The sequence below is a fragment of the Rutilus rutilus genome, assembly GCF_951802725.1.
Source record: "Rutilus rutilus genome assembly, chromosome: 7".
In the NCBI taxonomy this organism is placed as follows: Eukaryota; Metazoa; Chordata; class Actinopteri; order Cypriniformes; family Leuciscidae; genus Rutilus; species Rutilus rutilus.
Window position 1 is genome coordinate 19,878,863 of NC_140221.1, and position 72,089 is coordinate 19,950,951.

Genomic DNA, 72,089 nt, shown 5'->3' on the forward strand with positions numbered 1-72,089 from the left:
AATCTCTATGAGAAGTCTGGGAAGCATTTGCAGGGAAAAGTTCTGATTATACAATACTCTATGACTAATTCAGCCTTTTTACATGTAAATTAATACCAGTTGTGAATAAATAAATAAACAAATAAATAAATAAATAAATTCTGCAATGGAAAATGGTTGTCTTCCAAGGCATAAATAAGAAACCACAAGTATTAATGAACAATGAAACAGCGGTATACCTGCAGGGAAATACACTCATGTCAACTGAAAATATAGCAATGGGACCTCAAACACCCAAGGCACATCAAAAGTCTGTTTTTCCTTCTACATTACATTACGACTTTAAACGCAACATATTTATAAAACTATAATCCACAAAGGTATGCAACTTGACAACAGATCCTAAGTGACTGTTATTACAATACAAAATACAAAATCAAACCAAATGGCATCTGCCAACAAATTATGCAAGATGTTTTTTTTTTTGTGTGTGTGTGTGTTTTTTATTTTTATTTTTGTCCTCAGAACTAACATTTAACTTTTAGAGAACTTTTTTCTAAAAATTTACTAAGGAACACTAATACTGAAACACTAGGAACACTATAATGTTTAACTAAGAACTAAGAAACCTTGAATTTTTATTTTATTATACTTTTTTTTTTTTTTTGTGAAACGTTTAAAAAATGTTTTATTGACTATCATTAATGATTCAAAGAAACTAAGCTTCACAAAACATAATTTACATAATTTTGCTATCTGATAGAACTATTCAGATGCTCAAGTGTTAGTGATCTGATACCATCTGGTGGTCAACATTAGGCACTGCCGATAACCCACATACATTAGTTACTCATTATTTTTAATGCATTAGTTATTTAGTTATTTTTATAGTTATACTAAAACACATGAAGTGCAATGTCTTTACTCCTGTCACAGTGCATTTCATTATATTGATATATAGATTAATATGTTAGATTTATGTAAATTTTAAAAGAAAATCGAATTGCGTCCCATATTAACATGCTAGTCGCCTCAGTTAATGTTTGAGAATTATATGTCTACCCTTAAGCCCTTCCCTATAGCCAAAACTCACTATATATATCAGAATGAAAAAAGACTAGGAACACAAGTATAATAATAATCTTTGTTTACATAGAAAGCATAAAAACGTTCCTTACAATTTTTCCATTTCACAAACATTCTAGACAATCACATTTGACAAAAAACAAGTTATACTATAAATATAAAAAGATATGTGCACTTAAAAAAATTAAATAAAATAAAAATGACAAGTAAATCTTAAAGAAGAAATGCTTGGGAATAAACAAATGGATGACCAGTTCAACAACAAACTGTTACTATGAATCCTCTTCTTTTGGTCCATTGATACACCCCAAATGTCATAATGAAATCCATCTAAATTCTGTGAGTTGCAAATGTCGTCTATTACTAACATCAACGCCAGCTATTGACACACTGTCCTTTACTCTAATATACTGAATTCTGTCAATGTGCAGTTTGGCCAAGTTAAATCCTCAGTATGTTGTATTTTATTACAACAATGAGAAGACAATGAGCAGCTCAAGAAATAAATTATAGGCATCTTGTTAAAAAGACATTTGTTCAAGTCTTTTAAGCATCTCACAAAATACATTCTCTTTAAAGTAGTTTTAAAAAGTCCAAGAAAAAAAAAAAAAACATGAAAGTTGAAATTATGTGAAACACATACAGTAAGTTTCTTTGGTTTAGATGTAAAAAAAAAAAAAAAAATGGTGGAATTAAATGTATGAGAAACAAGATTTGCATTGTAAACACTTGAAAGAGACATCAAACAGAGGAATATAAATAATCTAAAATCTACATGGCTTTTCAATATTGAATACCTTAAAGTCAAAGTATTAAACATATTGTGTTGACTTTCAGATATCAAAACCATCCACTGCATTGTGCATACAGGTGTTTTCATGATATGATTGACCTTTTTCTACCACAACAAACACTAACTCAATGTGAGCCATTGCTCACTCTCTCTATATAAATATATTCGTTCACATTCATATGTATGATTTCTCATTTGTTCAGCAAGATGTCTGCATACACCTGTGGTTCTTGTAAACTTGAAGAAAGACTGAACGGAATCATACGGCAATTTTTAGTGTGTTAAAAATGTACCATTATGTTTGCAGGCTAAAATGCCACGAACTTTATAATATTATTCTGGTTGCACTATTATAGCTCACTATATCTGGATTGTGAGTTATAATGTATGAAGGCACTGCGTATTCCCAAGAAGAAGCAGAACAGATGGAGGGCAGGTCAGAGAATCTTTTTGTGTTTTCAGAGGCCAGCTGAATGTGTCCTTTATATAGTTTATAAAAAAAAACATCTCTCTTAAAAGATAAAAACAGAAAAAAAGCACTGTTTCATTCCAGTGATATTCCACTCTATGTTGAACTTATTTCAGGTCCTTTTCATAATCTTTTCTTTTAATTCTTTTTAAAATGTCCTTTTAATGTCCGTCACATGTTATCAAAATACGTTAAAATGGCCCTTACATTATGGTTGTGTCACCATAGCAACTATTGTTGTGTAAGGTTGTGTTTTACACCATGGCGATGGTGTCGTCGTAGTACATCAACTGATTTTTCTGCAGATCTCTTCTGATAACTGCGAAGGACTCCTCTGTACGTCTGATGCCGTTTTGTATATAACCTTTGGAAGTTGGAGGCTGGAAAGCAAATACAAGTACATTGAATTAGTTTTCTTTCTTTTTTTTTAAGAAAAACTAATAAGGAAGAAAATAAAATGTATTCTTCAAGGCTGCTTTAAATTGATCAAAATATACAATAAAGACTTTTACACTGTTATAAAATATTTCTATTTCAAATAAATGCTGTTCTTTTGAACTTTTTACTTAATCAAATAATCCTCAAATTTCTTAAAATCCAACTATTTCTACAACAATATTAAGCAGCTGTTTTTAACACTGATGATAATACATTTTTAAATGTATTTATTTATTTATGGACCACCAGATCAGCATATTAGAAGGAGTTCTGATGGATCATGTGACACTGAAGACTGGAGTAATGGCTGCTGAAAGTTCACCTTTGCATTACAGGAATAAATTACACTTTGAAATATATTCAAATAGAAAACTTTAATAATATTTCACAATACTAATGTTTTTACTGTATTTTTTATCAAATATGTAGCCTTGGTGAGCATAAGAGAAAACAATATTTATATTGGGATGGTTTCTTAAAAATTGACAATGGATTTTCACAGAATACTTACGACTCGTGCAGGAAATCCTAGGCAAATCCCATGAGCCGTCACCTCTGCAGCGAACGGTGGGAACGTGTCTCTGGATGAAGCCGTCCATGCACTGGTACCTGATCAGGGAGTTGATCTCATAGCGTGGGCGCAGCTGGCCAAATGTGCGGGCATTATGGACAAGAGGAGGCTGACTGCAGGACACTATTGACAACAGAGAAACCATCAGTGGAGCACTGAATCTGAAATTTTCTTTTACAATGTTAGCTGCTTTAAACCACTATAGATATGACTGTAAGATGAGAGCAGTTTTAGATTTTTCAACCACAACCACAGATAAACCTTGACTGAAAATAATCATATATCTTTACATGCCCTATTATTCTAGAAATGATCTTCATCCAGAAGCTGAAACCTCACCTGTGCCTTTCTTGCAGGTGAAGGTGAGGTGGTAGTTGCAGGGAACATCATTCCACTGGCCGTCCTCATGCCAGATCATTACCACACAATCTTCCCCTGAGGAGAAGAAACTGTCCGGCTGGTTCGGTCTCCAGTTTTCATATTGCTGTAGGGGAAGCATACAGCTAGTGATGAGAACGGCAAGGTGAGGGAGACAACAAACCTAAAGAAATTAGTTTTAGATCTTATAATAATTATATGATGTGCACTTGTGCCAGTGTTTAAAAAGTATTTGATTGTTACAGCCGCACCACTTCAAATTCAATCTGGCTCAAAAACAGCAATATACAGTACTGTTACATTAAAGTCACTGAACACAGTGTTAAAGCCTTCAAAGGCTTTCAAGCAGAGAATGTTCATACTGGAACACATAGGAGGTCATTAAAATGACAATGATACAGACACATCAGTAGGGGGCGCTGAGTACATTTACTAAACTGCAATATGGAGCTGCATTTGAAAGACATTTTAAAAACAGCCAACAGTCAAGGTAAGAGTATTTTACTATCATGGACAAACTTTATTCGCTATATTTCTCTGCATCCTCTTTTTTCTTGTCCAACTACTATATTTTCCCCCTGCACACACCACATGGTGCAGATGTGATGTCCGCAGTCATCTTTCTCAGCTGTGGACAAATGCACTGTGGACAATATACATACTGTATGTATTTCAATGTATATTGGCATTCTTCTATATCTAGGGTATCTAATTTTTAGCTGCAAAAAAAAATTATTAAAACTGCAAAGTTTGTATATTAAAAATAGCGTAGGGTAATTATATCTGATCGACGCAGGTCGGAGCTACGATCTTTCAGCAAGCCTGTGAATATTACCTTCTTCAAACACAATTCACCTAACGTCCTGCTATTATCCTCTTACAAAAGGAATGTGCGCTCCCTGCTTGGAAATTGACGTAATGCAGTTTTTGACCGTCTGGATAACTCCAATGGCACATACTTAAATTCATGAAGAAACAAACTCTTAATGGAGTAACTTTTCTGTAAACAGAATAGAAAAAGAGTAGAGCAAACTCCAGCGGATTTGTTTATAGTACCTCACTGATACCAAATGGATTGAAATGTCACCCACTCACATTCTAGGTCTGTATTATCTTTAGTGCAGCCTGTTCCAGGTGTTGCTCATCCTTCACACCTTCATTACCTGTCCACACCTGTAAGCTTCCTCTCAACTCATTTTATTTTTATCCTCCAGTCCGGAGAGGACTTCCACAGCTGAAAACTCTTATCTCATACCCCCCAGGGCTTTTTTGGCCCTTCCCCACAAAATGCTGCCATTATCTTTTGAAGTGAGAGCCCAGTCAGGACTAAACGACTGTAATTGGCCACTTTCATGTTCAATGGAGGAACACCTCTAGAACCAGGGAGCTGTTTGCATAATATGTCTTCTGTTTTCCTTTTTTTCACATCTACATATGATTGCTTAAAGTTCCCATTGTTCCCAAGAAAAAAAGTAAACTCTGTATGTTTGCATCAACACCATTCTTTCAAAACACATTTTAGAAACTAATAAGTACGTTTTGAAGAATGTTCTTACCACAACTCTACCATCTGTCCACCGGAAATCATTCTCAAACATCTTATCATTTAGACCAATCCACTGGTAGTCATGGCCGAGGCCTACAAGAGGAGAGAGAAACAAAGGTAAATTCACTAGCAAAGTATCCTTCCTCATAAATAACCAGCATTATTTTTGCATGGAAATGTAACTGAAGGCGTAAATTAGAGCTGATGATAGACAGAATGTCCATAACTTGCTTTATGCATACTCACGGTTGATGTACTGCTGCTCATCATGGGACAAAACACTAGCAAGGTGTGCCCCCTGGAGACGACATTCACGCTCTGCTGTGTCCCAGTTACGTCGATGAGGATAGTATTTGTAGCAGTGGCCCTGGAACTTGTGCCAGCCGTAGTTACATGTTTCGGTGTCTGTGGAAAAGCATGTATGCATTACTGTTGATTTACTACACATAAGATTGACATGTAGATAATGTAGAAACTGAGATAATCCTGTTGTTGCAAGTCGGAAAAAAGGTGCTTCATATTGTCTGCTGTCAATTTCTTTACCTTTGGGCTTAGACTGTAAGGCTGTTCTTATCAGTACAATAAATCAAACCTCTTTTGTTCAGTGGCACTCTTTTCAAGTGAGAATGATTTCCCACTCACACTGGACCAGAGGGAATATGATATAACTCCCTTTCATCCTCATTTTAAATTACTTACATGCCAGTTCAGCAATATCACTTAGAGCAAAAGTTACTCTCATGTGTCTATTAAATCAGGAAGCCAATTCATTTTTGCATACGAATGTCTGCAGTGCTGTGGAGAAGATTGGATGCTTTGCTCTGAGGCATTGTTTAAGAAAGATATTATAACAAAGTAAATTCTGTCAAACAAATAGCCACTGTAACCGCTTGGGAAACTCAAAGAGTTTTAAAGTAAACATATTATCAACCCAGCAAGTTATTAGTCTTGTTTCTAGATCAGCATTAAATTTGCAAATAAAGTATGGTATAATTGGCTTATGACTTGAATGACATAATTACTTAATTTTGCATAGATTGCATTCAGCAGTTTGCTGCATTTCTGCTTTCTCTGTAAACAGCTGTCTGCGCACTAACACTCTGTGGGGGCATTCACAGAGAACTCCTTTTTACAGTTTAAAACAAGAGACACTGGTCAGAGGAATTAAAAACGTGTTTTGTAAACACTGTGTCATGTGCGAGACATTGCAAAAGATGCCTGACGTGAGTGCAATGGTCAAACATGTCTTTCTAACGCATGTGCATAGAAAAGCAATGGGAAAAAAGCACAGAGGAATGCAAAAATTCGTTCTGTGTGAACGGCCCCTGAGACTGAACCACTTACATTCTGAGTCACTGCTGAATCACTGAATAGTAACAGGAGGCAGTTCCTCTACAAGAGACACTTCTTCATATCTGTGATGTTGATGCTATCTCAAGTTTAAGATAAAGAGATTGTTCAGTGTACTGTTCAGTAAGAGGGTAATGCATTCATGACGACAGTTTACAGTTGTTTTAATTCTGACAAAAGTCAGATGTGAGAGATTTTGATACGATTAGTATTTTAGTTTATGAAGCATTTTAATGTGTATAAACACTTGTAATGGTTTGACGGGGATAAAACTCTCAAGAAGGTAATCTCACTCATGTAAAGTGTAAATCAACGTCTACAGTGTAATAAGGGAAAGAGTGATGGCTGATGGTCTTAACAGCTGTGCTCAAATGATCTGTGAGAAAAGTATCCTCTTAAATAGTGGAAAGTACAGCATCACTTTGTCTGTCTGCTAGCATAAAATGGTTTTGGAACACACCCAGTTTCTTACATAAAATCTAAATCTATCAACTTTCAGAATCTACCAAACTGCGAGTCACACGCATATGTCATCTAGCAATGACCTCAAGTTCAGAGGTTCACTTGTTACATCTCCACATCAACCTCAGTGGCTACAGTAGCGTCACGCATAGTTGATCAGCAAGTTGCTGCATATCAGCAAGTTGAAAGATCTAGTATTGTGACTACATTGATTGATTACCTCTCTTAGGTATTGAACAAGTGATTATTTGATAAATATAATCTTACCTTGCTCACACAGTGCTCCTGCATAACTCGGAAGACATACACAGGTGAATGAGTTTAGGCCATCAATACATGTTCCTCCATTCCGACAAGGGTTTGTGTGACATTCATCAATGTCTAATAAATAAATAAAATTATATGATGATTAAATAATGTACTGAAGTGCAATAAGATAAGTTCAAAAAGCCAGATGATGATAAGGTAAAGATGCCCTACCAAATATTTTTGTGTAAAAATGAACTAAATCTGATTATTGACTAAGTACATTTTAAAAAATCAGTTTGAAGCAGTTTAAAAGTTGTCTAACCTTGATTCACAACAGTGTCTATGTTTCCATCCACCTATTTTTATGCTATTATAATTCAAAAAATGCGCATAAAAAACGTATGCGCTCATTTGAGTTGGATACCTTTTTTATCCAATAAGAAAATGTATGCAACTTTGGATGGAAAAATAAACAAGGCTGCAAGTAACATGCAATTTCATGTTTCGGCCACAGATGGCAACAGAGAGCCCAAAGTTATGCAGTGCACTTTTAATAAATAAATGAAATATCACTGCAGCGTACCGATTTCACAGAGTTCACCACTGTATCCAGGTGGACAGCTGCAGATCTGAGCACTGCCTATTTTTGCACAAGAACCGCCATTCAAGCAAACATCATCAGAACAGGAGTGAACACCTGCAGTAAGAGGGAAGATATAGGCATGCCATTGTGCACAGGAAAAACAAGTATATTGATATAGGTATAGAAAGTAGCATAATATAAATTATGTTACATTTCTTTTTAAAACAGTGTTTACATCCTACCTGGAATATCTACTGATTGCCCAATCATTGCGTATGCAAGGTCTGCTGCACTGCTTTCATTCTGTGACCTTGGGGGTGAGCTTTCAACCAAAGTGGCCTCAGAAACATCTTCATGAGAAGCAAATGGTGTTGCAGTCTCACTCGGAGTTGTAGGCACTGATGATGACATCTGATCTTTTGTTTCTTGAATAGGAATCTCAGTTGCAAGAGTTACAGCTTCCTCAATCTGACCAGCTGCCTCTTGTTTCCTTGAGGCAGTTTCCTTACTGACAATCTTTACATCAGTCTCAGGTGTCAGAGGTATAGGTGAGGTTGTTGCAGTGGACATAATCACTGACTGAACCTCATGAGATGATGGGATATCTGTGATAACTGAAACATCCTCTGAACTGCTTTTCAAGTCACTGGAAGTTACAGAACCATCATATTGAGGTTGTGTGGTGGTCCTGAATTCTGTGTCATTTTGTTCGGGTTGGGTTGTATGTTCCTCTTGTATGGCTCTTTCTTCTTCCAATGATTTTTCTTCACTTAAAGGAGCAGAACTTGGTTTATCAGTGACATCAAAAAGTCTTGTTGTGATGAGATGCTTATTGGATGAAACTGTGTTTACCTCCCCAGACATGGTTGGTGAGCTGGTGAGTGAAGCATCACTCTCAGTTCTTGAGACACTCTCAATATCTGGTTGCATGGTTATCTCAAAGCTTTTTTCAATGTCAAGATAAGAGATGGTCTCTGTATTCAAAACTTCTGCTTGTGTGCTTCCATCAATTTTTGTTGCACTATTCTCAGGTTTTGTAGAGATCTCAATGCCAATGTAAATCTTTGATTGTGAAATGGTCTCAAATCTAGTCTCAACTTCAGACTGTGAAGTGGACTCAAAACCAGTGTCAGCATCAGGCTGTGAGGTGGTCTCAAAGCTTGTCTCAAAATTAGGCTGTGATGTGGTCTCAAAATCAGTCGCAACATCAAGCTGTGGGGTGGTGAAGCTCATCACCCCTACAGGTTTGGTGATGTCATCAATGCTGGTCACATCTTCTGAGCTAATGTCTAAGGCAGTCTTATTCTCAATGTCTGTTTTGTTTATGAAATCTGGTATGGAGTCAACTTTGTAAGGTTCAGTTTTTGTGTCATAATCTATTACATTGTCTTTCCCTTCCTCAGAGAAAAGCGGAGTTTCTGTTTTGTCACTCAGACCTGGTATGGATGTAGATGAAGGAGACCCCACTAATGTTACTATGTCCGTAGTCATGTTAATTATTGATGCAGATATACGAGGTGTGGGAATGGTGGTTGATGGCAACGGCATATCTTCATCCGTCATAGTGTCTGTGTCGGGCTTATGTGTCACTGTCATCTCAGGCAAAGCTTGCTGATATGGATCCCCATCAGTTACTGTAATTGCTTCAGGCAAGGCGGTCACAAACCCAATATCAGCCTCCACAGATGTTGAAATTGAATCATCAGCAGCTGATGAAGGAGAGTCTGTTGAATCAGACAGTCCTGTAAACATTTCAATAGTTTGATCACCTGAGCCATCATCTGTTAAAGAAAATAATGCACCTGTGGTTTCCTCTGAAATACCAGATGTAATATCTGTGTTTGTTAATTCACTTCCCTGAATTACCTTATCAGAAGTGGGACTACTTGATACAATGTCATTTGTGAAATCAACATTTGTGATGTCTAATGTTTCCTCTGTGTCAGCTGTTAAATCATTAACATCTGTAACTGCTGTTTCAGTGTGTGTACTTGAAGTGGTTTTGGCAGGTTCAGCTATGCTAACACTTTCTAAATCCATAAGTACTGTTACTGAATCTGTGACAGACGTTTGATCTGATTCAGTGTGGAAGGATGCAGTGCTTTTTAAATCTGATACTGGAGAGACTGACTGTTCAGATTCTGTGATCTCATCTGACTGTTGAGTAGAAACATTCACACCAGAAATTGATGAGGTAGATGTTGCATCATTTCCAGTAAAGTAAATTGATTCTTCAGGTGAAACAGAATCAACATATAGAGAACTACTTGTAACAGTAATGGATGAAGTGAAATGGTGACTGGACATAGTTGTTTGAACTGGTTCATATAGGTCTGTTAGTTCACTTGAAGCTTCCACCGCTAAAGATATTGTATGAAGGGGTAGAGGTGTTGTCTTTCTTTCTAGGGCTGTTGGTGACATTGTTTCCTTTCTGGTCTTGGAAGCCTGTGTTGATAGGGTCTGAATGTTTAAAACATCCTCAGATTGGTGCTCTTCAGCTGAAACTATGTCTATGACTCTGTCTGTGGACACTTGGGATGATTTGGGGGTTAACGTGGATGTTTTCACATTATAATCTTTAGTAGACACAGTGTCTCTCGAGAAGTCGTCAGTCAGTGTCTCCTTTGTAAATTGCTTGGATTCTGTGGAGGTCTGACGATCTATTGTGTGTTCATTTACATCAGCATCAGTAGCCTCAGGAGTTTCTGTTTGTGTTGCTTGTGTTTCCTCATCTACATATGTTGAACTGCTCTGCAGGATGTCTGGGGTTGATGTTGTTTGTTGAACTATTAACTCATCTGTGGAGGTTTCAAATGGCACATGTAACTGAGGTAACTCGGTGCCATCCATTCCAGATCCTTCTGATTCTTCTGTCATAATGCTTGAGGGATGTGGCATCATGACAATTGGAGTTACTCCACCTGCTTCTTCTGTTACAATTGTAGGGGCAAAAGGTGAAGACTGCTCTAAAACAGACATAGTATCTGCATCAAGGATGATTTCATCCTTAGTGATAACATCTGGTTGGATGCTATGATCTCTCATACTCTCTGTTACAGCTGAAAACAGCATGTCTTCATCTTCCTCCTCCTCTGTGAATATTAAGACTGGGCTTGTTGGAGGGACTTGCTGATCAGCTTTGTCCTTAGAGAAGACAGATGGAGTAGGGGTGGACACAGGACCTTGAGATGTCACTAAAGAAGGCAATACAGTGTGTCTGGTTACCACATCAGAATGTGTTTCAGGAGCAGTAAAGCTAGTGGCTGTTGACTCTGAGACAGAACCACCGGAAGGTTCCTTCTCTGTCTGTGCTGTCTCTGAGACCAGAGTGAAACCTTCAGCATTTGAGCTTGAGAACACACTCTGCATTTGAGGTGTTGTGGTTTTGTGTGAAACAACTTTGTATGTACTGTATTGTCCATCTCTGACTGAGCTAAAGGATGTAATGCTGATGGTTGTTTCTTTCATTTTTGAGAGCAAAGGTGACGATGTCACAGGAGTGGTGTCATCACCTGATCCATAATCTTCTCCTCCATCCCCCTCTGTTGAGTCTTCCCCACTGCCATCCTCTGAAAGTGAAGTTGTAAATGTTACAGTTGACAGGGTGGAGCTCAGGGACGAGGGAAATTGGGATAAAGTTGACTGATGTATGAAGTCTGTACTGCCAGTGAAAGATGCAGCACTTGCGATTCCTGCTTTATCCTCAGTTTCATAAACTTCTGCCTCATCAGTTATTACAGTTAGGTCCTCATATGACTTAGTTGTTGCTGTTTTAGATATCTCATCAGTAGGATCTTCAGGTGAGGAAAATTCCTTGTCATATTCTGTGGTTAATAATGAAAACCCACTGAAGTTGATTTCTGGAGTACTTGGCTGTAAGGAACTCTTTTGTGTCTCTGAAACTGATGAAGCTTCAGATGTGCTTGACACTACTGCAACAGCTGGGGATATTTCACCACCAGAGCCAGTATCTTCATCAACTTCACTTTCAGCTGTGATTTCAATACTTTCAGTAGATGAGGATTTCACTGCTGTTTGGACTGTGCTAGACAGTAATGTTGATTCAGTTGTAAAGGATGTGGAATGGGAGGAACCAGAAAAACTCACTGGCTCTGACGTGCGGTTAGCCTCACTGATTTCAACCTTATCTGTGGCCACAGTATAATTATCATAGATTTCAGCTGTTGGACTCTCTCTGTCCTCCTCACCAGAACCCTCTTGGTGAGTGGTTTCCTGGTCATCTTCAACAATACCAGACCCATCTCTGTCTTCAAAGGTAGATGTAATGGAGCTCAAACTTTGTGTTATAGTGATGTCCCTGTCAAGTTCTGTAAAGCCAGTGTTGGTTATAAGAACTGTAGGGGAACCAGTCTGCATTTTGATGGCTGCTGATGAAACATGTATGACAGGGGACTCCCCTGATCCTTCATCATCTGTTGTGTCATCCTCTGAATCTACAGATGAGATTGTTGTGTGCTTGCTAAGGCTTTTGCTAGAGGATGGGGTAATCATTGTTCTTGTCTTGAGAGGAGCTGAAGTTGCTTTGTAACTTTCAGTGACTGTTGATGTTTGACTGTGCTTAAAATAACCAGGTGTTGTTTGGATAGCTGGAGGTACAGTGTGGCCAGATTCAACTGTTGTCACTGAAGAGTGGCTAGGTTTACTTGATCCAATTGCAGTATGACTTGATTCTGTGGTGTGACTAGTCAATTGTGTCAAATCTGTAATAGTATGAGAAGGTCTGGAAGACAATGGGGCTGTCTGGGTGGCAATAACATACTGTGTGAATCTTATACTAACAGGCTGTGTTGTTGTGTAACTTGAATCATATTCAGTTGCTAAGGAGACAATCTCTTTTTGAGATGTCATGACCTCTTGACTTGTGACTGATCTAGCTTCTCCACTCACAGTTGTTTTAACATCTATACTTTCAGTTATATTTTCTGATGGCTGCACTCCAAAATCAGAAATTGACTCAAAACCAACAACAGTTGTCTTGTCCTCTGATGGTGTAACTTGGGGAGCAATTGATTCTACAACAGCAGAAGATATTTCACCAGAGCCACCATCTTCAACCACTTCATTTTCAGAAAGGTCTCCACTGCCTTGTTCAGAAGATGAGTCTGTAACCACTGTTTGGACTGTGCTAGAAAACAATTCTGTTGTGGATGATGTGGAACGTGAAGAACTTTCATACCTCACTGGTTCTGATGTTTGGTCAGTCTCATGAATTTCTGCCTCATCAGTTGCTACAATATAATGATCATATGATTTTGTTGTCGGTGTAATCCTGTCTTCATCACTTGAAACCTCTTGTTGAACTGTTTTCTCTGAGATGGTAGAGGGAAATGTGGAGAGGGATTCTGTTTGATGTCGCTCTGTTGGCTGAATTTTTGGGATCTCTGCATGAGTTAAAGTCCACACTGAGCTTGCATTTGTCTTGTCAATAGAAGGTATTGTGGAAAGGGTTGGTGTGGCAGCTTGCTCTGTTTGCATTTTTACAGAAGCTGTATTTCTGCTGATTTCATCATCTGATTTAATTGTAATATGAAGCGATGAGCTTGTTGTGAACTCTTTACCGAATGTATGAGAGGTGTCATCTCCTGAACCATCATACTCTGAAGATGGCAAAATGGAAGCTAAACTTGACAGTGACAGAAAATCTTTGGATGTTGTCCTCTTTGGTAGCATTGTACTTTGTACAAAATGTCCAGTCTGAACATCGGAGAACAGAGTCTCTGAAACATCAGTGACAGTGGATTCGGATGGTTTTGCTGACAGCTTTTTGTCCTCCAACACAGTCGATGTTGCCTTTTGTGATGTGATATCTTGACTTGTGACTGTTCTTCTGGTTGAGACCCCAGTGCTCAATGTAAATGTATGTTCTCTACTATGTGCCTCAGTTTTCTGATCTTGTGTAACTAAAGTATCTGATGAGGTGGACACTGAGATTGTTTCTGTTCTGTCAGACGACGTTTTAGTGAGATCTTCGTCTGATTTTGTTGTAGTATGAAGTGAGGAACTGACTGACAAATCCTTGCTAAACATTTCAGAGGTGTCATCTCCTGATGCTTCAGACTCTGTTGATGGCAAGCTTGAAAAATAACTTGATGGTGACAGCAAACCTTTGACAGTTGTCATCTCTGAGGTCATTGTGACTGTACTTTCAGATAATATCTTGTCTAAATGTTCAGTCTGAGCAGAGGAGAAAAGAGTCTCTGAGACATCAATGATGATGGACTCAGATGGTTTTGATGACAGTTCTTTGTCCTCCATTACAGGCACTGTGGTTGCTGCTGTATGTGAAGTAACATCTTGACTTGTGAATGTTTGTCCCGTTGAGTGCTCAGTACTCAGTAATGTTAATGTGTGTACTGTGCTTGATGATGTAGAGTCAAGAGAGGAAACAGGTTCTCTACTATGTGTCTCAGTTGTCTGATCTTGTGTAACTAAAGTATCTGATGAGGTGGACACTGAGACTTTTTCTGTTCTGTCAGATGGCGTTTTAGTGAGATCTTCGTCTGATTTTGTTGTAGTATGAAGTGAGGAACTGGTTGACAAATCCTTGCTAAACATTTCAGAGGTGTCATCTCCTGATGCTTCAGACTCTGTTGATGGCAAGCTTGAAAAATAACTTGATGGTGACAGCAAACCTTTGGCAGTTGTCATCTCTGGGGCCATTCTGACTGTACTTTCAGATAATATCTTGTCTAAATGTTCAGTCTGAGCAGAGGAGAAAAGAGTCTCTGAGACATCAATGATGGTGGACTCAGATGGTTTTGATGACAGCTCTTTGTCCTCCATTACAGTCACTGTGGTTGCTGCTGTATGTGAAGTAACATCTTGGCTTGTGAATGTTTGTCCCGTTGAGTGCTCAGTACTCAGTGATGTTAATGTATATACTGTGCTTGATGAAGTAACGTCCAGAGAGGAAACAGGTTCTCTACTATGTGTCTCAGTTTTCTGATCTTGTCTAACTAAAGTATCTGATGAGGTGGATACTGAAATTGTTTCTGTTCTGTCAGACAGTGTTTTAGTGAGATCTTCGTCTGATTTTGTTGTAGTATGAAGTGAGGAACTGGTTGACAAATCCTTGCTGAACATTTCAGAGGTGTCATCTCCTGATGCTTCAGACTCTGTTGATAACAAGCTTAAAAGAAAACTTGACGGTGACAGCAAACCTTTGGCAGTTGTCATCTCTGAGGTCATTGTAACTGTACTTTCAGATAATGTCTTGTCTAAATGTTCAGTCTGAGCAGAGGAGAAAAGAGCCTCTGAAACAACAATGATGGTGGACTCAGATGGTTTTGCTGACAGCTCTTTGTCCTCCATTACAGTCACTATGGTTGCTGCTGTATGTGAAGTAACATCTTGGCTTGTGAATGTTTGTCCCATTGAGTGCTCAGTACTCAGTGATGTTAATGTGTGTACTGTGCTTGATGATATAGAGTCAAGAGAGGAAACAGGTTCTCTACTACGTGTCTCAGTTGTCTGATCTTGTGTAACTAAAGTATCTGATGAGGTGGACACTGAGATTGTTTCTGTTCTGTCAGACGACGTTTTAGTGAGATCTTCGTCTGATTTTGTTGTAGTATGAAGTGAGGAACTGACTGACAAATCCTTGCTAAACATTTCAGAGGTGTCATCTCCTGATGCTTCAGACTCTGTTGATGGCAAGCTTGAAAAATAACTTGATGGTGACAGCAAACCTTTGACAGTTGTCATCTCTGAGGTCATTGTGACTGTACTTTCAGATAATATCTTGTCTAAATGTTCAGTCTGAGCAGAGGAGAAAAGAGTCTCTGAGACATCAATGATGATGGACTCAGATGGTTTTGATGACAGTTCTTTGTCCTCCATTACAGGCACTGTGGTTGCTGCTGTATGTGAAGTAACATCTTGACTTGTGAATGTTTGTCCCGTTGAGTGCTCAGTACTCAGTAATGTTAATGTGTGTACTGTGCTTGATGATGTAGAGTCAAGAGAGGAAACAGGTTCTCTACTATGTGTCTCAGTTGTCTGATCTTGTGTAACTAAAGTATCTGATGAGGTGGACACTGAGACTTTTTCTGTTCTGTCAGATGGCGTTTTAGTGAGATCTTCGTCTGATTTTGTTGTAGTATGAAGTGAGGAACTGGTTGACAAATCCTTGCTAAACATTTCAGAGGTGTCATCTCCTGATGCTTCAGACTCTGTTGATGGCAAGCTTGAAAAATAACTTGATGGTGACAGCAAACCTTTGGCAGTTGTCATCTCTGGGGCCATTCTGACTGTACTTTCAGATAATATCTTGTCTAAATGTTCAGTCTGAGCAGAGGAGAAAAGAGTCTCTGAGACATCAATGATGGTGGACTCAGATGGTTTTGATGACAGCTCTTTGTCCTCCATTACAGTCACTGTGGTTGCTGCTGTATGTGAAGTAACATCTTGGCTTGTGAATGTTTGTCCCGTTGAGTGCTCAGTACTCAGTGATGTTAATGTATATACTGTGCTTGATGAAGTAACGTCCAGAGAGGAAACAGGTTCTCTACTATGTGTCTCAGTTTTCTGATCTTGTCTAACTAAAGTATCTGATGAGGTGGATACTGAAATTGTTTCTGTTCTGTCAGACAGTGTTTTAGTGAGATCTTCGTCTGATTTTGTTGTAGTATGAAGTGAGGAACTGGTTGACAAATCCTTGCTGAACATTTCAGAGGTGTCATCTCCTGATGCTTCAGACTCTGTTGATAACAAGCTTAAAAGAAAACTTGACGGTGACAGCAAACCTTTGGCAGTTGTCATCTCTGAGGTCATTGTAACTGTACTTTCAGATAATGTCTTGTCTAAATGTTCAGTCTGAGCAGAGGAGAAAAGAGCCTCTGAAACAACAATGATGGTGGACTCAGATGGTTTTGCTGACAGCTCTTTGTCCTCCATTACAGTCACTATGGTTGCTGCTGTATGTGAAGTAACATCTTGGCTTGTGAATGTTTGTCCCATTGAGTGCTCAGTACTCAGTGATGTTAATGTGTGTACTGTGCTTGATGATATAGAGTCAAGAGAGGAAACAGGTTCTCTACTACGTGTCTCAGTTGTCTGATCTTGTGTAACTAAAGTATCTGATGAGGTGGACACTGAGATTGTTTCTGTTCTGTCAGACAGCGTTTTAGTGACATCTTCGTCTGATTTTGTTGTAGTATGAAGTGAGGAACTGGTTGACAAATCCTTGCTAAACATTTCAGAGGTGTCATCTCCTGATGCTTCAGACTCTGTTGATGGCAAGCTTGAAAAATAACTTGATGGTGACAGCAAACCTTTGTCAGTTGTCATCTCTGGGGTCATTCTGACTGTACTTTCAGATAATATCTTGTCTAAATGTTCAGTCTGAGCAGAGGAGAAAAGAGTCTCTGAGACATCAATGATGGTGGACTCAGATGGTTTTGATGACAGCTCTTTGTCCTCCATAACAGTCACTGTGATTGCTGCTGTATGTGAAGTAACATCTTGACTTGTGAATGTTTGTCCCGTTGAGTGCTCAGTACTCAGTGATGTTAATGTATGTACTGTGCTTGATGAAGTAACGTCAAGAGAGGAAACAGGTTCTCTACTATGTGTCTCAGTTTTCTGATCTTGTGTAACTAAAGTATCTGATGAGGTGGACACTGAGACTTTTTCTGTTCTGTCAGATGGCGTTTTAGTGAGATCTTCGTCTGATTTTGTTGTAGTATGAAGTGAGGAACTGGTTGACAAATCCTTGCTAAACATTTCAGAGGTGTCATCTCCTGATGCTTCAGACTCTGTTGATGGCAAGCTTGAAAAATAACTTGATGGTGACAGCAAACCTTTGGCAGTTGTCATCTCCGGGGTCATTCTAACTGTACTTTCAGATAATATCTTGTCTAAATGTTTAGTCTGAGCAGAGGAGAAAAGAGTCTCTGAGACATCAATGATGGTGGACTCAGATGGTTTTGATGACAGCTCTTTGTCCTCCATTACAGTCACTGTGGTTGTTGCTGTATGTGAAGTAACATATTGACTTGTGAATGTTTGTCCCGTTGAGTGCTCAGTACTCAGTGATGTTAATGTATGTACTGTGCTTGATGAAGTAACGCCAAGAGAGGAAACAGGTTCTCTACTATGTGTCTCAGTTTTCTGATCTTGTGTAACTAAAGTATCTGATGAGGAGGACACTGAGATTGTTTCTGTTCTGTCAGACAGTGTTTTAGTGAGATCTTCGTCTGATTTTGTTGTAGTATGAAGTGAGGAACTGGTTGACAAATCCTTGCTAAACATTTCAGAGGTGTCATCTCCTGATGCTTCAGACTCTGTTGATGGCAAGCTTAAAAGAAAACTTGACGGTGACAGCAAACCTTTGGCAGTTGTCATTTCTGAGGTCATTGTGACTGTACTTTCAGATAATGTCTTGTCTAAATGTTCAGTCTGAGCAGAGGAGAAAAGAGTCTCTGAGACATCAATGATGGTGGACTCAGATGGTTTTGCTGACAGCTCTTTGTCCTCCATAACAGTCACTGTGGTTGCTGCTGTATGTGAAGTAACATCTTGGCTTGTGAATGTTTGTCCCGTTGAGTGCTCAGTACTCAGTGATGTTAATGTGTGTACTGTGCTTGATGATGTAGAGTCAAGAGAGGAAACAGGTTCTCTACTATGTGTCTCAGTTGTCTGATCTTGTGTATCTAAAGTATCTGATGAGGTGGACACTGAGACTTTTTCTGTTCTGTCAGATGGCGTTTTAGTGAGATCTTCGTCTGATTTTGTTGTAGTATGAAGTGAGGAACTGGTTGACAAATCCTTGCTAAACATTTCAGAGGTGTCATCTCCTGATGCTTCAGACTCTGTTGATGGCAAGCTTGAAAAATAACTTGATGGTGACAGCAAACCTTTGGCAGTTGTCATCTCTGGGGCCATTCTGACTGTACTTTCAGATAATATCTTGTCTAAATGTTCAGTCTGAGCAGAAGAGAAAAGAGTCTCTGAGACATCAATGATGGTGGACTCAGATGGTTTTGATGACAGCTCTTTGTCCTCCATAACAGTCACTGTGGTTGTTGCTGTATGTGAAGTAACATCTTGACTTGTGAATGTTTGTCCCGTTGAGTGCTCTGTACTCAGTGATGTTAATGTGTGTACTGTGCTTGATGAAGTAACGTCAAGAGAGGAAACAGGTTTTCTACTATGTGTCTCAGTTTTCTGATCTTGTGTAACTAAAGTATTTGATGAGGTGGATACTGAGATTGTTTCTGTTCTGTCAGACAGTGTTTTAGTGAGATCTTCGTCTGATTTTGTTGTAGTATGAAGTGAGGAACTGGTTGACAAATCCTTGCTAAACATTTCAGAGGTGTCATCTCCTGATGCTTCAGACTCTGTTGATAGCAAGCTTAAAAGAAAACTTGACGGTGACAGCAAACCTTTGGCAATTGTCATCTCTGAGGTCATTGTAACTGTACTTTCAGATAATGTCTTGTCTAAATGTTCAGTCTGAGCAGAGGAGAAAAGAGCCTCTGAAACATCAATGATGGTGGACTCAGATGGTTTTGCTGACAGCTCTTTGTCCTCCATTACAGTCACTGTGGTTGCTGCTGTATGTGAAGTAACATCTTGGCTTGTGAATGTTTGTCCCGTTGAGTGCTCAGTACTTAGTGATGTTAATGTGTGTACTGTGCTTGATGATGTAGAGTCAAGAGAGGAAACAGGTTCTCTACTATGTGTCTCAGTTGTCTGATCTTGTGTAACTAAAGTATCTGATGAGGTGGACACTGAGATTGTTTCTGATCTGTCAGACGGCGTTTTAGTGAGATCTTCTTCTGATTTTGTTGTAGTATAAAGTGAGGAACTGGTTGACAAATCCTTGCTAAACATTTCAGAGGTGTCATCTCCTGATGCTTCAGACTCTGTTGATAGCAAGCTTAAAAGAAAACTTGACGGTGACAGCAAACCTTTGGCAATTGTCATCTCTGAGGTCATTGTAACTGTACTTTCAGATAATGTCTTGTCTAAATGTTCAGTCTGAGCAGAGGAGAAAAGAGCCTCTGAAACATCAATGATGGTGGACTCAGATGGTTTTGCTGACAGCTCTTTGTCCTCCATTACAGTCACTGTGGTTGCTGCTGTATGTGAAGTAACATCTTGGCTTGTGAATGTTTGTCCCGTTGAGTGCTCAGTACTTAGTGATGTTAATGTGTGTACTGTTCTTGATGATGTAGAGTCAAGAGAGGAAACAGGTTCTCTACTATGTGTCTCAGTTGTCTGATCTTGTGTAACTAAAGTATCTGATGAGGTGGACACTGAGATTGTTTCTGATCTGTCAGACGGCGTTTTAGTGAGATCTTCTTCTGATTTTGTTGTAGTATAAAGTGAGGAACTGGTTGACAAATCCTTGCTAAACATTTCAGAGGTGTCATCTCCTGATGCTTCAGACTCTGTTGATGGTAAGCTTGAAAAATAACTTGATGGTGACAGCAAACCTTTGGCAGTTGTCATCTCTGGGGTCATTCTAACTGTACTTTCAGATAATATCTTGTCTAAATGTTCAGTCTGAGCAGAGGAGAAAAGAGTCTCTGAGACATCAATGATGGTGGACTCAGATGGTTTTGCTGACAGCTCTTTGTCCTCCATAACAGTCACTGTGGTTGCTGCTGTATGTGAAGTAACATCTTGGCTTGTGAATGTCTGTCCCGTTGGGTGCTCAGTACTCAGTGATGTTAATGTGTGTACTGTGCTTGATGATGTAGAGTCAAGAGAGGAAACAGGTTCTCTACTATGTGTCTCAGTTGTCTGATCTTGTGTAACTAAAGTATCTGATGAGGTGGACACTGAGATTGTTTCTGTTCTGTTAGACGGCGTTTTAGTGAGATCTTCGTCTGATTTTGTTGTAGTATGAAGTGAGGAACTGGTTGACAAATCCTTGCTAAACATTTCAGAGGTGTCATCTCCTGATGCTTCAGACTCTGTTGATGGCAAGCTTAAAAGAAAACTTGACGGTGACGGCAAACCTTTGGCAGTTGTCATCTCTGAGGTCATTGTGACTGTACTTTCAGATAATGTCTTGTCTAAATGTTCAGTCTGAGCAGAGGAGGAAAGTGTCTCTGAAACATCAATGATGGTGGACTCAGATGGATTTGCTGACAGCTCTTTGTCCTCCATAACAGTCACTGTGGTTGCTGCTGTATGTGAAGTAACATCTTGGCTTGTGAATGTGTGTCCCGTTGAGTGCTCAGTACTCAGTGATGTTAATGTGTGTACTGTGCTTGATGATGTAGAGTCAAGAGAGGAAACAGGTTCTCTACTATGTGTCTCAGTTGTCTGATCTTGTGTAACTAAAGTATCTGATGAGGTGGACACTGAGATTGTTTCTGTTCTGTCAGACGGCATTTTAGTGAGATCTTCGTCTGATTTTGTAGTAGTATGAAGTGAGGAACTGGTTGACAAATCCTTGCTAAACATTTCAGAAGTGTCATCTCCTGATGCTTCAGACTCTGTTGATGGTAAGCTTGAAAAATAACTTGATGGTGACAGCAAACCTTTGGCAGTTGTAATCTCTGAGGTCATTGTGACTGTACTTTCAGATAATATCTTGTCTAAATGTTCAGTCTGAGCAGAGGAGAAAAGAGTCTCTGAGACATCAATGATGGTGGACTCAGATGGTTTTGCTGACAGCTCTTTGTCCTCCATAACAGTCACTGTGGTTGCTGCTGTATGTGAAGTAACATCTTGACTTGTGAATGTTTGTCCCGCTGAGTGCTCAGTACTCAGTGATGTTAATGTATTTACTGTGCTTGATGAAGTAACGTCAAGAGAGGAAACAGGTTCTCTACTATGTGTCTCAGTTGTCTGATCTTGTGTCACTAAAGTATCTGATGAGGTGGATACTGAGATTGTTTCTGTTCTGTCAGACAGTGTTTTAGTGAGATCTTCGTCTGATTTTGTTGTAGTATGAAGTGAGGATCTGGTTGACAAATCCTTGCTAAACATTTCAGAGGTGTCATCTCCTGATGCTTCAGACTCTGTTGATGGCAAGCTTGAAAAATAACTTGATGGTGACAGCAAACCTTTGGCAGTTGTCATCTCTGAGGTCATTGTAACTGTACTTTCAGATAATGTCTTGTCTAAATGTTCAGTCTGAGCAGAGGAGAAAAGAGCCTCTGAAACATCAATGATGGTGGACTCAGATGGTTTTGATGACAGCTCTTTGTCCTCCATAACAGTCACTGTGGTTGCTGCTGTATGTGAAGTAACATCTTGGCTTGTGAATGTCTGTCCCGTTGGGTGCTCAGTACTCAGTGATGTTAATGTGTGTACTGTGCTTGATGATGTAGAGTCAAGAGAGGAAACAGGTTCTCTACTATGTGTCTCAGTTGTCTGATCTTGTGTAACTAAAGTATCTGATGAGGTGGACACTGAGATTGTTTCTGATCTGTTAGACGGCGTTTTAGTGAGATCTTCGTCTGATTTTGTTGTAGTATGAAGTGAGGAACTGGTTGACAAATCCTTGCTAAACATTTCAGAGGTGTCATCTCCTGATGCTTCAGACTCTGTTGATGGCAAGCTTAAAAGAAAACTTGACGGTGACAGCAAACCTTTGGCAGTTGTCATCTCTGAGGTCATTGTAACTGTACTTTCAGATAATGTCTTGTCTAAATGTTCAGTCTGAGCAGAGGAGAAAAGAGTCTCTGAGACATCAATGATGGTGGACTCAGATGGTTTTGCTGACAGCTCTTTGTCCTCCATAACAGTCACTGTGGTTGCTGCTGTATGTGAAGTAACATCTTGGCTTGTGAATGTCTGTCCCGTTGGGTGCTCAGTACTCAGTGATGTTAATGTGTGTACTGTGCTTGATGATGTAGAGTCAAGAGAGGAAACAGGTTCTCTACTATGTGTCTCAGTTGTCTGATCTTGTGTAACTAAAGTATCTGATGAGGTGGACACTGAGATTGTTTCTGTTCTGTCAGACGGCATTTTAGTGAGATCTTCGTCTGATTTTGTAGTAGTATGAAGTGAGGAACTGGTTGACAAATCCTTGCTAAACATTTCAGAAGTGTCATCTCCTGATGCTTCAGACTCTGTTGATGGTAAGCTTGAAAAATAACTTGATGGTGACAGCAAACCTTTGGCAGTTGTAATCTCTGAGGTCATTGTGACTGTACTTTCAGATAATATCTTGTCTAAATGTTCAGTCTGAGCAGAGGAGAAAAGAGTCTCTGAGACATCAATGATGGTGGACTCAGATGGTTTTGCTGACAGCTCTTTGTCCTCCATAACAGTCACTGTGGTTGCTGCTGTATGTGAAGTAACATCTTGACTTGTGAATGTTTGTCCCGTTGAGTGCTCAGTACTCAGTGATGTTAATGTATTTACTGTGCTTGATGAAGTAACGTCAAGAGAGGAAACAGGTTCTCTACTATGTGTCTCAGTTGTCTGATCTTGTGTAACTAAAGTATCTGATGAGGTGGATACTGAGATTGTTTCTGTTCTGTCAGACAGTGTTTTAGTGAGATCTTCGTCTGATTTTGTTGTAGTATGAAGTGAGGATCTGGTTGACAAATCCTTGCTAAACATTTCAGAGGTGTCATCTCCTGATGCTTCAGACTCTGTTGATGGCAAGCTTGAAAAATAACTTGATGGTGACAGCAAACCTTTGGCAGTTGTCATCTCTGAGGTCATTGTAACTGTACTTTCAGATAATGTCTTGTCTAAATGTTCAGTCTGAGCAGAGGAGAAAAGAGCCTCTGAAACATCAATGATGGTGGACTCAGATGGTTTTGATGACAGCTCTTTGTCCTCCATAATAGTCACTGTGGTTGTTGCTGTATGTGAAGTAACATCTTGACTCGTGACTGTTCTACCTGTTGAGACCCCAGTGTTCAATGATGTAAATGTATGTATGGTACTAGTTACAGTAGAGTCAAGAGTGGAAACAGGTTCTCTACTATGTGTCTCAGTTGTCTGATATCCTGTAGCCACATCATCTGATGAGCTGGACACTGAGATTTTTCCTGTTGTTTTGGTGAGTTCTTGGTCTGATTTGCTTGTTATGTACGATGAACTAGTTGTTGTGAAATCTTTGCTAAATATATCAGAGGTGTCATCTCCTGATGCTTCAGACTCTGTTGATGGCAAGCTTGAAAAAATACTTGGGGACAGCAAATCTTTAGCAGTTGTCATCTCTGAGTTCATTGTGAGAGTGCTTTCAGATAATGTCTTGTCTAAATGTTCAGTCTGAGCAGAGGAGGAAAGTGTCTCTGAAACATCAATGATGGTGGACTCAGATGGTTTTGCTGACAGCTCTTTGTCCTCCATAACAGTCACTGTGGTTGCTGCTGTATGTGAAGTAACATCTTGGCTTGTGAATATCTGTCCCGTTGGGTGCTCAGTACTCAGTGATGTTAATGTGTGTACTGTGCTTGATGATGTAGAGTCAAGAGAGGAAACAGGTTCTCTACTATGTGTCTCAGTTGTCTGATCTTGTGTAACTAAAGTATCTGATGAGGTTGACACTGAGATTGTTTCTGTTCTGTCAGACGGCATTTTAGTGAGATCTTCGTCTGATTTTGTAGTAGTATGAAGTGAGGAACTGGTTGACAAATCCTTGCTAAACATTTCAAAAGTGTCATCTCCTGATGTTTCAGACTCTGTTGATGGTAAGCTTGAAAAATAACTTGATGGTGACAGCAAACCTTTGGCAGTTGTAATCTCTGAGGTCATTGTGACTGTACTTTCAGATAATATCTTGTCTAAATGTTCAGTCTGAGCAGAGGAGAAAAGAGTCTCTGAGACATCAATGATGGTGGACTCAGATGGTTTTGCTGACAGCTCTTTGTCCTCCATAACAGTCACTGTGGTTGCTGCTGTATGTGAAGTAACATCTTGACTTGTGAATGTTTGTCCCGTTGAGTGCTCAGTACTCAGTGATGTTAATGTATTTACTGTGCTTGATGAAGTAACGTCAAGAGAGGAAACAGGTTCTCTACTATGTGTCTCAGTTGTCTGATCTTGTGTAACTAAAGTATCTGATGAGGTGGACACTGAGATTGTTTCTGTTCTGTTAGACGGCGTTTTAGTGAGATCTTCGTCTGATTTTGTTGTAGTATGAAGTGAGGAACTGGTTGACAAATCCTTGCTAAACATTTCAGAGGTGTCATCTCCTGATGCTTCAGACTCTGTTGATGGCAAGCTTAAAAGAAAACTTGACGGTGACAGCAAACCTTTGGCAGTTGTCATCTCTGAGGTCATTGTGACTGTACTTTCAGATAATGTCTTGTCTAAATGTTCAGTCTGAGCAGAGGAGGAAAGTGTCTCTGAAACATCAATGATGGTGGACTCAGATGGATTTGCTGACAGCTCTTTGTCCTCCATAACAGTCACTGTGGTTGCTGCTGTATGTGAAGTAACATCTTGGCTTGTGAATGTCTGTCCCGTTGGGTGCTCAGTACTCAGTGATGTTAATGTGTGTACTGTGCTTGATGATGTAGAGTCAAGAGAGGAAACAGGTTCTCTACTATGTGTCTCAGTTGTCTGATCTTGTGTAACTAAAGTATCTGATGAGGTGGACACTGACATTGTTTCTGATCTGTCAGACGGCGTTTTAGTGAGATCTTCGTCTGATTTTGTTGTAGTATGAAGTGAGGAACTGGTTGACAAATCCTTGCTAAACATTTCAGAGGTGTCATCTCCTGATGCTTCAGACTCTGTTGATGGCAAGCTTGAAAAATAACTTGCTGGTGACAGCAAACCTTTGGCAGTTGTCATCTCTGGGGTCATTCTAACTGTACTTTCAGATAATATCTTGTCTAAATGTTCAGTCTGAGCAGAGGAGAAAAGAGCCTCTGAAACATCAATGATGGTGGACTCAGATGGTTTTGATGACAGCTCTTTGTCCTCCATAATAGTCACTGTGGTTGTTGCTGTATGTGAAGTAACATCTTGACTCGTGACTGTTCTACCTGTTGAGACCCCAGTGTTCAATGATGTAAATGTATGTATGGTACTAGTTACAGTAGAGTCAAGAGTGGAAACAAGTTCTCTACTATGTGTCTCAGTTGTCTGATATCCTGTAGCCACATCATCTGATGAGCTGGACACTGAGATTTTTCCTGTTGTTTTGGTGAGTTCTTGGTCTGATTTGCTTGTTATGTACGATGAACTAGTTGTTGTGAAATCTTTGCTAAATATATCAGAGGTGTCATCTCCTGATGCTTCAGACTCTGTTGATGGCAAGCTTGAAAAAATACTTGGGGACAGCAAATCTTTAGCAGTTGTCATCTCTGAGTTCATTGTGAGAGTGCTTTCAGATAATGTCTTGTCTAAATGTTCAGTCTGAGCAGAGGAGGAAAGTGTCTCTGAAACATCAATGATGGTGGACTCAGATGGTTTTGCTGACAGCTCTTTGTCCTCCATAACAGTCACTGTGGTTGCTGCTGTATGTGAAGTAACATCTTGGCTTGTGAATGTCTGTCCCGTTGGGTGCTCAGTACTCAGTGATGTTAATGTGTGTACTGTGCTTGATGATGTAGAGTCAAGAGAGGAAACAGGTTCTCTACTATGTGTCTCAGTTGTCTGATCTTGTGTAACTAAAGTATCTGATGAGGTGGACACTGAGATTGTTTCTGTTCTGTCAGACGGCATTTTAGTGAGATCTTCGTCTGATTTTGTAGTAGTATGAAGTGAGGAACTGGTTGACAAATCCTTGCTAAACATTTCAGAGGTGTCATCTCCTGATGCTTCAGACTCTGTTGATGGTAAGCTTGAAAAATAACTTGATGGTGACAGCAAACCTTTGGCAGTTGTAATCTCTGAGGTCATTGTGACTGTACTTTCAGATAATATCTTGTCTAAATGTTCAGTCTGAGCAGAGGAGAAAAGAGTCTCTGAGACATCAATGATGGTGGACTCAGATGGTTTTGCTGACAGCTCTTTGTCCTCCATAACAGTCACTGTGGTTGCTGCTGTATGTGAAGTAACATCTTGACTTGTGAATGTTTGTCCCGTTGAGTGCTCAGTACTCAGTGATGTTAATGTATTTACTGTGCTTGATGAAGTAACGTCAAGAGAGGAAACAGGTTCTCTACTATGTGTCTCAGTTGTCTGATCTTGTGTCACTAAAGTATCTGATGAGGTGGATACTGAGATTGTTTCTGTTCTGTCAGACAGTGTTTTAGTGAGATCTTCGTCTGATTTTGTAGTAGTATGAAGTGAGGAACTGGTTGACAAATCCTTGCTAAACATTTCAGAGGTGTCATCTCCTGATGCTTCAGACTCTGTTGATGGCAAGCTTGAAAAATAACTTGATGGTGACAGCAAACCTTTGGCAGTTGTCATCTCTGGGGTCATTCTAACTGTACTTTCAGATAATATCTTGTCTAAATGTTCAGTCTGAGCAGAGGAGAAAAGAGTCTCTGAGACATCAATGATGGTGGACTCAGATGGTTTTGCTGACAGCTCTTTGTCCTCCATAACAGTCACTGTGGTTGCTGCTGTATGTGAAGTAACATCTTGGCTTGTGAATGTCTGTCCCGTTGGGTGCTCAGTACTCAGTGATGTTAATGTGTGTACTGTGCTTGATGATGTAGAGTCAAGAGAGGAAACAGGTTCTCTACTATGTGTCTCAGTTGTCTGATCTTGTGTAACTAAAGTATCTGATGAGGTGGACACTGAGATTGTTTCTGTTCTGTCAGACGGCATTTTAGTGAGATCTTCGTCTGATTTTGTAGTAGTATGAAGTGAGGAACTGGTTGACAAATCCTTGCTAAACATTTCAGAAGTGTCATCTCCTGATGCTTCAGACTCTGTTGATGGTAAGCTTGAAAAATAACTTGATGGTGACAGCAAACCTTTGGCAGTTGTAATCTCTGAGGTCATTGTGACTGTACTTTCAGATAATATCTTGTCTAAATGTTCAGTCTGAGCAGAGGAGAAAAGAGTCTCTGAGACATCAATGATGGTGGACTCAGATGGTTTTGCTGACAGCTCTTTGTCCTCCATAACAGTCACTGTGGTTGCTGCTGTATGTGAAGTAACATCTTGACTTGTGAATGTTTGTCCCGTTGAGTGCTCAGTACTCAGTGATGTTAATGTATTTACTGTGCTTGATGAAGTAACGTCAAGAGAGGAAACAGGTTCTCTACTATGTGTCTCAGTTGTCTGATCTTGTGTCACTAAAGTATCTGATGAGGTGGATACTGAGATTGTTTCTGTTCTGTCAGACAGTGTTTTAGTGAGATCTTCGTCTGATTTTGTTGTAGTATGAAGTGAGGATCTGGTTGACAAATCCTTGCTAAACATTTCAGAGGTGTCATCTCCTGATGCTTCAGACTCTGTTGATGGCAAGCTTGAAAAATAACTTGATGGTGACAGCAAACCTTTGGCAGTTGTCATCTCTGAGGTCATTGTAACTGTACTTTCAGATAATGTCTTGTCTAAATGTTCAGTCTGAGCAGAGGAGAAAAGAGCCTCTGAAACATCAATGATGGTGGACTCAGATGGTTTTGATGACAGCTCTTTGTCCTCCATAATAGTCACTGTGGTTGTTGCTGTATGTGAAGTAACATCTTGACTCGTGACTGTTCTACCTGTTGAGACCCCAGTGTTCAATGATGTAAATGTATGTATGGTACTAGTTACAGTAGAGTCAAGAGTGGAAACAGGTTCTCTACTATGTGTCTCAGTTGTCTGATATCCTGTAGCCACATCATCTGATGAGCTGGACACTGAGATTTTTCCTGTTGTTTTGCTGAGTTCTTGGTCTGATTTGCTTGTTATGTACGATGAACTAGTTGTTGTGAAATCTTTGCTAAATATATCAGAGGTGTCATCTCCTGATGCTTCAGACTCTGTTGATGGCAAGCTTGAAAAAATACTTGGGGACAGCAAATCTTTAGCAGTTGTCATCTCTGAGTTCATTGTGAGAGTGCTTTCAGATAATGTCTTGTCTAAATGTTCAGTCTGAGCAGAGGAGGAAAGTGTCTCTGAAACATCAATGATGGTGGACTCAGATGGTTTTGATGACAGCTCTTTGTCCTCCATTACAGTCACTGTGGTTGCTGCTGTATGTGAAGTAGCATCTTGACTTGTGAATGTTTGTCCCATTGAGTGCTCAGTACTCAGTGATGTTAATGTATGTACCGTGATTGATGATGTAGAGTCAAGAGAGGAAACAGGTTCTCTACTATGTGTCTCAGTTGTCTGATCTCCTGTACCAACTGCATCTGATGAGCTGGACACTGAGATTTTTGCTGTTGTTTTGGTCAGTTCTTGGTCTGATTTGCTTGTTATGTACAATGAACTAATTGTTGTGAAATCTCTGCTAAACTTTTCAGAGGTGTCATCTCCTGATTCTTCAGACACTGTTGATGGCAAGCTTGAAAAATAACTTGATGGTGACAGCAAACCTTTGGCAGTTGTCATCTCTGAGGTCATTGTGACTGTACTTTCAGATAATATCTTGTCTAAATGTTCAGTCTGAGCAGAGGAGAAATGAGTCTCTGAAACATCAATGATGGTGGACTCAGGTGGTTTTGTTGAGAGCTCTTTGTCCTCCATAATAGTCACTGTGGTTTTTGCTGTATTTGAAGTAACATCTTCTTGACTTGTGACTGTTCTACCTGTTGAGACCCCAGTGTTCAATGATGTAAATGTAGATATGGTACTAGTTACAGTAGAGTCAAGAGTGGAAACAGGTTCTCTTCTATGTGTCTCAATTGTCTGATCTCCTGTACCCACTGCATCTGATGAGCTGGACACTGAGATTTTTCCTGTTGTTTTGGTGAGTTCTTGGTCTGATTTGCTTGTTATGTACGATGAACTTGTTATTGTGAACTCTTTGCTAAACATATCAGTGGTGTCATCTCCTGATGCTTTAGACTCTGTTGATGGCAAGCTTGAAAAAAAACTTGGCGACAGCAAATCTTTAGCAGTTGTCATCTCTGAGTTCATTGTGACAGCACTTTCAGATAATGTCTTGTCTAAATGTTCAGTCTGTGCAGAGGAGGAACGTGTCTCTGGAACATTAATGATGGTGGACTCAGATGGTTTTGATGACAGCTCTTTGTCCTCCATAATAGTCACTGTGGTTGTTGCTGTATGTAAAGTAACATCTTGACTTGTGACTGTTCGTCCTGTTGTGACCCCAGTGTTCAATGATGTAAATGTATGTATGGTACTAGTTACAGTAGAGTCAAGAGTGGAAACAGGTTCTCTACTATGTGCCTCAGTTGTCTCATCTCTTGTAGCTTCAGCATCTGTTGAGCTGGACACTGAGATTTCTGCTTTATCAGATGGTGTTTTGGTAAGCTCTTGGTCCAATTTGGTTGCAGCATAAATGGAAGAACTTGTCGTCATGATCTCTTTGATAAACATATCAGAGGTCTCATTTCCTGAACCTTCAGACTCTGTTGGTGGCAAGGTTAAAGAAAAACTTGATGGTGTAAGTGCATCTTTGGCAGCTGTCATCTCTGAGGTCATTATGACTGAACTTTCAGTTAATGTCTTGTCTAAATGTTCAGTCTGAGCAGAAAAGAACAGAGACTCTGAAACATTAATGATGGTGGGCACAGATGGTTTTGCTGACAAGTCTTTGTCCTCCATCACGGTCGCTGTGGTTGTTGCTGTTTGTGATGTAATATCTTGACTTGTGACCATTCGCCCTGTTGATGCCCTACTACTCAATGTATGTACTGTGTTTGATGAAGTAGAGTCAGGAGAGGAAACAGGTTCTCTACCATGTACCTCAGTTGTCTGATCTCTTCTAGTCTCAGCATCTGTTAAGCTGGATGCCGAGATTGTTTTTGTGGTTTTGTTGAGCTCTTGGTCTGATTTGGTCATTGTATATAATTCTGAACTTATCGTTGTGGTGTTAAACATATAAGATGTCTCATCTACTGAAGCTTCAGACTCTGAAGACTGTAAAACTTTAGAAAAATGTGATGGTGAAAGCTCATCTTTTGCTGTGGTCATCCCTAAATTCTTTGTTGATGGTATCATGGATTGTGAAGCTGCCTCTTTCTGCATTTTAACAGTCTCACTCGATGATGGTCTAAGTGTAAATATTATGCCCAGTTGACTTGTTGTTGTACTACGTAGTTGAGTTGGCAGCGTCAAAGTGTCTGCGTCTGCCTCATCTGTATCCAAATGGTCCATATGTTCAGAAGTAGACTCTAGGGCAGAAATAACTGTGGGTGTTGTCGTTTTAGACAAATCATCTTTCTGAGTTGTCATTCCCATGACCTGTGTTATAGCAGCTGTATCTTTGGCTTTGTTTTCTGTTATAGAGCTAGTACTGTGCACTGGACGAGATATAGATGACTTAGTAGAGTCATCAAGATCCAAAGGAATATCTTTCGATCCTAATGGGTGTGCATCTTTTACAGAAGGTTGTTTTTCAGTTGTGGTGGTTGATATGCTTGGAATGACAGTTCCTTCAGATATGAGAATCTCCTCTTCACTAATTGTTATGGGAGGTGATGGCGGAGTGGATTCTACTACTATTCCTCGTAGACCAAAATCAATGTCTGGATCAAGGGTTGTGGAAAACAAGGGGGACACCATTGAAGATCCTGACACCAATGATTCATGTGGTGTTCTGCCAGCCTCCACTAATGAACTATCAAATTCAAATGTTGTTTCCATTTGTTCACTTAAGTTGTTTACTCTAAGGGAATCACTTCCAAACTTATCTCCTCTAACTTCTTCTGCCACATCTTTAGGATGAAGTGTCACCTCAAGCTTGCCGTTTATGAAGCTGACTGTTGGGGTCATGGAAATGTCTAGAGAGGACAAGAAATCCCCACTTGCCACAACAGTCTCCTGATCAACAGGAAGAAGATCAGCACGTATGTCGGGAATTTGTACCAACTGGGGAATGTGAGGATGTTGCTCTCCAAAAGGCATCAGGTTTTGATTAACTGAAAAAAAAAAGGGGGATCAAACAAACATGGGATTAAATTCATTAAATTCAAAAGCACAAGTATGGTCTCATTTGAAAGCATACACTTTTTTTTTTTTTTTGTAAAGTCAGAATTAATGATTGTCATAATGAAAAAATAGTTATAAATAGCTTCAAAGTTTTGTAAAGTTTTTAGAAATTTATTTTTATGAAATATATTAATGAGAATAAAATTGGCATTATATTAATCTAGAAATGCATTGCAGCTAAAGCCACGTCTGACCATGTTATATTTTAAATCTGAAGATGATAAGTCTATAAAACTGAGTTTTATTAAATCTTTATAAAGATAATATTATGTGATTATGTTGTTGTTGTTGTTTTTTTGAGAAGAGTCTAAAATGCTAACTGATGTTTATTGTCATTTTCTAAGCATCAATTCAGTGTATTGTCTCTATTGTTTTGTGGTGCAAATGAGCCCCATTCAATCTCAGTCTTTCCTGCACACATTCACACCTCTCTGGTCTGGTTATGGCTCTAATTACTATTTTCTTTTGTCTTCATTATAATTACTAACGACTGTCTATTCACGCTGTTTCAATCCTAATTTCTTTGATCAATGTTCTCACTTCACATTTGAATCAAATGACCTTCTTTAAAAAATAAACATTTCAGTGAGCAGTCCTATTCAAAATTATTCATAAAAATAACAGCAAAAAAAAAAAAAAAGGTTATTTAAAGGTTCTTTACATGTAGTAACAGTTCTATTTAGTACCGTATTGTCCTGAAGAACCCTTTATATGCTGAAATGTTTTTTTGTGTTTTGAGTTTAGGGTAGAGTTTAGAATCTGTAACTGTCAAAGCCTCCTCATTACTGATTTTCTGGAGCTCAGCTATACAACTACAGTTACTACACAGACTGTCAACATACTCTCAACAGGTAAATTATTTATTTCTTAAAATGTCTATAAATTATAACTTTCAAAATTGTAACAATCATTTCCTAACAATCATGTCTTTTTCTCTTTTAGTTTAACAGAACATGTAGTGTGAGCAGCTCTGTTCAGTTAAGGATACTCATCTTCTCTTCTCCACAAGTAACAGAGATATGGAATTTATGATCCATATTGGTTTTTTTTTTATTATTATGACTTTATGCCTAAACATACCCAGTCACAAAAAAACATTAAAGCTATACCATGACTTTATATTACTTTTTCCTTTTAACATGGTAAAAGGATCATTCTGTCCATTTTTGCTCATTTTGGCCTTCATGAACATAATTGTTTTTACATAATCAAATGAAAGAGACACAATGTCACTCTAAACTCAATTGTATTTTTCAGATGCTGTCCCATACCATAACCTCATCATCTGCAGAGATAAACTGCCACTCAGAATACACACATAATTCGATTTTTTTGCACCCTCAGATTCCAGATTTTCAAATAGGACAAATATTGTCCTATCCTAGCAAACCATACATCAATGGAAAGCCTATTTATTCAGCTTTTATATATTTTATATACAAAAAAAAATCACCCATGTGACTGGTTTTGTGGTCCAGGGTCACATATCGTGTTAAATGTCAATTGTTATTTATTCAGCTAACAACTGTTATTAGAGCACTGTCATTTTTGGTACAATCTGCCATGTCAATAAAAAATAAAAGTACATAAACAAGAACATGCTGTTTTTTAAAAACGTAAAACCCAAATAGAGACAACAAGATTTAAGACCAGACAGATAGAGGGCTAAAAAACGATATTAATAAATAATTTATTTAAAAAAAAAATATATATATATATATTAATGTTAATAATATGAAGATAATATACTAATAGTAATGAAAATAAATATTGTTGAAAAGGTTATTTATAACACCATTAAGCTTCTATATAGCACTTTCAAAGCATGATTATTTATGGAACCTTATAAAAAGGGTTCTATTTAGCACCAAAAAAGGGTTCTGCTATTGTTACAAGCCGAAGAACCATATTTTTTTTTATTAATTATTTTCTTTTATTAAGAGTGTAGGAGGCAGGTGCATCTTAGGGCTCGCTAGCATGTTAGCTTAGCACACCATCAATGTATGACAATTTATGAGATTAAAACCATGTTTTTGCTCCAAACTTACTTTATAACGCAAAGTCGAGTGTTATAAATAACCTTCTGTGATCTGATTTGGCATAGGATCAAAAAAATCTGACAGAAAATATATTATTTTATAGTATTCTGCACAATGATAAAGGCTATATCGATTATCATTGCATTATAAATATAATCTATTATTATGAAAATATCCGACATGGCTGACCAGGTGTGTGAGCCAGTACCCATGTCCATCCCAGAGGGAGATTTGGTGGAATTGGACTGCCTGGAGTTGCTCATTGAATTTAAACACCCCCCTTTTTCAATGTATAGGCACATTATAATCTCACAGGATTTAGGCTGTGACACAATAGGCTGTGTATTTATGACATATTAAAAGTCTTGGCCCAATAAAGCCAAAAAGAAATGGCAAATGTTTTGAGTAAACTGCCTAAGTTATATACTTGATCCTTACAACCAACAACACAATTGGGCTTTTCATTGCATCCACACTAACAGACCCCACAACAACTAATCCTTTCCACAAAACGTCCTTGTTGTGACTGTGTCATCAGAGCCCAGAGAAAGACAGACATCCGGTTCCTTCTTGACTTAGTAAACATGACCGGCTGCCACAAACTAAAGCCCTAAATATCTACCATTTCATCTTACAGGAAAGTTGGTCATATCAGTTAAACATCCCACACAGCTACTGATATATATTTCAAGGTTGGAAAAGGACCAATATTTCCCACAAGCCAAACTTTTGTTTAGTTTCCAGATTAGTAGCTGATGTTGGGAACACCTGCAGGGACAGAGGTTAATATCTGGAGACACCTGGTTAAGCCAGTAGGAGTCTGGACAGACTGAATACAAAAAAAAAAAAAACTCCTCTCATTGTCATTCGTTTGCCTATTGCCCAACTTTCAGACACAGGGGAATGGTCAAACCCAAAGTTCCCAGCATCATTTGCGTCTGTTAAAACAAGCTGGAGCATGCTCAAAAAAGGGAGCAGTGCATAGGGCTGAAGGCAGGCACAAATGTGCTTTTGTACCTAAATCATTACCTCACTGGCCTAAGCATCCTGGGTAATGTCCTGGACTCATTAGTTTAATCTTTGTGTCATAATATTTTGACAAAAAATGTGTAATATATTATTATTACACCCTTGCTTTCCTTTGGTCTTATGCTTATTTCTTACAAGCAAACAAGCAGGCCAATAGAAAAATGCTATTCTCACATTCTCTTCACTACCACTTACTCAGCCGTCTCTATACAGATGAGACTCTGCTGTAGAGATGACATCAGCCATGTTGTAGTGTCCAGACATCAGTGCACTAACAGAACTCTATGTTTCCGCTGGTAAGGGTCCAAAGCCTCATTCTGCCAAGCCTGCAGTCACTGACAGAAATCACTGGGAGGACAGATTTGCTAAGGCATCCCCTAAAACACAGCTCTCTAAACTAAATGTTATATGTACTGAAAACAAGCCAAATGGAGGCAAACAGTCAATTGTACATTCATCCCAGCATGAATATGTGTGTGTGCTTATAAATATGCATGTGTTTTTGTTTGTTAAACTTAAACACATATTTGTTTTTTGATTTCCTTTTTTAATGCTAAGTCCTATGGAACACAACATGGACCAGTTCGAATCATAATGAAAGCATCTTTTTTTCCCTCACAGAATCACAGTGTCAAAAATCAGTTCCCCTGTACGATTAAAGTGAAGACTTCCGATGCAAAAGCCGCTAAATGCCACCTCTGTCAAAAATGAGATGATGATATTGAGCGAATGCTCTCCGCACATAGTATACGTTCATCATATACTTTCCCTTCAAACCCGCTAAATCCCAGCCTCAGCCCATTCAGAAATACAGGTTCGTTGGCAGAAACTGCTAAACGCTACTTCCCTTTGTCAGCAAAAGCCTCTAAGTTCACAGAACCAATCAGAAGACGCGAATCGAATCATATGATTTCAAGATAAATTACAGTGTGTGTATAAACCGGCTTTCAATTATCGAGACGCAAGTATTTATCCTGTTTAAAGACATTTTTAACCAAACAAGATTTGTAAAAATTTAGAAGAAGTTTATGCTAGAAATGCTAATTTTATGCACTACTTAAGAGTAAAATTGTATAGTTATTTATTTATTCTTTTTTATTTATTTTTGATACATCAATTTTATATTTATTTTTAAATATATTTAATATTGTATAGGCTATTATATTTTAAATATACATTATATATATATTTTTTTTTTTTTTTGAGCGTAGTGGTGTAGTTGTTATATAAAGCCTTCTATTTGTTGTTATCCAATAAAGTGTGCTGTCATTTTGTGTTGATTTTGCAGCTGTTTATTATATCTTGTCCAAAGAGGTGGACTTAGAGGTTTTTGCACAAAAAAAAACCCACGCATGGACTTAAAGACAATAAAAATTGATAAATACCAATGAATTGACTAAAGTGTCAGTATTGAAAATAAGGCATTTCAATTACTGACTAACAACCTTTCATTGCCATTAAAGTGAAATTACTAAACCTAAACATAGGAACCTGCCAAAAAAAAAGATAATAGAAATGAAAAATGTCAGATGGACTTAGAGGTTTGTGCATCTGAAGTCTTTAAGTACCCCTGAATACAATATAAAGAACACAGGACTAAATATTTGCTGTGTGGCACTATGGTATCCATCCAAAATCTGACAGGCTGTCAATACTCTGTGTAAAATCCTGCAAATACGGCCAACAGTTCTGTTTCGAAGAAGTGAGAGAATTTTCAGACAGAGATAAAACAAAGAGTTTTGATAGTGCCAAGGAAGTGCCAAGTTCTCAGGGCTTGACAGAATTAGGTACTGCATGTATAGAGCCACACTTTTTTAGACCCTGGACAGCATTGTTAAGGGTCATTCACACAAAGAACAATCATTCTATAATAAATAATAAATTATAATAAATGAAAATCTGAGGATGGGAACATATAGGCCTACTATTATTTTCATGTTTCATTTATATTATGATAGTTCTGGTAATAATTGCATTTTTTAAATATGATGTTGCAGCCAATGCCTTGCACATCTCCTTATTAAAAGTGATTAATAAGACGGACTATTTCAAGCCACTTTCAGAAAGCATGTGAAAACTTCAGAAAAAGAAAAACAAAGATATCATACCTAGGTCTTTAGAATCAGTGGAGGTGTGCATGGCCTCTGTGAGTGTCTCCTTGGGTGCCTTTGAAGGGCCTGAAGCAGCTTCTTCTGTAATGTTCATCTGTGATGTTTCTTGGTCAGTAAGTGAAGGTGTTGTTATCTCTGCTCCAGAAGCAACTGTGGCTGAACTAGGTGTAGTTAAACCTGGTGACTTTGTCACACGGTCAATCAATTCAGCAGTTTCGCTTTCTGAATAGCTGGTGAATGTTTGAGACGCTTTTTGTGTAGATTTGGAGGTTCCAGTAGATGTTTCTCCAGGTTGTGAGCTTTGTATATAAACAGTGGGTGTAACTGTAGAATCAGTGACGGTAACTCCACTGGAGGTCTCTGAAGGTTCAGGTTCTGAGCTTGTGGATCTCTGTGTAGACAGAGGTGGGGGGTCCGCCATAACAACCCCAACCCCAGTCACATCTTCATACTCAGAGAAAACAGTAGACTTAGCACTCTCAAGAAAAGTGGCCTCTGTTGCCAGTGAGAAGGATGACTGTGTGGAAGCATGTGATTCAGCTTCGTCTTTACCATTACTGGTCTCACTAGCTGAGCGAGTCGGAATCTGGGTTGGGAATTTATCATGATCACTTTGAGTGATGGATTCGCTAAGTGAGGACGATTCAGTTGTGTGTCCAGATTCTACAGTGTTTACTAACGTTACTACAGAGGACTCTGGTTCTAAAACTCTGTCTGATGTCATATCAACCAGAATAGATTCCTCTGTTTTCCCGACTGCGAACATTGGTTTTGTGCTTAGTGAGCCTGAAAGTAAAATATCAGGTAGAACGGTCCTCACTTCAATGATGCTCTTATCCTCTGGTTCCTCCATTAGTTCTTCTGTGGCTGTGGGAGCTGCAGTAGTAAGCTCGTCACGGACCACATCTCCACGAACTTTTGCTCCATCATCAGCCTTCTCAGTGCCAAAATCACTAATATCAAAATCTGGAACTTTTGTCGTGGGGAAGCTTTCCTCAGATTTCACACTGACTGCAGCTGCATATGGCGTATTGATGGATTCTAGACTGTCAGGGAAGTGGCTTGTCTTTGGTGGTGCCATGCTTGTAGAAAACATAGAAGGGGCGTCGGTAAGAGACAGGTCATCATCAGAGGTGGCCTGTGATGTGTGAGAGGGACTGGCCTCAGAAGTCTGGCCTCTGGTGGTCTCTGTGGCAAAGAATGTAGTGGTGGGCTCCATAGTTGTACCACTCTTGATTGTGACATCCACCCAGGAGGACTGGTTGAATAAAAGCTTAGAGGGGCCTATAGGGAGAAAAAAAAATTGTCACAATATTTACCCAATATTTTGATATTTTGTATTATAGACATGCACTCAGACATGAGCAGACGAGTGCATTCAATCAAAATACATCAAAACATAAAACTACACAATCAAAATGCATATCAAAATACACTACCTTTCAAACCTTTTTGGCAAGAAAGAAATCCTTATTTATGCATTAAAATGATCAAAAAATGACAGTATGGCTTTCACGTTGTTTTAAAAAACTATTATTTCAAATAAATGCTGAATCCTGCAAAAAAAAACATGTATCACAGTTTCCACAAAAATATTAAGAAGGATAATTGTTTAACATTGATAATAATAAGAAATGAGCATATCAGCATGATTTCTGAAGGATCATGTGACACTGAAGACTGAAGTAATGATGCTGATAATTCAGCTTTGCCTTGACAGGAATAAATACGATTTTAAAATATCTTCAAACAGAAAACAGTTATTTTTGCAACAATATTTCACAATATTACTGTTTTTACTGTATTCAAAGAAATGCAGCCTTGGGGAGCATGAGAGACTTCTTTCAAAAACATAAAAAAAACTAATCTTATAGAAATATAACAAAGTATTACCCCTTTACTTTTTTGTTGTCAGATGGTTACTATGGTATCAAAAATATTGTAAACGGGATTTTCAGATAGATCTCTGCTGTGGAAATCTTTCCGTTTTCCCACAGCAACTTGCACATTATGGACATTATGCTTGGTTGTATGATTATTATAATTAAATTATTATGAAACATTATCCCACTATTGCCGAAACAAGGCATGATTTGATTATACCGTTCTCAAGAGTCCTCGAGAGACCTATATTCCTTACAATTGTTGAAACACACTTAGATCATAAAGCTTTTTAAATTGTTGCAATCTGAAAGTGATTTTCACCTTCAAATATGGGTCATTTTTACAAAGCATTCTAAGTACATTTCATTGTATGCAATGCTTGAGTTTGGTTGATGAGAATAGCTCATCAGATTACCTCGGATTAACTTGGCTTTAAACTATTCAGCAATTTTATTTTATCTGAATGGTGTCAGAATGGTTCCAACAACCTAACAATTATTTAGCAAATTGAATTTCATTCACACAAACAGCTTACATGCTCTTAATGGCTGTTTAGCCCTTAATTACCATGTGTTCACAAAAAAAAAGTGTCATCTTCAAATACAACAGGCTAGCAGCCAAGGCTCCAGCTGTTCTCTATTATCTCCAGGCTCTTTCTATTCAATCTGATGTCAGCCATGAGGTACTTTTTCCCTTAAGAAAAATGCCTGTCATTCATGTGATGCATTGTCTGATGGTTTGTGGGATGTTATAATGTAGCAAGGTGTGGTGAGGGGCGAAAACATCCTAACATTTGTCATCCTAATCCAGCCTGATTAGCTCATGTGATTTTATGCACATCTGCCACTATATCAAACATTCGTAGTCATCACAGGGCAAAAGAACATGAGAACCAAACCCATCATGTAAGAGAAAACACTTGAACAGCACTCAATGCCACATGGATCAGAGAAGCTTAATAGAGTTGAAACAGACCAAACAAACACAGAGGTCACAGTGTCGAGGTTTAGGGTGAACCCCAGGTCCATTACTTATCACAGCAGTCAGTGGCTGTCATTCTGGGTGAGTGCCCTGCCTGGCAGGGGGTAGGTTGTCTAAATTAACCTCAGTTGAAAAGATAAACCCCCCAGGTCAGGGGTTAGCGAGACGCACTGATTTTAGAGCTCTGGTAGTAGCGCTCTCCTTTATCCGCATGTCTGTTCAGATAAGTGCTGGTGCAAATGACAGGAAGAACAGAAAGTCTGACAGCGTAAAGAGTCAGAAAAAAAAAGGAGCAGGTAACACCTAAGCGCTTTTTCATGTTTGTTGATGGCTATAGGTCTGTACTGTGCATCTGAAAAAGGTATTACAGAAAAGGTATCTGTATTATGCAACTAAAGGCAAGATTTACTTACAGCTTGGTCCAGCGCAAACTCTCTTTTGGCATTAAAAAACTACTCTCAGGATATACTAAAGACACGCAGTGAAAAAATTCGCGCTGAAAAGGCGTGGACATGGTTATTTTTACGGCTGACCTTTTGCATATGCATTTGTAGGAGTTTCCCATTCAGAAGCAAAATTTATGGGAGGAGAGTATTTAAATTAATCATGCCAGTATGGTATTACTATGGTTTGCGCTAGTCATTTTACTGGTATTTGCACCATTATTTAACACCCCCCCAAAAAAGTATGTCTTAAACCAGACACTTAAACCATTTGCATTGCTCTTGGTAGATTGCGTTGGTCATTATGGAAATGATCCGGCTGCATCTGTGTTCTTTAATTTGCATGTCATCAGTAGATCACACGCACAACTTTCCACTCCCATCGGCACATTTTTTGGGAATTGCGTTCTCACGCTAATTTGCCCTGTTTAGTAAATCTGGCCCACAATGTTCTTTGACGAATGGCTTAGATAAACATTGGAGGGATCATCATTTACTCACCCTCAAGTTGTTCCAAATCTGTTGATAGAACAGTTGTTGAGCCCCATTGACTTTCATGGTATGGGAAAAAAAAGACTATGGAAATCAATAGGGTTACCGATATTTTTCAAAATATGTTCTTTTGAGTTCAGGAAAGGAAAGAATTTCAGACATGGTTGGAACAACTTGAGGGTGAGTAAATTATGACAGAATTTTCATTTTTGGGTGAACTATTCTTTTAGTGGTGACTCAAAGAAAGGAATCCTTACCTTTCAGAGACAGTTGTATATGCATTAACATAACAATAATAGTTGTATATGTATGAGTTTTTTATCAAGAATTGAGCTAAAGTAGGACAATCTATAATTCCATTGTTGTCAGATTTTATTGTTGATCTATAATCTTGATAAATAATTTTGGAGATTTTGGTTTTTGCCTTTTCAAGCAGATATCAGCTGATAGTATGGATGCACTATTTTTAAAAACTCTGGCTAGTACTGCTAAAATTATTCTTTGTATGTCAAGGTCGATAACCGATGGCTGATAATAAAATGTTTTGAAATGCTACGAGTGAAACTGGGCATCAAAACATTATAATGCACAATATGAAAAATGGAGATTCATGTTGAGATTTACATTTACCAGTGTTTTTAAATTATTAATGTTTTTAAAGATTAACTTTAGGTTAGCATTTGATGACAGGAAAGGTCACTGAAATGTAAAAACGGGAAAATTAAATGTTAATATTACAATTGAAATATCCAGTACTGTCTGCTAAATAAATAAATAAATCTCTAATAACAGTCATACCATAATACCAATTATATATCTTGCATCCCTACCAGCATTGAAAATAGCTGCTCAGAGTCGTTAGACTAGTTAGCTCTAGACTAACTTGACTTTGACGTGTCTCAGTGCTGTTTATCTTTTGAGAATGATGCCCCTGGTTGCATAATAGTGTTCTTATGAGGTCATCTCATCTTGGCCAATGAGAACATCAAGTCTTTCTGAAGTCTCAGTACCTACAACACCACAAAGCAAAGTCTGACAAGCATCTGCCATTTAGCCCTGAAGCACTACAGTGGCATAACGGACCTCTGAGTGTTTAAACCCTCTTGTTAACCAAGCCCAATGTGGTTTCCTTAGAAACGGGCGGCAACCCAGGATGCAGTGAGTGAGGTCAGTGAATCACTGGAGAATGAGCTACTCTCATGTAAACTTTTCCATTCTCTGCGTCTCAACCTAAAAGAACCTCAATTAACAAAAAGCGGTGCACTCGAACTAATATTCTGCTTTGATTTACTGCCGTTAAGAGGCCTTCAAGTCTGGAGCTCAAGTTTACGTGTGTAATGGGGTAAGGGCTTCAATTTTATGCCTGCTGTGAGAAATGACGTCAAAGCAGCTGGTAAAGTGGCTGTTCTTGCAACCATTCAGGTGTTCGTTTATTACACCATAAACACTTCATGAGCTCAGTGAAAAGTCTTTACCTTTGAAACAGTATGCTCCTAGCTTCATGCTGGGATCCGGGAAGCCTGTTTGATTTCGGTAGCGGTACAAGGTGCGGACACCCAGCAGGCCACCACCACACTGACTTCTGGGTACGGAGACAGGGTGGCGGGCACTGCCGTCAGACAGCCATCCATAATCGCATCGGTCGAGGCCCTGTCTCCAGGCAGCGTGGAGTTGACCAGGTGAGGCCAGCTCTGCATTCATGCTTTCACACTCCGCCTTGGCCTCAGCAAAGGTCATCTTTTTCATTGTGGGCGCAAAGTAAACATTGCCTGGAGTAAAAACATTATATATCTGAAATTAGCTGCATTTTGAGTTTGTCATAAAAACAGCTTACATGTTAAATAATTATCATTATTAAAGTCTTGCTAACACATACATTCCAAAGTGCCAGTCAATGAATCAAAACCCAGATCTTGGATCTGGGAGGAGGGGGAATACCCTGAATAATATGACAAATGCAAATTAATTAAATAACTTTCAGAAAATAAAATAAAATATTCAAGCAAATGCTGCGGTGAATAGGATGAAAATAAAAACGAGGGGGAGTTGTTTTCGTGCAGCCTTGGGTGTTGCTGTCAAAAGCTAGAACTGAGGTTTTCATGACGTCCAAGTAATTTACAGCAGAACAGTAAAGACATTCCCAAATCTTCTTTCGTGAGGGAATGAGACATATTAAACACCACAGTATACAACAGGGTGTTCATTTTATGAATCCATTTTCCATTTGCTCTTTCTGATGTTAGTCGTTTTCCATGTCTTTGTCACAACACTAAACTGAATAATGCACTCAGTATTAAGTCTCCTGACAAGATATGAAAAAAAAAATATATATATATATATATATATATATTTCTTGGTCATTCTGACTTTTGAAAGAACTAGAATCTTCTACAACCAACAAATTCTCATAATTATTAGTAAGTTACTTTAAATACATGTATGTCATTTTTAAAAGAATACTATCATGCAAACTATCAGCTATCAAATAAAACGGTAACACTTTACAATAAGTTTCATTAGTTGACATTAGTTAATGTTACATGACCTAACATGACCTAACAATGAGCAATACATTTGTTACAGTATTTATTAATATTTGTTAATGTTAGTTAATAAAAATCCAGTTGTTCAATGTTTGTTCATGTTAGTTCACACTCACAGTGCATTAACTAATGTTAACAAATACAGTAAAATCAAATACTTTGATTTTAATAATGTATTAGTAAATGTTGAAATTAACATTAAATAAGATTAATTAATGCTGTAGAAGTATTGTTCATTCATAACTCAAGTTACCTAAGGTAGTTAACTAATGTTAACTAATGAACCTTATTGTAAAAAGTTACCAATAAAACTACTGACAGGATGTTCTGATAAGCTGATGTACATTCGGCAAAACAAGTTTATGTTCACATTAGACTTGGGATTGAAAAGAAACTCAGATTTGAATTAAAATAAGAGAGCTTCCACTTCAATGTCTAATACCACAGATGTTCATTGCCAATATGGTTGATATTCATTTTTGGTCATAACCGCAGTTTAAAACCACATGAAATATGTCAGCATAGAGCTAATATAACAGATAAACTACAGCTCTTTCACATTACCACAGGACTGTTGGCCTTGTCAAGAAGTTTTATTGTATTTTATTTTTGAAAAGAAATAAGTTGTAAGAAATAACAGAATACTAAACTCTTACCCTCAAGCTTATCCACATAGCAGAACACGTCGAAGGTCTCTGTGGGCCTGCGTTTGCCATAAGACCTGACACCGGGTTTTCCAGGCAGATTTCCAAAGCAGCCAGGCCTTGGTCTAGTGATTGGATATCTACAGATAGAAACAATCCACACAGAGAGACAAGTTTCTCATGACTGAAAAATAGTACACAATTATCATTTGTTTAGCTTTTGCAATTTCCTTTTTGTATCAACATGTTGACATATTGTTTAGAACTTATTACTGAGATTGCCAGTAGAGAATATAGAAGTGCAGGTCGTGTGTGTGTGTGTGTGTTGCTTCTAACCTCACTGTTTGATCTGCAATCCAGCCAGCATCACACTGGTCAAATCCATCCTCATAAGCAGCTCTCAGCTGTTCTGCTGTAGCAATGGTGGCTCCGACATCACTGCAGGTCTTTACAGCTTGTGCATAGTTCAGAATGTATCTGCTGACCCTTGACCTGTAGTGAAACACCACGCCTGTTCAAAAGAACAAATAAAACAAACAAAAATGAACATCTCCTAACAAAGACCATTCCATCCATTAACAGTTTCATTAAATAGGGGCACATAGTATTACTGCCATTGTGTTGTCAGTGACCGCCATACATTTGAAGACTAATACAAACTGCTTTAGTCCTGAAGAGGTCTGCAAGTTGCTTATAAACAAATTAATAAAGCAAGCAGTGTTGGGACATTCATTTGAACGAGGGGACATTCCATCCACCCCCATAATTGTCGCTTTGAAACAAATTCAAATTAAATGAGTAATGGATCTAATTAAAATGGCAGTGTGTCTTTGCTGAGAGCAGGGTGGTGCTGCGATTCTAGAGCCAAAGCAGTTCAGGGCTGACCCATCCCATCCTTTCACATGGCCTGTGCATAAATCATCCCATACAAGATGCATCCCAGTGTCAATATGCATTACAGTGTATCCAAGCAGAGGGAAGACATTAAGAGAGGCAAAGTTTATTGGAGTGCATTTCACTTTTTACGCTGTAACTATAATCTGGGAGGAGCCGAAACAACCTTAAAATCCCTCAACAATTTAGATAATCTGTGCTTGTGGGTTTTCTCCCATTAACAGTTCCACTTAAAAGACTGAACTTTCATTTATCTATAATTTACTTTGGTTATGACTGTCATTGATCAAATAGTTTCAAGGAATTTCCCATATTGGCAGCATATGTGCTTCAGATACAACAATGGCGTCTTAAGACAAAGCGAGAAGACAAAGGTGTTAAAACAATCTTACCATCAACATTTAAACTAACTGTGTCTTGCGTGTCCTCAATCCCAAACATTACTTCACAGCGGTATGTTCCAGCATCACTTGCCCGGAGCTTCACCATAGTTAGAGAAGCATCGCCAATGTCTTCCGGGTGACTCTGCACAGATACGCGACTCCTGTACCCCGAACCAATCTTAATGACGCCATTTTGGGTGACAAGAACAGTCGACTCCACACCCCCCTCAATTTTTGTCCATTTGATGCGCAGGTAATCTGTTCCGGAGGCATTTCTGTTTCTAGGTCCAACAGTTGGGATGATGGAGAAGGAACATGGAAGGGTCACTTTCCCGGACAACAAGCCACTGACGGGACGCATCACCAATAATGTGCTAGAGACTGAGAGAATGAAAGGCATGAGAAGTATACACACAGCTGCATCCACCGCAAAGCACAGGAAATCATGCCTCACAGTGTTTATGATAATTGAGCTAAAAATTATTGTACTGCCTCTGTGAAGCCTAAGGGTAAGTATACCAGAGACTATTTTCCTGTAGAAGGACAGATAACCTTGAACGGGGGACGTTGAAATGATCGTAACTGTCAGAAAATCACTATATACTCGGACCAACAATGTGAGAAATGCTTTGGACAGGTGGGATTACCCCTGAGGGTAGCACACCACCGTGTGTGAGCATGGCCTCTCAGAGTGATGAAGTCAAGCCATCTGTTTGCACCAGACTACAAGAAGTTCCTAATTAAAAGGTATAGGTGCCTGGAAGTAAACCATTAGTGGCAGCTAGGGGACAACAGTTTGTGGGAATGCAGGGTCTGCTCCACAACAGTTTGACCAATTAGGGAGATGCATTTAAATGAATTTTACAATTAAAGAGATAGTTCACGCTAAAATAAAAATTTGATCATTTCTTACCCTCAAGTTGTTCCAAACCTTCCAAAGAGTTTCTTTCCTCTCTTGAACACAAAAAGATATTTTAAAGAATGTTGGTATCCAGACTGTTGATGGCAACCATTTACTTCCATAGTAGAAATAAAAAAATACTATGGAAGTCAATGGGTGCTGTCAACTGTCTGGTTACCAACATTGTTTCATCTTCTTTTGTGTTCAACAAGAAACTCATATGGGTTTGGAACAGCATGAGGGTGAGTAAATGGTAAAAAAAAAAAAAAAAAAAACCTTGAACTATCCCTTTAAGTTGATTTTTGTTGCAAGAAATAAAATCTAATAAGCCCTTAAAACAGCACAAAAAAAGAAAAGCATGCCTACATTCATTTAGACACATGTAAATGCCAGTCTTGCATGAACAAATCCAATTTCCACTCTTACATTCACCAGATAAACACTTTTGAAATATAAAATATGTAAAAAATAAATAAATAAATGAAAAGCTTACCTGCTTCAGTCGTTGTTTGGTATATGCAGATCAACCACAATATGTGTCTTATATTTAGCAACATCTTCATGGCTACGAGGTGAAGAGAAGAATCATTGAATCATTGATTTGATAAGTCACTCAAATCTAGTAGTAAACTGAGCTGAATGACTGAGACATTTGCTATCTATTAAGACTCGCATTTGCTGAACGGCGTTACTCATCTGACTGGCGATGTGGTGGTCATACAGAGTGTTTCCTCTCAGAGGGTGGGTGGCGGAATTGAGTATTCAGTTGTTATAATCCCCTGCGGGGGGTGAGGCAAAAACTTTTGCCACCGCACCACTACAAATGTTGGGCTCGTAAAACAACCATTCTTAGATTAGATATAGGTTATAATCAAAATATAGCTTACTACTGTGAAAGAAGTTAAAAGACGATGTAGGTGAACATTAAGTTTTCCATATTGTAGTGGGCTAAAGCAAACTTTTGTGTGTGTTCATGCAATGTCACATTTGTTTACATTCATTTTTGTCACAATTTCTGAGATTTTTACTCGATTTTATGAGATGCTAGGTTAATGAAATTCAGAGTGACCAAAAGTGTGATGACTTCATCACTGCAGGTTTTTTTTACCACTTTGATTTATCCTTAAACGTTGAGGCGGCAATTAAACTTAGACTAATTTAAGCTGCTGACTTTTTTTCTTTTTTTTTGTCCCCACACTGTATGAGATCAAACGAAAGGAAAACAAACAAATGCATGAAGTCAGTACCTATTTGAAGAAACAATAAAACAAATCCACATTTTCTACCGGCACTGTGGCAAAATAATCCTTAGGCTGCTAGACTTAATCGCAGCTATACAGAACTGTATTTATAAAGAAACTAACCGATTCGTGAATTACAATTCTCAATGTCATCCAAAAACTCTGAGATCAGAGACCATCGCTTCTTTCACGCATGCGCTATGTCTGCGCGCTCTTGTATTTCACTCCTGTAGCCTACTGCAACTGGAAGTTCCTCACTCTATAATAATTAGATTAGATGTCTATTGTTAATGTCTAATAGTCAAATACTAGAATATATGTAAATAGAGATTCAGACATGTCTTGGCCCTGGCATAACGGAGCTGGAACCTATTAGTCATTTGGTAGTAATACTATTTTAGTTCAATTGTTCTTTTTTGGATAATTTTACTTCTGTGTTCTACACTGCGTGAGGTCATGGGGATTTTGAGTTGGCTATACTTTCGTGCGACGTAAGTTCAAATATTGTAGCATATTATTTACTCCGTATAGGCCTATCCACTTGGAATGTTGTAAAAAATAATAAATAAATTATGATAATAATCATTAGAATGTTGAAAACATTCGTTAAAAATCACATCTAGTCATTTAAATGGTCTTCTGATTCAAATTTAACCATATTATGTATCGTTATGCATAAATCGACTGCATAAGTTTTGCAATTAATAACTGACTCTCTGACTGACGACACAGTCATAAATTAATACAGAGGAAAAAAATGAATGAAATAGGCTACTGTACCTTTCCCGAAAGTTATAATTCCAAACGAAAATAAATGTTATTTAATCCCAGTTCACAATGAGTCCACATGAAACCTTCACACGTGTCCTTGTATCAGTTTAAATCTCTTTCTTTGACCGTGTGTTGCTTGATGTGGTCCGGACACAATGTGAACGCTAACAGCAAATTCAAATCCATTTTACACTCTAAATAACTTCAGGGGATTTAGAGGAGGGGCTCACAGCCCACCCGAAAAAAAAGTGAGTGGACACCACCTAGAAGGGAGGTGCGGGGAAAGTGACTAGGACGCGCGTCACAATACGAACTAAATACGAACGAAAAGAAAGTGTCACTTTTCCCTATTCACTCCGAGGTGCAGAGCACTTAAGGAAATATATGATACCTTGATAATATTATAGCAGTGAAAATGATTTATGCTGAGCAAATAAAACGTTTGCCTCAAATAGAAATTAAAAAATAAAAATAAAATTTAACTTTTGCATCGTCACTAAGTCTATTGTGCCTCGTGGTAAAAACAAACAAACAAAGAAAAAAGCAAACAAACATCTCGTTAGCAGTTTAATCAGCTCAAATAAATTAGGCTATGTCAGATAGCTTAAATGAGTCGAATAAAAGGATAAGGTCTTACATGTGCCAAGTAAAACATCCAGGTTATTGTTCCCCCAAGTCATCATTTATGTTAACACACACCCAGCCATGAATTGTTTTGATCGTATTAACCGTATTAATTTGATCTCAACAGTTATTTGGTGGATCACATCATATTGCGCTTCTTGCGCTGCAACAGAGAGTTACCCCTCCACACGGGGGAGGGCCAGGCCGCGCTACTTACAGCACTGGGTGATAAGAGAAATCAACCGGATATTTAAAAGGTTATAAAGTGACTCGCTGAACTTTGAGGAAGGTTCACGCTGCAGTAAATGACAGCGCTTAATATAAATCACTTTGATATGGACTTTATTGTTTTGTTTAGAATTGTAATTCATTTGCAGTAGCTAGTGCATTTATCAAACTACCATGGGAGCACAGTTCAACCTTTCAAATAAAATCCACCTTCATTTCACTTCACACTGATTTTATTGTTCACTTGATAACTAAACGGATAGGCTATCAAATAATAATAATAATGTAATCAATATATTCACACACACACAAAGTCTAGATGGTTTTGAACAAGGTCTTTGAAACCAACATGCAAAAACCCCTATTAGAGAAAACACATTAGCATAATTGGACTCAAAACCAATTACTGAGATATAGACCTTGACAACTAACCCTTGATTCTATTTAGTACAGTGTTAGATACACAAAGTGGACATGTGGAAGATTGCAGCATCATTTAGATATAGATACTAATCACAGTTTGTACAGGTAGCACTTCATAATTCCTACCACAAACTTTTAATCTCTAAACTGGTTGAGAGGTGCATTTCCAGGTCGGTGCTTTTCTGGCTTCCTTCCTTCCAAGATAACGGATCTCATTTTCAGCTGGAGAAGCTCACACTCCTCACCCATACCCTCACCACATGGGTCAGTGCTTCAACCACTCACTTCCATTTACTTCAAATGACTAGAAATGGACATGCCTGTGTGAGAAAGAATCTTTATACGTCTTGCTGACAGATGGATCACTTTTGACTTAAAATCACCTAACATAAAGCACATTTCACAAAAGCAATACTATCTGCAGTGCTAAAAATGTTTTGGACTTGCATGACCTTTCCAAGTAATCAGACTCATTTCATATTACAGTATATCAAGATATAAAAACAAACTGTATACAAGAACGGCTATATTGGGTCAGAATGGTAAGTTGTTGATGATATTTAATTATCAAAGGTGACTTTTATGTTATACACGGGCAATTATGGCCTTATTTCCAAGACACAATGACAATATTATTTTTTCGTCATAATATAACCCAGACATATTGCTGATTCTCAGTCAGATGACTCAGGTCTTACAGGTTGATCGGCCTGTTTTTCAAACAGTGCATCATAAAGGTATGGAATATTAGCTCAAACTAGATGATAAATCAAAGGACCACAGCTAGAAATTGTCTTTTCATTCACTGGATACTTTTGGAACATTTGTTACCCTCACTGATCCATACAAGCTACATAACACAGGTATAACAAAATGCATGATCTGTCACTTTCCCCAACAACCCTCACCTGTTTGTGTCCAGACATGCCGCATAATCACATGACTTCTGTTAGGGAAACATGGTCTTTGGAAAAGCAGATCAACTGTAAGGCATAAATGCAAAAACAATAATTACAAACTACAACTGTGTTGATACTGTCTTAAACATTCTCCTCAAGGTTCACAGAGTGTGGCAGATTTAACTCTGAACAGGTCTGTCAGTAATGCTCTGTTAGCTCCAAATTACAATTTCCTAAGCACATTAAGGGAATAGAAAGTTGGGAGATGGAGAAGAGGGGGATCATTTGTGCCGTCCTGTCTGTGGAAAACAGGAACTACATCACAACGAGCACATGTGTAGCCACAACATCTGTAAATCACTGAAGCAGTTGGGATATTGAGTGTAAAATAAAGTAGATATAGTAGGCCAGAATGAGTGTTAGTTGTTGTTATAGTGTTCAGTGTGTTGGAAGGGTGAAACAAAGCATAATGAGCAAACAGTGTTTATTGCATTATTCCCACTGAACGTAAATCAAACATAAAGTGACCTTTGACTTTTTTTTTCAAATCTACTAGCACATATTGGATCTTAAATGCATATACTGGGCCCTTAGTACTGGAATTTATAGGAATAAAGGTCCGTTCACACCAAGAATATAAACTATAAAAATGACTAATAATTAGCATCCACACCAATGTGTTGAATGTAAAGTCTGATGCATTTTGATTGGCTATCAATGTTTTTCTGTTCATCAGTTGAAAAATTCTGAAACTGATATAAACAATATTGTGTTATACAGTAGTTGTAGTGTGGATTCTGCTATCTTAAATTGTTAATGCAATTTTTTTTAAAAATGTTATGGTTAAACTTATCATTACAGTTATCGATTTTTGGTGTAAAAGGTCTCAATTTAACAAAAGCCCCCATAGCAAATTTTAAAATACACTATATTATACTTACACTATAAATTCAGAGTAGTTAGCAGTAGTTAGTTTCATTGAGTCTGCCTTAAATTAAAAATGTTTGAATGCCACTCCATATGTGTGGACACATTTAGTGTTTAATGCATATATGTATTCTTAAATGCCAAAATTACAACAATACTTTAATTGCATTCAGTAGTGCTACTTTGAATCAATACCAAAGAAAGCTCACAATATGTATTCAAGATTCTGCATTTTGCTTGAGAGAAAAAAAAAAGTGGTCAAAGTGTTACATTATTTAAAAGGGGAAGCCAGACATGCAAATTATGTTATATTATAAATGTTATATTGGCCTATATAATTATAAAGTTATACCGACCAAACCTTTATGTCTTGAAGCTGTTGTACAGTACATGTCTAATATAATTTCTCATTAAGTTTTATTATAATTTGCACTGAGAATAATCAGAGTTAATTAAGTTATTTAATATGTTAATAACATTTAATAATAGCCTCAGAAAGTGGATTCATTTTCATTACAGATGCAGGACCCTATATTTATTAACTAGTATCACTTGATTTGTTAAGCGCAAATCCATTGCATTTGACTTCTGTATCTTTGTTCGTAGTCCACAGTGATCATCACAAATCAACACTACATACAGTGTTTTCCTTACATTGACAAGTACTTGTGAACCTGTGTTCACTGTCTCTGTCTGGTCACGTCTGTCTTACAGCTCACACTTGTAGGAATGTCCTGCTTCTGTCAATGTGGCCGTAAAGTAATTAAGGGGTAATTAAGAGGTTTTCTTTGTTATGGGTGGACACAGGAGAATAAGGTCTAGAGCTATAGAAATGGTTTAACCCATTGGCAAGACATAAATCTGTATTACAATCTAAAATAACACATTACATGTACTGTATATAAGAACTATGTAAGTTAAATAAATAATGTAAGACTGTTCACCATTTTGCATTGTGAAGTGTCTTCATTTAAAAAAAAATCTGAAACCTCTAGCCACAAATCTGTCAAATTAATTGTAATAATCCAGTGAGATTTTTGTATGCACAAGGAGTCTGACAACAGCCTGTGCTCCACACAGAGATCTGACCTCACCATCATCTGTAATTACATAAAGAAACAGACTTTGAGAAAGACTAAATCCAGAAGAACTGTAGCAACATCTCCAAGACGCTTGTAGAATCCTACCCCCTACCTATATATAATTATTATTATAATAATTCTTTGAAGTATCCTCTATAAGAACTAATGGGTGAAGCAAGGGTTAGCCAAAGTGTCCTCGGTTCATTTACAGCAGCTTGTACTGTGAGGAACATCGTTTTGTGATTTAAGAGATTGGTGACCTGAGATAACCCTAGTGACTCCACTGACACCATTCTGCCTGTGACCTCCAATTCAGGCTTTGACACCCTTCCAGAGAAGCAGTTGATCTAACATTCCACAAATGCAGGGGTAACAACCATTACATTCACTTAAATTTGGCTAAGGAAAATAATTATCTGGTTTTGGAGCCAATGTGTGCGAGTGGGTCTATAGGAAACGTGCCATTCAGACAATTAAGATTAAAACGCTGACTATAACTGATGAGTGGACTTTAGGAGAACGTCATTTGTTCCTAAGGGACCAGTAATTTGGGGACAATTTGAGACAACTCCATGTCAGTAGACTAAAACCATGTGCATTAATGATTTTGAAAATGTGAGAACATGGTAAACACATTTTCTTTTCATGACCAGCACAAAGATCCAATTGTTGTATTTTGTCAGGGCTATGTGTATGTACTTTGAGCATTACATCAAGTATTTCACATGAAGATGTTTCACTGAGCTCATGGAACTAATTTCCAGGGCACTGAAAGTATTTCCAGGACATTAAGGTCCACCTTGATTCCTAAAATGACTCAGAAGTAGCTTCACATTCCCTCAAAAATATGACAAATAACAGACAAGTTGTCTTATTTAGCTTTTGCTTCTTTTTTTCCTCCTTGGACTTTAAACATGGGGGGGGGGGGGGGTTAATTTGCATATTTAAAATAATCATAATGTTAACAAAGCGTTTAGTCAATACTTGGGTTACACTTTATTTTAAGGTGACAGTTACTTTATGCTTAAGTACTGAGTAATATTAATTACCTAAATGTACTTAGAGTTATGGTTAGGATCAGGGTTTGGTTTAGGGTTAGTTACTTGTAGTTATGCATAATTTACTATTATCACTATAGTAAGTACATGTAGTAATGTGTAACTACGCCACCTTATAATAAATTTGCCAATATTTTGAATAGGTTATGACATCTGTGATATTATGTCTTATTTATTGTGAAATGGATGGTGCTGTCCCACTGCCTAATATGTGCTGAACGGTCCATTGAGCAACAAGATCACAGTACATCTCAATTCTCACAAAGATGTGCTCTGTGTCCTCGTGTCCTTCCGAGTTCGTCCTTTCAAGGTACCCTGGCACGATCAGTCTCCATGAGAATTCAAGTCCATTCTTTGCGTTCTTAGAATTGAGAAACAGCCCATGTCTACATGGCTACATTCATTGAGTTCCTGCCATGTGATTGGCTGATTAGATATTTGTATTAACATGAGGTTGAATAGGTGTACCTAATAAAGTGGCTGGTGAGTGTTGAAAAACAGTGATTTTCGTGGGGAAGCACATTAGTTACACTTATTAGGGTAAAATTTGTGTTAATTTCTATTTTATGTTTTCTATGCACATCTGTGGTATTGCACCTAAAAGCTGCTTCTCAAACAGTCCAATAACTCACCAAGCTCAAATGACTTACAAGCCACAAAAGACTTCCATTAATTGTTTGCCTATTTCCAAGCACTCTGTGTGGTGCTTTTAAATTACTGTTCACAATGCACATCACTGTTTCAGTTTAATAAGTCACAGTACTAAGAGAAGTTAGACTTCTACAGTGATTAAAAGGCCAATAATCATACGCTTTTTCAATGCAAAATACACTCAATATGCGTCAGTGACAGTCTTTTTTGAGATTTAGAAATTTTCAGGCAAGCCCATGCGGTCTTAAAGCAACCACCACTGTGTATAGGAAAGACAATAAAAATTTGATACTGATCATTCAACAGCACCCCTCCCAAAATAAGACATGTTTGTATGTTGCCTTGTGGATGTAATTAAAGTCATTCACACTTATTGCTGATTTACTGAAGACTCAATGGCCCATGTAATGCGTTATTTCCAAGAAGTCATCAGCAACAGTACTAGGAGGGGTCCATCTTCAACCCTACTATGAAAGGTTTGTGTTCATCTACTCAGAGTGGGTTTTCAGGGAGAGGCTCTGGTCTGATTAACACTTGAAAAATCATCACAAACTCCTTGTGAGTCAAAATCATGCTCTGGATATTTTGTCAGATTTTTTAATTCAGATTTTACTCAGAGTGGAGTAAATACTGTACACCTGAGTAAAATAGAAAGTTAAAATAAGATGACAAAATAATAATAATAATAATAATAATAATAATAATAATAATAGGAACACTTTAGACATTCTACTAAGTACATTTGCATCTACATGTCAACTAACTCTCATTATAGTAGACTGTCTGCTTAATATCTGCTAACACTTTATTTTGATGGTCCTCCAACAGACATTCTACTGACTATAAGTAACTTTGCAACTACAGGTCAACTTATTCTACTAACTCAAACCTTAACACCTATCCCTAACCTACCAGTCTATAGCAGTGGTCGGCAACATGCGCGCCAGTAGCAAGATTATTTTGATAGCGGCTGGTTGTGAAATAGATATGTCATGACAGCAACAGTTACTCACACAATCGCTTTGTCTTTAGTGATTTTGCCTTCAAAATAAAAGTACGAGAACGTTTTTGCAGCAATGTTTTATTTTGAGATGAATTGAGAGCTTTTAATTTGAAAAGTTCTGAAAGACATTCAAAAGAGTCTGTGCCTGTGGATCGCTTTGTTGCAGATAAGACACACTGGCTTTGAATTCACAAAACTAGGTAGTTAGCAGGTAGCATAGTCTTTCCATTCTTCTTTGTAGTCTATGCCCTATTTTCGCTGTCAACTTTCCTCTTTAGACTTTTTGATAGTGCCATTTTCTCTCACCAGCTATCTTAAATGTTAACATCACTCCGCACATGACGTAATAGTGTAGCCTACCTCCAGCAAGCAAACAATAATAAAAAAAAAAGCAGTTTAGTACATGAGGATGCCAAGGAATAATGCTGAGTGTAAAAGTAAGCAACGTCAAATAATTATTACAATAAGTTAGGGTAACACTTTATTCCGATAGTCCACTTTAGACATTCTACTAACAATAAGTAACTTTGCAGCTACATGTCACCTATCAGTCATTAGAGTATTAGTAGACTGTCTACTTAACATCTGCTAACTCTTTATTTTGTTGGTCCCCCAAAAGATAATCTACTGACTATAAGTAGCTTGGCAACTACAAGTCAACTTATTCTCCTAACCTGAACCCTAATACCTAACCCTAACCTAACAGTCTACTGACAGTCTACTACAGTCTACTAAAACTCTAATGAGAGTCAGTTGACATGTAGTTGAAAAGTTACTTATAGTTAGTAGAATGCATAAAGTGGATTAGCGAAATAAAGTGTAACCTAAGTGGGGCTCCATTGTGTAACAAGCTAATTAGAAATGATACACATTCATTATTCACAATATGGAAACATAGTTTGTCAAGAGCATGACTAAAACATGCCATTAATGGGCTTATTCAAGTCCTCTTTTATTTTTTTGAGTTATTTTTATCCATTCCGCATTTCCCACATGTGTGTGTTTTAGCAAGGTGGTCTGTGTTGCAAGTTGGTGAATGAAGATACTTGCCAGGTTACGTGTCACTACTGCTTCATTAATTAATCCTGTGTAAAACCCGGACAGCACCACACAAATGTGGCTTTTTGTTAATGACTGTCCTAAAGGATTTAACACAAGAGTAACAGCTATTTCCAACAAAAGACACTGTAACAGTCTGCCACAGGCAATTCTAGTTGCATTTTTCATCAATTCATTTCTTAAAGTACCCTTTGATTACAGTATGTATTGGCCCGCCATCTACTGGCGTTTTTTTTTGGGGGGGGGGCCCAGTGCCAAACTTACTTGACCCCTGGTCTATAGTATACTAGTACTCTAATGAAAGTTTGGCCGAGGACACACTTAACAACTGTAAGGCCGATTATAAATGTAATTTGATACTTACGACTGATCATGCCTAAACGCGGTGAGTCAGAGACAGTTGCGTTCAGTCGGTGTTCACAGTCAGTGTTTCAAATCTGCTCCAGTCATTGGAAATAGTCTGTAAGTGTGTTCAGTTCAGTCTTAGAATGTTTCAGCTAGTTGTAAAAGTGTGTCCCCAGCATTAGTTGACATGTACTTGCAAAGTTTGTAGAATGTCTAAAGTGGACCATCAAAATAAAGTATTTTCATGAAACATTACCTTAAAATATGCAATTGAATCAGACATTGGGACACATGCAGTAATTGTGCTCATTTTCTTTTCTTCAAGAAACATGACTTCAGAGATTTTGTGAGTCTGTGAACTACCAGCTCGGCTACAAACAAAATCTGAATTATTTAACTCAAACACGCTGCCATAAAATGCATCATGATTCAATGGCAAAAGAGTTGTGGGAAAATAAGCTAATATCATGTCTTATTCCTCCCTCACACACTCACAAGTGACAAATGAACCTTGTTCTGAGATGATTGACTCCATTAAATCAAGCTTAGTTTTCTCTGTTTGTTTGTCTCTCTCACTGATCCATGTAATCCTGTCCTTTAAAATTTGACAGCTTAGACACATATTTCCATTCCCTCGCCATGTAAACAGAAGACCCCATGCAGCCTCAGACACATACACAAACACTACACTCAAGCCATATTTTGTGGAGGTTCAGTACGGTTGATCAAAAATGTAAAACTAGAAATATTCAAGAGAGTTACAAGAGAGTTGACAATATGATGGTTTCTGTCATGTCGTGATGGGTGCTGGGCATGTAACATTAGGCGAGAGGACCAGGGCCTCTTAAAACTACCTCATGGTCTAAGGCTGCTTATAGGGAAATGAAGTCAGCTAGTAAGCACAGGGTGGGATACGTTTCTTAGTCACTTCACTGTCTTTCAGCACATACAGAAGAGTTTCATTACAGTAAGGAGAACTAAAGTTAACTGAAGACATACTGAGACTTTGAAGATCTATAAAAAATATATATATACGTAATTATATAACAATAGTAAAAAATATACGACTGGCCGGCAAAATCCCATCACCACATCCACAAGGTGCCGGCCGGAAACTGATGATTAATTTGATCGGGCTAACGGTGAGGGTGGTCAGTGACAAAAGGTGTGACGCGTCGGCATTCCTGTCGCATTAAAATTGCAATGCTTAAACGGCATTTGGATCTGAATGCTAGGGCGTCCCCCATAGGCGACACGTGTCGTCCCTGCCCAAACGGCGCGAAAAGTGGACGTGGGCTATCTGCCCAAGGACGCGGCAAGCTGAAACGGCTAGTCCAACATCTACGATTTGCAACCCTCAATATTGGCACGCTTACTGGAAGAACCCGCAAATTGGCTGAATCATTGAGAACCCGGCGTGTCGATATTGCCTGCATACAAGAAACGAAATGGAAAGGCGCCAAAGCGAGAGACATTGGAGAAGGGTACAAGCTCTACTACTATGGAGTGACAAACAACTGAAATGGAGTGGCGACCATAGTCAGCGAGAAGTTGCGCAACAATGTCGTTGAGGTCAACCGCATCTCGGATCGCCTCATGTCAATTATGATCAACACTGGGTCGGTGATCCTGAGGGTGGTCTCCTGCTATGCCCCCCAGACTGGATGCATTGAAGCCGAGAAGGAGGAATTCTGGTGTCAGTTCGACGATCATCTTCGATCAATCAACATCATTGAGTATCTCCTGATCGGCGGCGACCTCAATGGCCATGTTGGGACTGCGCGAGAAGGGTACGAGCAGGTACACGGCGGACAAGGCTATGGGACCCGAAATGAAGGGGGCGATCAAATTCTCAATTGCGCAGAGGCGCACGATCTGGTCATTGCCAACACATTTTTCAAGAAACGTGATTCCCATCTCGCCAATTACACCAGCGGTTGACGATCGACCCAGATTGATTATTGGCTTATCCGACGCCGCGACTTCAAGCTGGTCAGGGATGCCAAGGTGATCCCATCTGAGACAATTGCCTCGCAACACCGGCTACTAGTCCTTGATCTCCGGCTGAACTCCGGCCTCCGACCCCGCACTCGACTTACTGGTCCTGAGAAGATCAAGAGGTGGCGCTTGCCTGAGAAGACAACACAACTGGCTGCCGCGCTCAACACACATATCGCCGCCATTGACGGTGACCAGCCTGTTGAAACACTCTGGGTAAACATGTCTAAGACGATCCGTGACGTGGCGGAAGAGTGCCTCGGTGTTACCAAGCCAGGGCGACGATTCATAGACAAGCAGGTCTGGTGGTGGACCGATGAGGTACAGGAAGCTACGAAGGCAAAGAAGGCTGCATTCAAGTTATGGCGTGTCTCGCGGGTGGCTGACGATTGGCATGAGTATAGACGACATAAGTCGATATCGAAGAAGGTGGTGGCTACCGCAAAGGCCCGACACCACGCCGAGCTTTATGCACAGCTCGACACGCCTGAAGGAGCCAACCGAATCTACAAACTCGCAAATGCCCACCATCGCTCGACATTGGATATTGGTCAAGAAATGAATATTAAAGACTCCAACCATCAAGTCCTTCGTGATCCACCCACCATTTTGCAACGCTGGAAAGAGTATTTTGACTCGATTTGCAACATGGAATTCCCGCATCCACTGATGACAAGCAGCGCCCCCATCCTCGGGCCGGTACCGCCGATCAGCCTTGCCGAGGTCGAGTTTGCAGTTAAAAAGATGAAGAAAGGAAAGGTCCCGGGACCCGATAGCTACTCGGACACCGAGGCACTGAAGTCTTTGCCCGACTGTTTAATAAGATCATTGATGAGGGTACCATTCCCTCAACATGGGCTGCCAGCGTAACGGTCCCGATCTGGAAAAGCAAATGCGACGTCAGCGAATGCAACACCTACCGTCCGATTCGCCTGCTCTGCCATGCCATGAAGATATTTGAGCGCGTAATTGACACACGCCTCCGGAAGATCGTTTCCATCAGTCCGAATCAGTGCGGATTTGATAGAGGAAGCAGCACTACTGATGCGATCCACAGTGTCAGGCTGCTGCTAGAGAGGCACCGGGAGAAGAACCAGCAAGTACACAAGGCCTTTCTCGACCTCGAGAAGGCATTTGACCGTGTGCCCCGGGATCTTATCTGGCATTCCCTCCGCTCTCACGGTGCCCCCGAAGAGTACGTACGATGGATCCAGCTTCTCTATACCAACACCACCAGCGTCGTCCGATGCCCTGCAGGCCTGTCCGAAACATTTACGACCACCGTTGGCGTGCACCAGGGATCCGCCCTCTCCCCGCTTCTTTTTATCCTTTCCATGGATACTGCCACGGGGGATATTCCGGTGTCTCAGCCCTGGTCACTTCTATTCGCCGTTGTGGGCTTGAAAGTCAAGTGCAAGACTGGAATGAGCGGTTAGACGCCCACGGACTGCACCTTAACATCAAAAAGACCGAGTATATGGAGTGCGGACCCCAGACCGACGGGACAATCAGAGTTGGAGGGCAGCCATTACACAAAGTCACCGAATTTAAATATCTTGTTTCTCTAATCTGGAGCGACGGTGACTCTCTTCCTGACGCCCGAGCTCGAGTCAACACAGCATGGCTCAAATGGAGACAAGTCACAGGCATTCTCTGTGATCGCTGAATGCCCATACCACTCAAGGGCAAGATTTATAAAACCGTTGTACGCCCAGTCACGTTGTACGGTTCCGAGTGTTGGCCAGCCACCACCAAACATGAGCAGTCCCTCCATGTTATGGAAATGAAGATGCTCCGCTGGTCCCTCAGCCTCACGCGATTCGACCTGAACGAAGATGTTCGAAGGCGCATGGGCGTAGTGCCCATAGTCCATAAGATGCGTGAAGCCCGACTCCGCTGGTATGGCCATGTCATCAGAAGTGGCGATGAGACAGAGGTGAAAACGGCCTATAATCTATCACCACCTGGGGCGACGACCGCGTGGCCGGCCGAAGAAGCGGTGGCTCGATCGGCTGGCGGAGGATATGCGCGCAGTAAATATCACCACTGATGATGCCCTGGACCGAGCCAAGTGGCGAAAAGCATGCAAACAAGCGGACCCTATACAAATATGGGATACACGCTAGGACAGAGAGAGAGTAAAAAATATACGACTACTCCTGATTCCATCAATAAAGCTAGAGTTCAGAGCGGTTCTCAACCTTTTTGACTTCAAGACCCCCTTTTTCCAAGACAATATTTGAAGGCCCTCCAATTTAAGCTGATATGTTGCTCTGGTACTTCTGTTGTGATAAACAATAAATAAAAACACTCAAAATATGATGTCAATTTAATGTAGTGCTGTAGCATTTTGATTCAGATTATGTTAATATAACAACATTTTTACAATGGAATGCCACTCAGCCAATCAAATTCCAGCACCAAAACTAACAATATTCCTCTAGAACACTTTTGAAACAGTATTTACTCAAAAGACTGAGATGGTGAAATCTAAATCTTCTAAAAGCATGTAGGTCCATTATACTTATAATAAACACTTCAGTGCTCACATCATCTTTAAATACTGTACTTCTCATGTTTTGGCCCACGGTCAAAATGGCCAAATAGACTTGTCAGCTGATCTCTCCTTCAGCTTGGCTCTTCCCTGTTCCCTTCTGCTCTCCTCTCATTCACAGCTGTGTGATGCTCATGTGCTATGACATAAGCCTGATATACTGACTACAATACATTAGTGGGTAGACATCACGTGTGCAGCAGTCATATAAAAGAGAAAGAGCTCTGTGATGTTTGGAAAAGGGTGTTTTAAAGTGATTTATATTGGTACAACATATACACCACCGTTCAAATGCTTGGAATCAGTGATTTTATTTTTATATATTAATATTTTTATTCAGCAAGGATGCATATGCATGCAATGTTTCTTGAGCACCAAAACAGCATATTATAATGACTTCAGAATGAACATGTGACTGAAGACTGAAGCAATGACTGCTGAAAACAGCTATTTGCAATTGTAAATATATTTTACAATAATACGCTGTTCACGTTATTTTTTATCAAATAAATGCAGCCTTTGTGGGCATGAGACTTTTAAACATTTAAAAACATTAAAAGAAATCTTACTGAACCAAACTTTGGAAATTGGGCTAAAATACTCCCAATAAACAGAATCAGAGAAATAAACAGAGCCTCTATCCCAGATACATTAGACAATGGATTGTGCGAGTGACACCCACTACTTGTGAGCAAGAGAAGAAAAACACAAGAATTACAGTGTGCTCATTACAAATACATCAAGACATGATAAACCACTATTTTAACAATCTTCTCCTGGAAGGGGAGACCACCCAGCTATATAAATAAGTGTCTATAAGTCACTTTAGTCCAGGACCTTGTTCTCAGTTGTTCCCTCAATAACACATGCAGACTCTCATAAAAAAGGATGTATTAAGATGTCACCAAATGATCCAATACAGAACATCAGAGGAACTAATGCTCTTTTACAAGGTACATTTCCTGCAGGACAAGGTTTAGGATAACTCACACAGACTGTGATGGGCATTGTTATCAAATTATATTCTGCTCAAATGTTTCCAAATTATAGTTTCAAAGCTCCTCTCACTTTATTTGTGAACTTGTTCTGAAAATACTTGTTCTGAAACAGTAAAAGAGAGTGAATGTGTGTGTGTGTGTGAGAGAGAGAGAGAGAGAGAGAGAGAGAGAGAGAGAGAGAGAGAGAGAGAGAGAGAGAGAGAGCACTCATCCGAGTAATAGGAGACTCTAAGTCATCTTGTTTAAACAAAGTGAGATGTGTTTATGACTCCCTGCCTACTCTCCTCAAACAAGGCTGGCCTGGGAGGATGCACTGACCTAACAGTGCTTCTCAAGAGAATAACTAGCGCCAACACATACACATGTTGACACATACACAAATTTGCTTATGCATACAGTATGTGAATGCAAAAGATATCATAGTAGTGTTGTCATGATGTAACTGTCATGCCTTTGTCCAAAATGCCTTAAAGTGCATCCACAGTAAACATTTTTACAGATTTTAACAGTAAACATTTTATGCTCAAACCCATAACTGAAGTATTGCTGGGTGCCATGCTCTACTAATGGAGCGACAAGAACGCCTAACACAATAACATGAATAAAACTGTCAACACTTGAAAATGAAATGCTAAGATTGTGCTAACAACAAAAAATTAAAACCACTGTCAAGCAGTTCGCAAGAATTCAAATCCCAATCAAGCTCAATGTATTTGGAAGCAGGGCTGGCAGAATCAGAGTTCCCTGCTGGACAAGAATTCTAAACCCTTCCCTTAAATCCCAAGTGTCTCCATCAAGACGTGTTGCAAAGCTGTGAGCCAATAAAAACATTTCATAATACAAAACTGTTCATTCTGCGAATCAGTATGCATTCTCATATCTAATACAGCCTCATATTAACTTTGTTTTCAATGTTGAATTAGACCATAAGCCATCTCAAGCTCTACCAATCTGAACCACACCAAACTCTTGAACTGACTTATTCAAAACAGATGCACCATCTTGAATTTTGCCTTGATCACCATGGTAATAAATTAAACTCTTGTGTGACCATTGCTCAACATGTTGACAGAAACTACAGATAAAGCCCTCTTAGATAAATGACACTGTCACATTTTGATGAAGTCTGTGCAGTCTTAAAGCAACCTCTGAAAATAAAAGAAAAATTGCACAGTTAATGTTAGTTCAAAATAGATATATCTGTGTGTTGTAATCAATTTTTAAGGTTTAAGTGTAAATCTATTCAAGTCATTGCTGATTTGTTGAAGTAGTTAGCAGACATATTGCCTATAGAAAATAAGGTTGGTGGTGTAAAAGGAGGAGGGGCCAAGGAGCGGGATGGAACCAGTGGAGCCGATAACGAAGAATGGCTTACTTGAAGAAGGAGGGAGTGGGAGGCTGGACGGGACCATCAGCAACAAATGATACTTAGCACTGGGTGATGAAGGAGACTGCGCTGGGCAACGGAGAAGACTTGGAGTCTGGTGAGACCATGGTCTTGTGGCTGGGCGGAACCAGCGGCAATGAAGAAGAATTAGAGCTGGGTGGGACTGGCAGAGGCAAAGGAAAAGACAAAGAAGAATTGGAGCTGGGCGGAATAAGTGGAAGAGGAAGGGCTTGGGCACAGGAAATCATCCGGAGATCAATCACTCCAAATTGAGGTAAACTAAGATCCAATGGTGGAGGATGGGGGTGATAACACATTTCATCATCTACCTCCACCAGAGGTGTCAAAAGTATTCACATTCATTACTCAGGTAGAAGTATAGATACTAGGGTTTAAAAAGACTTCTGTAGAATTTGAAGTATCAACTCAAGCTTTTTACTCAAGTTAAAGTATAAAAGTACTTGTTTCAAAACTACTTAAAGTATAAAAGTAAAAGTAATGTAAGGAAAAAAATGCAATTAATGCTCTCTCTCTCTCTCTCTCTCAATCATTTGACGCGATTTGCCCCGATTTCTCCCTCGCTTACCGCATCTAGGTTTCCTTTGGAGTAGTTTTGGCGCTTCGCACAACCAAATGTGACTACAGCCTCTCACAAATTAGAAAGACACCACAACGCCAATCAGTTTAGCGATGTGTATTCAGGAGGCAGGACTCAGATCTAAACCGTTTGTGTAATTGGCCAATTTTTTTAACGACGACAAGCCGGAATGAAAACAAGCCGAAATGAAATAGGAGTAACGAGGCTATTTTTAAAATGTAAGGAGTAGAAAGTACAGATAATTGTGTGAAAATGTAAGGAGTAGAAGTAAAAAGTCGTCTGAAAAAGAATTACTCCAGTAAAGTATAGATACCCCAAATTTCTACTTAAGTAAGGTAACGAAGTATTTGTACTTCGTTACTTGACACCTCTGCCCTCCACTAAAACGCACTGGCACGGATGTAGGAACCAGCTCAAACACCTGGACAGACAGACAAGGCTGCAGGCATAGGCTCTGGCTCAGTATCCGAGGTGGGCTCGACGAAGAACTGGATGAATTGAGAAGGACTGCCGGTGGGTTGAGATCCTCCTCGCTCTCACTGATGGTAAAGGGGGATTGGAGAAGCACCCATTCACGTACTGCAATGTCCCTCAAGGACCGTCTTCAAGCAGGCGTGACTTTGTCTGATCATACAGACCTGCCCAGAAAAACACACAAAGTCTTAGTCGTGATTCACAAGATGATCAAGATCTAAAAACCTCCTTGAGGGAGCGACCCCTCTTTTTGTTAGATCTATCTTTTTTTTAAGCTCCTTTCTTCTGTCAGCAAGGGTTGCAGGAAGGAAGAGTTCTAGGATCTGGACAGAATCTAGATGCAGCAGTAACCTTATTTAACACTAAACCAAAAAACTAACTACTGAATGGCTACCTGAATGCAAAAACTCCTTAGTTCTGCTCAAATCACATAGTTTAAATTACATAATTTGGCTTCAAAATGGCCAAAAGTTGGCAGCTTTGAGGCACTTATAATTTTGTACCTACAATAATCATGGACCATAATTAATTAATGTAAAAAATATTTATATTTTGTCTTTTGGAAGTTGTATTCAAAATCCATTTGGCTCACAAATTTGAGGCGGTAAGTGCCCTGTTTAAATAGGCACATACGCCCTCACGAGGCCCTAAATATTACGTTGTGTCAATGGATCATGACCAAGAAAACGTCTCATCTGTAAAGGGTTTGTACAACTGTTAAACTTTTCCCATCCAAAAGGAACACCTTTTTGGAACATATGAGAAGCCTGCATAGTTGTCTTGTATACTAACTTAACACTAACCTGACTACGACTGATAAAAGACTGAAGTAAATCACTACTGAGCAAGTCTGACCATCTTCACTGCTTTTCATGATGGATACATTACCCTGTTATTACTGTCTCTATGTGAATACTCTTAAAAAAGTCCCTATTTACATTTTCCCATAATGCAGAGTAACTAATAATTTCCCAAAGGAAAAACATCTTCCAGTTCCTGACCTATGTGATTGGGCTGGACTTAGGCTTGGTGGCAAACTTGGGATGATTAAAGGTCTGCAGTTATATTTCTAACATAGTTATTGCGAGTTCTATCATCGTCCACATTTATTTATTTATACAGTTTAGTGTTTACAGGGACAGTGCACATTAATAAACATTTATGTCAATGTGCCAGTTTAGCCAACTTGGCTAATTTTCAACTGTAGTCCCTGGGCAGGTGTAATGTCAGATACAATACATTAAAGCAAATCAACGATACTTATACATACATTAGACCACATTTCATAAGAATACATAAAGTACATTAAAACAAAGAGAGCAAAACATAAAACAAGGCAAAGCACGCTTCAGGTGATTTGAAATAGCTACAAAGTATGGGCACACACTTGATTGTCTTTTAACCATGATTTTGAGTTCATTTTAAATGGCCAATATGAATCACAGTCTCTGATAGACATAGGCAAACTGTTCCATGTGCGAGCTGCTCTCACTGTAAAAGCTGACTGTCCAAAAGTTGTTTTTTTTTAGGCAGTAACAGTGGTGATAGGTATTTGGCTTCCTATCAAGCACCTTGCAAGCTTGATGGTAAAGTAGCTGCTCAGGTTTAAGTGTTGTACTGGAGGCTTGTGCCCAGCTCAAACAGTATGACAGATATGGCATGATCATGGCATTCAAATCTATAGTAGCTGCCTTTGTAGTTAGACAATTTCTGATATGACGGAAATTTGACAAGTTTAATTTTATTGTATTTATTACCTTTTTAATTTGTTTTTTAAATGTTAGATTAGAATCAATTATTATACCTAGATATTTAAAATCAGATACCATTGATAGCTGTTCTCCTGCAATATAAATATTGGGTGTGGGATTTTCTGTTGACCTCTTCGTGAAAAACATACAAGCGGTTTGCTTTATGTTTAAATGAAGACAGGAATTATTAAGCCATTGCGTTACATCGGCCATAACTGCCGTGAGCTTAAATGCATAAATGTACATAAATGATCAACAGTCATTATCGTCTGCATACATTTGAATCTCAGACTCGTTGCATGCAGTGGGAAGATCATTATGTATAGGCTAAACAACAGGGGCCCTAAAACTGATCCCTGAGGTACACCAATATCACAACTGATGGCCGATGACGATGGCCGATGACACCTCATCATTTATCTCGACCCTCTGTTCTCTGCCTTCCAAATAGGACTGCATCCATTTAATAACATTGGGGGAGACTTGAACATTGAGAGCTTTTTGAGTAGGACACCATGATCCACAGTGTCAAAATCTTTCTTTAGGTCTAAGACTATGGCCCCAAAAACTCCCCCTTTATCTAATTTAGATTTCACATTCTCCAGGAAAAAGCAGTTTGCAGTTTCCGTTGAATAAACATAAACACCTACTGTAACAAATGTTGACATCAATTCCTATCCAGTACAGTTAATCCTTAGCATTTCTGAGAAAAAAGAGACAGAGAAGAAAATATAAAGTATCCTGCAGTTAGCAGCATTAATTAAAACTAAATTCAAAAATCGACCTGGCTAATGTTGCACTTTCAATCACAGACCATCACTACAGGTTCCCACTGTTTTTGGATTTTTGTCAATTTGCAATAACAAGTATACTCATTACTCGGAAGGGCTGTAACACCCATCAGCTAAAAGGTCACAATCAAAAAATGTTGCCAGGCCATCTGGTTGTGGGTAGATGGATAGGCCAAAGACAATTTATTCTGTGAGCTTTTAGAGGTTGAGGGAACTCCCAAAACAATGAGCTCATGATTTTTTTGGTGCATTTTATGACTGAAAAGTTTGTAGGTTTAATAAATTAACTGTGAAATCAATTTACAACAGCAAAGGCATGCCGGCTATAAATAACAAAGAGCTACTGTATACGTACTTGCTCTACACACCATATAGGAAATGTGCTGAAATTACCCACCAGGTACAATTAATCTTTAAGGGGTTATATTAAAGAGCCATGTAAGAAGTATAAAGGAGGAGATGGCTCCTCCATCACATAAATATTGAACACTAACTAACATTGTACATTACAATCATAAAGATTGAGGGCAAATATGCTGCCACTGGATGTAAATTAATGTATTGTACAATGCATATTTATGCAAAACATGGATCTCATTCTACAGTACATATACAGAGGTATATGAAGTTGATTTCTTGAAGACCACATGATCTTGAAAGAAGTCTTAAATGCTCAGCAAGGCTGCTTTCCTATTATTATCAGTTGTTTTATAGCCAAATTGAGCTAATTAATTGATGATCTTAACACATGGAATTGAATCAACTCTGAACAATGACAATTTTAGAGCTGCTTTAAAGACGAATTATAGATAATAAAGCCGAAAGAGAACTCTGTTTGCCGCATTATTTCCTGTTGATCACTGTAAAGCTACTTTGAAACAATCTGTATTGTATAAAGCACTAAAAATAAAGGGGCCTAACTGACAAACTGATCAATGTTAAAAACAGTTGCACTGCTTAATATAGTAATGGAAAATGTAATGATTTGTTTCAGGATTTTTTGATGAATAGAAATTTCAAAATAACAGCATTTATTTGAAATCTTTTGTAACATTATAAATGGCAGTCACACTTTAGATTAGGGTACACATATTCACTATTGCCAATGAGTTTTCCCTCAATAATCTCCTAATTACCTGCTTATTGGTAATAAGTTGTTGTAGTGGTTATGTTAAGGTGTGAGGTAGGGTTAAGGGATCTAGAATATGGTCATGCAGAATAAGGCATTAATGGGTGCTTTACTAATAAACAGCCAATATGCTAGTAATATGCATGTTAATAAGCAACTAGTTAATAGTGAATATGTGTACCTAATCTAAAATGTTACCTAAATGTCTTTACTGTCACTTTTGATCAATTTAATGCATCCTTGCTAAATAAAAGTGTTGATTATTATAAAAGCTAATTTATTTCAAAAGAAAAATCTTAATGACTCTAACCCACAGTGTCTAATCAACATTTGTGACACTGGTCATGTGACTTTGTACAGACATACAGATATTCTTGCTTCTATTGAAGCACAAGTTGCTCTTAGATTCATTCTCAAATCAAGTTTTACACAAACTTTTGAAGTTCACGCAGCTTGTATACCGACTACTTTTGAACACCACTTCAGTTCCATTAATTTAATTTCACTTCAATAATAAAATAATCTTCACTGTTCACTGCCCAATTCTAAAATGTTGTCAATTAATAATGAAGTGAGAAAGAGAAGAGTTCTAGGCAATAGCTCAGGATGTTTGCCCACGCTGCTCCTCTTCAAGAAGTGGCATAAATCAGCCTTTATCAGAGTGCAGTCTGGGGAGGCCCGTGGCCTTTAGACCGGCTGAGAAAGGACTGTTAAACTGTAGGTGTGAAAGAAAAGAAATTCAGGAAAAATGTTACCATAACACACAGTGGGTGCAAGAGAAAAATGGCAACAACAGTTTGCGATTGTTACCGCATCCCAGAGTCTCCTTTGCAAGCAGAGTAGAACAATGTGTCATTATCGCTCTCATTGATTCATGATTTTGAAAAACCCACTCCCCAGCACAGATGGGAGATTGTAGCAGGTCACTGATGTTAGTGTGTTGGCAGATATATATATATATTACGCAATCTCTAAATAGCCATTATAAAGTAAATCTCGCAATGGGAAATGTCTTATGTTTACACAGAGAAAGAAAAACATTGTCAAAGGATATGACGCAGCTACACAAAGTACAAAATTGCCGTCCCAAATCTACAAAGGGAGCACAGAGCTTGCTTCCCATTCTGAAAATAGAGCGATATCTGCTCGAGATAAACAAACAGATTTTAATGTATGTGTGGAGTGGGTGGATGGGAGGGTGGGGGTGTTTTTACCAGAAGAAGAGTATCAAAAGGAAAGTGTGCCCCGTCAGTCTGGGAACCCACCTTGCAGAGGCGTCAGGCAGATAAAGAGTGGAAAATGTCCCGATCAGCCAGGAGAACACTATCTCTCACTAGCGTCTTGTGGCTTCCGGGACCAAAAAAGTCTGTGAAGAAGGAGACGTGTGTGTGTGTGTGTGTGATCTTTTTAACCTACACTGAGAGGACCAAATGACAGTGAAATGGACCAAAAGACAGTGAAATGTGAACATTTTGACATAGTGGGCTTCATGAGGAAAACAGCTTATAAATCATACTAAGTGATGTTTTTTTTTAAATCTAAAAATGCAGAAATGTTCTGCAATGGGTAGATTTAGGGGTAGGTTTAGGGTTAGGGGGTAGAATTGTCACGGTTCGTAAATTCATTGTTTCCTTCTCGTCTCGTGTTACTGTTGTTATGTGTGTGTGGGTGTGTGTGAGTGGGCATCACCGCTCATCCTGACTGATCAGCGGTCCAGCTGATCTCGTTCATCACTCCAGCTGTAGCTCATTCACGCACCTTTAAATCCACTTCACTTCACGGACACCTTCGCTGACCATCTAGTCCCTGTGTCACCAGTCTGCCACTTCATCACCAGACTTTTTCATCTTCATTCAATAAACAGAGTTTTACTTGCACACTTGCTTCCGTCTATTTGTAACCATGACAGAACGATCTGACCATACCATGGAAGCAGCAAGTGAATCATCATCACTCGAGTCATTTTTCAACACCAGCATTCAGCGAATGGATCAACAGGAGAAGAATCTCAACGACACAGCGAGAGCAGTTCAAGCGCTGGTGACACAGGTGTCCGAGCTCACCCAGCAACTCCAACTTATGCGAAGTCCCGCTGCGCCACCCACACCGGCCGTTCCCCCCACACCATCGGACAACGTCTCCCAGTCAGAGCCCCGCCTTCCTGTACCTGAGTCCTACGCAGGTGAGCCCAGTTTTTGCAGAGTGTTTTTGACCCGCTGTTCGATGCATTTCTCCCTGCAACCTAGGACTTTCTCCAGCGAATCGGCCAAAGTGGCGTTCGTGCTCACGCTCTTGACTGGGAAGGCAGCACTTTGGGGAACGGCGGTGTGGGAGAATCAAGACCCATGCTGCACCTCGTTCCAGACACTCTCCGCCGAGATGAAACGAGTCTTTGACCACGCCAGCACCGGGAGAGAGGCGGCCCGCGTACTAGCTGAGCTCAAGCAAGGAGAGAGGTCAGTCTCTGACTATTCTATTGAATTTAAGACTCTGGCGGTAGAGTGTCAATGGAACGAGGAGGCGCAGTGGGACATGTTCCTGCATGGGCTGGCTGACCGCATCCAGAGGGAGATCTACGCCCTGGACCTGCCCACGTCCCTCAATGGCTTAATCGAACTGGCTCTTCGAGTAGACGCACGTTTATCTCGGGTCGAGCGGCGGAGGCTACCCAGCCGACTAACGGGAGAAGCCGAACATCAACGGTCCAGCGGCGGGGATGCGGTCAGCCCCGTCTACGATCACGAGCCCATGCAGGTCGGGCGAGCTCGGCTTACTCGGGAGGAGAAGGAAAGGGGGAGATCCCAAGGCTACTGTCGGGTGGGATCTCCGCCGAGAAGACCTCATCTACATCTACGCTCCTCCCAGTAAGACTAAGATGGTCAGCCCACGAGCACGACTGTCAAGCACTGGTGGATTCAGGGGCCGAAGGTAACTTCATGGACTGTTCTTTTGCGCACAAGTTTCAAGTTCCCCTCCTACCACTTACACACAAGATTGAAGTCCACGCACTCAACGGTCAAGACCTACCCAACATCACATTCACCACCGGACCCATCACGCTCGTCACGTCAGGCAATCACACTGAAACCCTTTCATTTTACATACTGGACTCACCCCTCGCACCCATTGTTCTAGGACATCCCTGGCTCCTCAACCACAACCCCAAGATAGACTGGCAGCAGCGAGCAGTACTGGAATGGAGCACTAAATGTCATGAGTCCTGTCTTGTGTCTGCTTGTTCGTCTGTTTCTGTCTCTGTGTTTCAGGAGAAGGCAGTGGATTTATCTAACGTGCCCGCGGAGTACCAGGACCTGAAGGAAGTGTTCAGTAAGTCTCGGGCTGCGTCTCTTCCTCCGCACCGTCCCTATGACTGTGCAATAGATTTACTGCCAGGTACTACTCCGCCTAAAGGCAAGTTATATTCGCTTTCTGTTCCAGAGAGGGGGGCCATGGAGAAATATATTTCTGATTCTCTAGCAACGGGGTTCATCCGTCCTTCCTCTTCTACAGCAGGGCCGGGGTTCTTTTTCGTGGGGAAGAAGGACAGATCTCTGCGACCTTGTATTGATTACCGAGGGTTGAACAGCATCACGGTAAAGAATACTTATCCTTTGCCGTTGATGTCTTCAGCCTTCGAGAGGATGCAGGGAGCGTCTATCTTCACTAAATTGGACTTACGTAATGCTTATCATTTGGTCTGCATCAGGAAGGGGGATGAGTGGAAGACTGCTTTTAACACCCCAAGGGGGCACTTTGAATACTTGGTCATGCCTTTCGGTTTGTCCAACTCCCCAGCAGTCTTCCAAGCACTCGTCAACGACGTGCTGCAAGATATGGTCGACCGGTTCATATATGTCTACCTGGATGACATATTGATTTTTTCATCATC

General features: G+C 39.2%; 1 protein-coding gene across 1 annotated transcript; it reads right to left on the minus strand.

Annotated features, from left to right (window-relative positions):
- Positions 1-2,396: 2,396 nt before the first annotated feature.
- Positions 2,397-45,669, minus strand: vcana (versican a; the record flags this gene model as incomplete). The annotated part of the gene is made up of 11 exons (XM_084414612.1): positions 2,397-2,707; positions 3,277-3,459; positions 3,676-3,820; positions 5,271-5,353; positions 5,507-5,665; positions 7,340-7,453; positions 7,905-8,018; positions 42,320-42,613; positions 44,044-44,171; positions 44,368-44,542; positions 45,318-45,669. The coding sequence occupies 11 exons, from the start codon at positions 45,667-45,669 to the stop codon at positions 2,559-2,561; spliced, it is 1,896 nt and encodes a 631-aa protein (XP_084270738.1). The 3' UTR covers positions 2,397-2,558.
- Between the last annotated feature and the right edge of the window lie 26,420 nt (positions 45,670-72,089).